Here is a 72,089-nt window from a genome sequence, read left to right as displayed (position 1 = left end):
ACACAAATATGCCCACACCTAGACCTACTATAATGAAAATGGCCAAAGATAAAGAGAGGATTCTAAAGGCAGCAAGAGAAATACAACACATTAACTATAAGAGAACCCGCAAATCACCTAATTCCTCTAGAGAAACACTACAGGCCTGAAGAAATTGGCAAGCTATATACAAATTCCAAAAGGAAAAACTCTGAAGCCTAGAATACTCTTCCCAGCAAGACTATCATTTATTTATTTATTCATTTATGTATGTTTTATTTATTTATTGAGTATCATTTGAACTGGAAAGGGAAACAGAGAATTTCTCCAACAAACAAAAGCTAAACGAGTACACCAATACTAAACCCATTCTAAAAAAATACAGATATGGCTAAAAGAAGAAGAGAAGGAGAAAAAATAAGACAGAACATATACAGATTGGAAAGCAGTCACTTAAATCAGCCAGCATACATCACCAAAACATACAAACAAACAAAAATCTACTCGAAAAGTGATGAGAAACACAAGGAACACCAAAAGGACAAACTCGAAGATCTCAAAGAAGAAATTCAAAAGCATAGAGTGTAGGTAAGGAAGTATGAAAATATAGACACCTATTTTTAAATATCGTGTTGCAGCCTATATGACTACCAGGCTAAAGCAAGCAGATGTAGGAAGTGGTTAACCTACTTGAAAAACAGGGAAACCACAAATCAAACCAAACATTACATTCAGGAAAACTAAAAAGAAATGTATCCAAGCATAAAATAAATGGAAATCATCAAAAAAAATGAAAGAGAAAAAAAAAAAAAAAACCAAGGTAATAGAACGAACCAACTGAAAAGCAAGGTTTAACATGGGAATAAATACATGTTTCTCAATAATTACCTTAAGGGTCAATGGACTGAATACTCTGATCAATAGACACAGAGCAGCAGATTGGATCAAAAAGTAAAAACATACAACCTGCTGTCTGCAAGAGACTCCCTTTAGAGCAAAGAACACGTATAGACTGAAAGTGAGAGAACGGGACATGATATTTCAAAGGTCAAGACAGGAAAACAGGAGTTGTGATATGCATAGTAGAAAAACTAGACATTGAAACAAACAAAGGCCATAGAGAAAGATAAAGAAGGACACAATTTTAGAGAGCCCAGATGGTGAGAGAGTAGGGGGATTTGTTCACCTCTCCCACAGATGCAACAAAAAATACACATCTACATGTAAAATGACTCACACAGAACAGCAACTGAACGCTGGCAGAAGAACTGAAACCTCCAAAAATGGGAAGAATCTCTTGACACAACTGCATAAAGCAACAGAAAAGAGGAGAGAGAGAGAAGGGGCATCAGGACTGGACTCCTGAGAGGGAATGGTGAAAGAGAAAGGGAACCCACACCCTGGAAACTCACCGAACCTGCGAAAAGATCAGCTGAGTCCAAGGGATCTCCAAGATGCCACGAAAAGTGCATCAGCAGGTCAGAGGACTGAGAGGCAGTGTGAGAGCCACACAGATCATCAGAACTGCTGGCACAGGTCACAAAGACTGAGACGCTTTGGTGGGGACTGGGTGCCAAGCCCTAGGCTTTGGAGGTGAGTCCCTGGGAGCAGGCTGGGATTGGTGGTGTGGAGACAGCATAAGAGATGAGGAAGTGGTGCCCCAGGGGTGAAGGGTTGCAAAGAGCTAAGGGCTGGGGACTGGAAAGCCACAAGAGAGGGAACCCAGGAGAAGGTCTGGGCCTGCAGGAGAGACATTGCACCGTTGTTGGGGAGGGGAGAGCAGGATGTGTGGGCCACCAGAGAATACTCCTTGCTCCACAGCATTTTCACTTGCACAACAGCTAGTAGAGCACAGAGGGCATTCCCAGCACATCCCCCGCTTCCACCACAGGCATGCCCGGGGAGAAGCCATATTCCTTCTGCAGTAGTCTGGGCCCACTACCCATGGGAAGGCAACCACCTCCTTAGTGTTCCACCCACAGGAAGTGCCCACTGCCCTGGTGCACCCCAGCAACCTCCTCCCCAAATCAGGAAGTTCACCACCACAGCAGCAGGAACAGGCCAGCCCTGCCCACCCTTGGGAAGGGCTCTGCTGACACAGCGTGAGAGAGACAGCACCGCCACCCTCGGGAAGCCCCTACTGCTGTTGACCACTAGGGCAAGACGCTCCCGGCCATGGGGAGTGAACGTCCTCCACGGCATGCACCGGCCAGGCCTCCACACCCTTGGGAAGCCCTCCACTGCTGGAGAGAACCACAGGCAGCTGCCCCTGGCTGCAGGAAGGGCACCAACAATGGGACGTACACCACACTAGGAGAGACATTGCACCATTGTTGGGAGTAGTGCACGTCCACCATGACAGGCACTGGCCAGCCCTGCATGCCCTCAGGAAGCCCTCCAATCTTGTGGCACAACCCATCAAGCCCTACCTGGCTTCAAGAAGTGCACTGCCAAGGCAGAACACTCTGGCCAGCCCCACCCAGCCTACGGAAGCTCCCCACCAGAGCAGCACAACCCAGCCACACTGACTGCCCACAGGAAGCACCTAGCCACGGCGGTGGGACCCGGCCAGCCATGCATGCCCTCAGGAAGAGCCCAACCACCACCATGTGCCCTGACTGTGCCAAACTACACTTTGGCTTCCCCAAATTCACACTAAAAGGAAAACACAAGCAAGATGAGGAAGCTCAGCAAACATTCCCAGTTTATGCAACAGGAGAATTCACCTAAAACCTTCAACACTCAAACAGTCTGACAGACTTTGAGTTCAAACGACACAGAGTGACCATACGAAAGAGATTCAGAGAAGATAAGCACTGTAACACAGACTCCCTCAGAAAAGAAATAGAAAACATAAGGAGGAGCCAAGAAAATCTAGAAAATTCATTTGCAGACCTACAATGTGAGCTAAGGGCAGTAAGGGCTGGAAGGAATAATGCAGGGGAACGTATCAGTGATGTGGAAGATAGAAGAAAGCAAATCATCCAAACAGGACAGCAGACAGAACACCAAATGAAAAAACCCTGAAAGCAATATAAGAGACCTATGGGATAACATAAAGTGGGCCAATCTGTGCATAGTAGGAATTCCAGAAGGAGAAGTAAAAGAAAAGATTATTGAAAATGTATTGGAAGAACTTATGTCTGGAATTATGCCCAGCCATGCGAAGTGCCCCACTGCCCTGACATGCCCTGGGAAACTCCTCACCACATTGGGAAATGCACCACGACCACAGTGGAAACTGGCCAGCTCTGCCTACCCTTGGGAAGTGCCCTGCTGCCATGGGGCAACTCGGCCAGCCCTGTCCACCCTTGGGAAGTGCTTCACAGCTACAGGTTGCCCCAGAAAGCCCCAGCTAGGCATGGGAAATGCACCTCCACCTCCGTGGGCACCTGCCAGCCCCACCCACACTGGGGAAGCTCTCTCCACTGCAGAGCGAGCTGGCCAGCACTGCCCACACTCAGGAAGCCCCCCACTGCCATGGAGCACCAGGGCAAGCCCCGTCCATGTGCAGGGAGGGCAACTCCAATGTGGCAAGCACTGGCCAGCTCCACCAGCCTTTGGGAAGAACCCACCTTCCATGGGGCAACCAGGCCAGGACTGCCCCCCTTTGGGAAGTGCTCTGCTGAATGGCATGCCCCAGCAATCCCCAGGCACATGTGGGAAGTTCACCTCCACCATGGTGCACACCTGCCAGGCCGATCCACCCTCGGGCAGGGCCCTCTGCCACGGAGTGAACTGCCTGGTCCTGCCCACCCTCAGGAAGCAACTTTCTGCCACAGAGCAAGGAGGCCAGCACCACCCACCCTTGGCAACTGATAAGCTGAGCAAACTGAAAAGCACTGCATGCCCACAGGAGGCACTCTGCTGCTGCTGAGCACCTGGGAAAGCCCTGCCCAACTGCAGGGCTGTGCCTCAACCACATCTCATATCATCCAGCCGCAACTGCCCTTAGGATGGTGCACAATGCCCAACCATGCCTGGCCATGGGAAGAACCTAAGCTCAGCAGTGTGACCCAGCAAGACATGCATGCCCTGCTGAAGTGCTCCACCAACGCGGTGCAGCCTCAACTGTGCCAAACTACATTTTGGCTTCCCCAAATTCACAGAAAATGGAAAACACAAGCAAGATGAGGAAGCTCAGAAAACATTCCCAGTTTACACAATTGGAGAATTCACTTAAAATCTTTAACACTGAAGCAGTCTGACAGACTTGGAGTTCAAAAGGGAGACAATGAAAAGACTGAAGGAATGAATACAAGATATGAACAGGAATGCAGACGCCCTCAGAATGCTATGAGAAAACATAAGGAGGAGCCAAGCAAATCCAAAAAATTCATTTGCAGAGATACAAACGGAGCTAAGGGCAGTGAGGACCAAAATGAATAACGCTGAGGAATGAATTAGGGATGTGGAAGATAGAACAATGGCAATCAGCCAAACAGGAGAGCAGAAGGAAAACCAAATGAAAAAAGATGAAAGCCATATGAGACTTACGGTATAATAGAAAATGGGCCAATCTTTGCGTAGTAGGAATTCCAGAAGGAGAAGAACAACAAGAGGGGGTTGAAAATATAGTTCAAAAAATTACCCCTGGAAGCTTTCTAAATCTAAAGGATTCTGACTTCAAGGTACAAGAAGCACAGAATGCCCCAACTACTTGAACCCAAATATAACCACACCAAGACATATAATAACAAAGGCAAAAATTAAAGATAGAGAGGATTCTAAAGGCAGAGAGAGAAAAGCAAAGTGTCAATTAAAAGGGAAGCCCCATAAGGCTATCAGCTGATTTCTTCACAGAAACTCTACAGGCCAGGAGGGAATGGCAAGAGATATTTAAAGGACTGAAAGGAAAAAAAAAAAATGCAACATGGAATACTCTATCCAGAAAGAATACCATTTAAAATAGAAGGGGAAATAAAGTATTTCTCCAACAAACAAAAGCTGAAAGACTACAGCAATACAAAAATCACTTCTGTAAATTAAAAAAAATTGGGGGGAAATGATGAGGAACGAAACTGCAATTAGAGAGCACTCAAACTATCAGGCTAAAGCACACAGTGATAGTAGGGGATAAACATACTTAAAAAACAGGGCAACCACAAATAAAAATGGAAAATTACATTGAACAAAAATGAAAAGAGAAGTACTCAGGCATAAAATAAATGGAGACCAGCCAACCAAAAAAAAAAAAAAAAAAAAGGAGAAAGAAAGAATGAAGTATAATAGAATCATCTGGACTAAGAGTTTTAAAGTGGCAATAAATAAACATCTATCAATCATCAGATAAAATGCCAATGGACAGAGCACTCCAATGAAAGGACACAGAGTGGCTGATGGGATAAAAGAGCAAAACCCCTCAATATGCCACATGCAGGAGACTCACATTAGGACAGAGGACACATATAGATTGAAAGTGAGGGGAGCGGAAAACATATTTGATGCCAGTGGACCAGAGAGGAAAGCAGGAGTTGCAATACTCACATCAGATAAAAGAGACGTTTAAACAAAGGCTGTAAAGAAAGACAAAGAAGGACACTATTTCATAGTTAAAGGCTCTGTTCGAGAAGAGGATGTTATAAACAGCAACATGTATGCCCCAAATACAGAAGCACCCAGATATCTGAAAGAAACATTAACAGATATGAAAGGAAAAACTGATGGGACTACAATCTCAGTAGGAGACTTTAACACCCCACTCACATCAATGGACCAAGCTTCTAGACAGAAAATCCATAAGGCAACAGAGATCCTAAAGGACACAATGGAAACATAGACTTAATCGACATTTTCAGGACATTACACCCAAAAAAATCAGAATACATGTTCTCCTAAGTGTGTAAGTAATAATCTCAAAAATTGATCACATATTGGGGCACGAAGCTAAGCCCAACAAATACAAGCGTATAGAAATTATTGCAAGTATCTTCACTGACCACAGTGCATGAAACTAGAAATCAACCAGAGCGAAGGAAATGAGAAAAAAACCTACTACATGGTGAAAAAACAACATGCTCTGAGAAAACCAATGGGCCAATGAGGAAATCAAGAAGAAAAGTAAAAGTTACCTGGAGACAAATGAAAATGAAGACACAAGCACTCAAATTCTGTTGGATGCCACCAAAGCAGTGCTCAGAATAAAGTTCATCGTTACGCAGGACTTCCTTTTACAAAAAGGAAAAGTCTCAAATCGACAACTTAACCCACCACCTAAGTGAATCAGAAAAAGAAGAATCAACAAAAAATCAAGTCAGCAGAAGGAAGGAAATCATAAAGATGAAAGAGTAATCAATAAATCAAAGAAACAATACACAAAATCAACCAAACCAAGAGATGGTTCTTTAAAAGGTAAACAACATTGACACACCTCTGGCTAGGCTCACCAGGAAGAGGAGAGAGGAACAACCCAAATAAACAAAATAAGAAATGAATAAAGAGAAATCACAATGGATAGTACAGAAAAACAAAAAACCATATGAGAAAGCTAGCAACAATTATATGCCAACAAATCTGACAATGTAGAAGAAATGGACAATGTTCTGGAGTCTTTCAGCCTGAAAAATCAGAATCAAGAAGAAATAGATCAACTGAATATATGGATCTCTAGTAATAATGTTAACTGTATCAAAAAAAAAAAAACTCCCTACAAAAAATAGTCCAGGACCAGACGGCTTCACAGGCAAAATCTAACAAACATACACACGGGAAATGATGCCCACCCTCCTTAAGTTTTTATCAAAATGTGGAGTAAGAAGGAACCATCCCAAAGATATTCGAGGATGCCAGCATTCCCCTAATTCCAAAACCAGACAAACATACCACCAAAGGAGAAAACTATAGGCCAATATCATTGATGAATACAGATGCAAAAACTCTCAACAAAATTTCAGCCAACCCAAACCAACTACATATCAAAAAGTTCATACACCACGACCAGGTAGGTGTCATCCCAGGTTCACAAAGATGGTTCAACATGCGTACATCAATCAACATCATACACCACAGTAAAAATAGAAACATCAAAAACCATATGATGGTCTCAAAAGATGCAGAAGAAGCGTGTGACAGAGTCCAAAATCCATAAACAAAACAAAACTCTCACCAAGCTGGATAGAGGGAACATTCCTGAACACATTCAAAGTCATATATAACACACCCTCAGCAAATATTGTACTCAATGGAGAAAAGCTGAAATCCTTCCCACTAAAATTTGGAACAAGACAGAGATGCCCATTCTTGCCACAGCTCTTCAATATATTATTGAAAGTCCTAGCCACAGCAATCAGACAAACAAAAGTAATTAAGGGCCTACAAATAAGAAGAGAAGAGGTGTAAAACGGTCATGCTATGCAGATGACATGATACTACATTTTGAAAATTCCAAATATTTCAACCTCAAAACTGTTTGAACGGATCCACAAAGTCAGAAAAGTAGGAGGATATAAGACTCACCTTCAGAAATCAGTTGCATTTCTGTATACTAATGAGGAAATTTAGGAAAGGCATAAAAAATACTACACCTTTAAAAATGGCATGGTAAAAATCAAATACCTTGGAATAAACCTGACCTAGGAGGTAAAGGACTTATAGACTGACAACTATAAAACATTAATGAAGGAAATTAAAGAAGACGTAGAGAAATGGAAAGATATTCCATGCTCCTGAATGGGAAAAATTAATGCTGTAAAAATGGCCATTCTACCCAAAGCAATCTACAGATCAATGCAATCCAAATCAAATTACCCACGACATTTTTCACAGAAAGAAAGCAAACAATCCAAAAATGTACATGGAACAAAATAGACCCAGCTTTCCCAAAGCAATCTTGAGAGTAAAAGAAAAAAACAAATAAGCAGGAGGCAAAACGGTGAAATGCTCCTAGACCTCAAGCCATATTACAAAGATGCAGTCTTCAAGAAAGTGTGGTAATGGTAACAAAACAGCGAGACAGAACAATGGAACACAATGGAGAACACAGAAAGAAACCCAGACACCTTTGGACAAATAAGCATTGACCAGAAAAGAATCATACACAATGACCAAGTGGATTTTGTCTCAGGTTTGCAAGGAGGGTTGAAAATACTCACAGCAGAAAACATCACACAGTACACGAACATATGAAAACTAAAAACCCACATGATCCTCTCAATAGATGCAGCAACAGCATTCCACAAAGTCCAACATCCACTCACGATCAAACCTCTTACCAAAGTGGGGATCTGAGAAATATATCTTAACACAACAAAAGCCATTTAGGACAAACCCACAGCAAACTTAATACTCAAAGGAAAAGAGCTGAAAGCCTTTCCACTAAACTCTGATACAAGACAAGAAGGCCCATTCTGGCCCCTTTTATGCAACATAGTATTGGAAACATTAGGCACAACAATTAGACAAACAAAAAAAGTCAAAGGCATCCAAATTGGAACAGAAGAGGTAAAATATTCCCTACGTGCAGATGACATGACACAATGTATAGAAAATCCTAAGGAGGCCACACCAAAACTACTCAAACTGACCCACAAATTTGGCAAAGTAGCAGGATACAAAATTGACACTCAGAAATTGGTTGCACTTGAGTGTACTCACAATAAATAAAAAAATTTAAAAAATAAAAAACAGAATATTTTGAAAATTACACCCCCAAAATTTAAAGACCTAGAAATAAGCTTGACCAAGGAGCTGAAAGATTATAAGCTGAACCATAAAACTTAAAGAAATTAAAGAGGATTCAAATAAAGGGACAGATATCCCATGATCCATGTTTGGAAGAATTAATATTATTAAAAAAGCAATAGTATGCCATAAAATCTACAGATTCAATGACGTCATTATCAGAAGACCTCCGTTATTTTAACAGGACGAGGACAAACAATCCAAAAATGTATATGGAACCATAAAAGACCCAGATACGCAATGGAACACTAAGGGGGAAAATAAAGTACGAGGAATAACTCTCCCAGACATCAGGCAATTTTTCTGAGCCACAGTAATCAAGACACTGTGGTAGTGGCACCAAAACAGACATACAGACCAACAGGACAACGTGGAGAACCCAGGAATAAACTCACTACCCTGCATTCAATCAATCTTTGACAAAGGAGGCAAGAATATAAAATGGGAATAAGACAGTCTTTTCAGAAAGGGATGCTGATAAAACAGGACAGCTGCTGGTAAGTCAATGAAACTGAAATACACCCTCACACCATGTACAAAAGTAAACTCAAAATCACTTAAAAATGTAAACATAAGATAGGACACCTCAAATGACTAGAAGAGAAGAGAGGCAAAACATACTCTGACATCAACAATAAAAATGATTTTTTCTCAACATCAGTCTCCAAAGGCAACAGAAATAAAAGCAAAAATAAAGAAGGGACTCAATCAAATTGACAGGTTTTTGCACAGCAAACGGAACAATGAAAAAAGACAACCATTGGAATGAGAGAAAATATATTTTCAAATGAAGCCACTGAAGGGGCTTAATCTCTGAAATAAATGGCTTATAAAACTCAACAGCAAAAACCTTCCAGCCAGTTGAACAATGGGAAAAAGACCCGAAAAGATATTTATCCAAAGGATACCTGCAAATGGCTGACAGGCACATGAAAAAATGCTCGACCTCACAATTTTTAGAGAAATGCAACTCAAAATTACTGTGAAGTACCACCTCACACCTGTCAGAATGGCCATCATTAGCAAGTCAATAAATAAAAAGTTCTAGAGATGGTGTGGAGAAAATGAGCTGAGCTGCACTGTTAGCTGGAACGTAAATTGGGACAACCACTACAACCACTATGCAGATCAGTATGGTTGTACATTAGAAAACTAAGTATAGAATTACCCTATGGCCCAACAATACCACTCTGGGGCATATACCCAGATAACTCTTTCCTTGAAAGATATACATGGACTGGAAAGTTCATTTCAGCACTGTTCACAACATCCAAGGTATGGAAACAACCTAAATTTCCATTGACTGAAGGGTACATTAAGATGTGGTACATATTCACAGTGGAGAACTAGAGTTCATGAGAACAAAATAATGCCATTTGCAACAACATGGATGGAGCTAGAGATGCATATACTAAGTGAAGTACATCAGAAAGGAAGAGACAAATGCCATAAGACAGCACAGATCTGGAAATGAATAAATGGCACCAATGAAACATTCTAGAGGAAAGAAATGCATGCACTCGGAGAATAAGACAGTCAAGGGAGAGGGGTGAGGAGTGGGACAGACTTGAAGTCTGGGGTTAAGCAGTGCAAACTTTTGCATTTGGAGTGGATAAGCAATGAGATCCTGCTGTTTAGCACAGGGAACTCTATCTAGTCAGGCCTGATAGAACATGATGGAGGTAATGTGAGAACAATAGTTTGGGGGTGTGTGATTTTGTGTTATTGTGTGTATGTGTGTGCATGTGCGTGTGTGTGTGTGTGTGTGTGTGTGTGTGAGAGAGAGAGAGAGAGAACAAGAAATGAAGAGGGACAGACTGGGTCCCTTTGCTCTACAGGAGAAAACCGGCAGAACACTGGAAACCAATGATAATGGGAATAATAACAATCATGAAAAATTAAAGTAAAGCAAAATCTCTGCAAACAAGTCTCAGGTCTCACAGCAGTGGTTTCAATCTAGAGGTGTTGTGTTAACCAAAGCGCATGGGCCCTGGCCATAGATGGAATACAGCAGTTAGTGCATTACTGTCTCCAACCAGAGAGAGGCAACACTGTGGCTTGCTTAGGGTGGCTGCTCCTCACATATATAATTTGGAACCCTGAGAGTTCCAAATTATGCCCTGAGAGCCAAGCCCTACATAGGGCTCCAAAGGGAAGGCAAAGTGACCCCCTTCAATGGAATAGGGACTTTCAGTGGGATGTTCAGACTTTAAAGGCCAAGGTGAAGAGAGTGACAGCATGGGGACTTCTCTGCAATCACAGAGGTCAGGGAAGGCATTAGGAGTCCTGAGCCAAAGCTGGGACCAGATTAGGGACCAGGGGCTAACCTTTAACCATAACTCAACTCAGGGACCCTGGCATGTCGTGCTGCCTGTGGGATGCTTGCAAGCTCCCCCTGGACAACACAGAGATGCTGTCACCCCTCATCAGCCACTGGCTCTGCTAGAGTCAAAGGACATCACTGGATCCTTTGGAGAAAGGTTAACAAGGTATGAGGGCCTATTGAAAGACACTCCCCACTTTACCCTACTGATCGGCGAAGCCCTGCACACAGCAACCCTGCTTCCAGCAGGCGAATGTGGGGACTTATCCCGTCAGTGTATAGAGACCATAAGACACACCTACTCCACAGGTCCAAACTTCAAGAACAAAGTTAAGAATAAGGGGTGTACAATGACCTGGGGGGGATGAGGCAGGCTAGGACTTGGGATCCTTTGTTGTGCTGCTTGCCTCTTGAACAATGTCTCCTTGAACAATGAAATAAAAAGAAACAATAAGGGACTACAGATAACTGCATGCATGGGCAGTTGGGAAAAAATGAATGAGAAGATTCATAAAGGCAAATAAAATAAAATGAAATAAAAATTAAAATAACATAAAACTTAATAAAATAAAAAATAAAAGAAAAGAAAAAAAATAAAAAAATCAACCCTCCATCAAAATCGGGGTGTCAGATGCAAAAACAGTTTATGTGGCATACATAGTGGACAATACCACTGAGGAAGTGCACAGAAAATCTAAACCACCCCACTGACCCAAACCTTACACCACACTTACCCCTATCCCGCCAGAGAAGAAACAAGCTTGCCCCTCCTCACGGAGCAAGAAAAGGAACTTATTACATTATTAGTCGCCTTTTTCTCCTCAAGGGCTCAATAAAGCCTTCCCTGAATGTCTGGTGCCTCACTTCTCATCAACGTCTATTTACCAGGGAGCCAAGAACCCTGGTCAGTGTGAAGTACATGTTTAGTGGGCTATACGAGTGGCTCTCCTAGTCTCCATCATGGTTAAACTGAATCACATACAAGCCAGAATGATTTCCCCAGATGTCCTTATGTGAAAATTTCTTCTGTCCAATATAATCTGCATTTGTGTGTAGCCAATCCAGAAACCAATCTATACTCTTTGGAAACAAGGAATGCAAACCAAAAACTACAGTAATTAGATCAGGCAGAAATACCACGAACCCTGAATTTATGGTATTTCCCTATTGTGGAAACCTGCCTTCAACACCTCTATGAAACAGTCTCGGGAGCCCAACTACAATGTCTAATTCAAAAAAAAAAAAAAAAAAGAATTCTGAACCACCACAATATCTGGATAATCCCCTCAGGAAGCCTGAACACAAACATCATAGCATCCAGTAAGTAAAGCAGTCTTGGAAGGAACCTGCCAGGAAGCGAGACATCACCACTGAGCACTTACCTCAGGATGCAGTTCAGTAATCCTCAGACCTTTGTGGTAGCTGGCTTGGAAACAACCACCTCCTCAGCAACTAGGCAGAGAGACAACCACACTCAACGCAGCAACCATGCATAAAGCCAAACTGCAAATTCTTCACAAGATTACAGTGTAACAATTACTTCTGCCATATTCTTTCAGGAAATCCCAACACAATCTCTTTATAGCCACTGGACCAGCAAGATTAATCACCACCTGTGCAGCCACCAGGGTAAGCACCAAAACCAAAACCTCTGTAGTCATCACATGATGAAGGCTGACCATATTTTGGTAGTAATTGGACCGGAAGGTTGGACCTCAGTCTCTATAGTAACCAGCCAGTGGGCCTGATCACAACTTCCACTAGCCTGATCAGGAAGTCAAACCAGAACTTCTACTATAACCATTCAGCCAGCCAAGCCATAGCCTCTGCAGAAACCAGAGAAGACATCTGAGCATAATTTCCACAGCCACCAGCCATGTAAACTAACCACAAACTCTGTCTCCTCCACGTAGATATTCACCAAGCGACCTCTGCAGAATTTGGAAGGAAAAGTTCACTGTACTCATTTCACCTAACAAGACAGGTTATCTCACCATATCTGCAAACACCAGCCCAGCAAACAAAAGCACAACTTCTGCAGTAACTCACCAGGCCACCACACCATATCTGAGCAACCACAGGCAAAAAGCCAAAGCACAAAACCTGCGTGTTTCTGGAAAAGAGGCCTGATCACAACCTCCTTTTTGGCAACAGGCATAGAAACCACAACTGCTGCATTAACTGGCCAGGGATGCTTAAGCCACACCTCTGCAGCAGCGAGTCAGATGATCTAAGCATCTGTAAAATGCAATGAGGCAACAACAAAAAAGTTACAGCCATCAGAACTGAAGAAGTGAAAAAATCTATTTACAGAAAACATTATAAGTTAGTAGAAATTCTTCAAGAAATCACAAAGAATCTGTAGAACTAATAAATGATTTAGGAATGTCACAACACGAAAATTACATTCGTGGAAATAAGTTATGGTCTGCACATTAGCATCAAACATTTGCGAAATGAAAGTTTCAAATATATTTAAAATAGTACTTAAGTGTAGAGTACTATTACATAATTAGCAAGATGCACGTCCTCAGCCAAAAAAAAAAAAAAAAAAAGAAAGAAACTATGAAACATAGCTGGGTCAAACTAGAGGACACCTCCATAAATGGAGAAATAACTCAATTCATGTTCAGAAATTGGAAGCAGGAAAACTAATGGGTTTAAAAAATAAATGAGTGGATTTTACTGAATGAAAATCAATCATTAGGTGCATATTTTTCTCTGCCTGGAATGTTTGCTCCATCACTGTCCTGGATAAATTTTCACTTGCAACAATCTAGGTCTTTTGAGGGCTTGGAAGCTGCATGCCATAGGTTTTGGGGTGTTGTATCTTCGTTGCCATTTGCTTCTAGGTATTTTTTAATTTCCTCTTAGAGTTCTTCAGTGATCCCTTGGTTGTTGAGTAGCATGTTGTTGAGTCTGCCCGTGTTTGTGTTTTTTGCGGAGTTTTTCTTGTTGTTGCCTTCCAGTCATATAGCGTTGTGGTTGGAAAAGATGCTTGATATGATTTCAATTTTCTTCAAGTTGCTGAGGTTGGATTTGTAGCCCAGGATATGATCAATCTTTGAGAATGTTCCATGTGCACTTGAGAAGAATGTGTATTCCGTTGCTTTTGGATGGAATGTCCTACAAATAACTATGAAGTCCCTCTGGTCTAATGCTTCATTCAGGGCCTGTGTTTCCTTATTGGCTTTCCATCTGGTTGATCTGTCCATTGCTGTGAGTGGGGTGTTAAAAATCCCCCACTATTATTGTGTTATCATTGATCTGTCCTTTTAAGGTTGTTAGCAGTTGCCTTATATAATGTGGGGAACCTATGTTGGGTGCGTAGGTATTTCAAATTGTTATAGCTTCTTCTTGGATTGATCCTTTGATCATTATGTAACGACCTTCTTTGGCCCTTAAAATATTCTTCATTTTAAAGTCTGTTTTGTCTGATATGCGTATTGCTACTCCAGCCTTCTTTTGATCCCCATTTGCATGAAATATTTTCTTCCATCCTCTCACTTTCTATTTGTGTGTGTCCCTAGAAGTGAAGTGGGTCTCTTGAAGACAGCATATATATGGGACTTGTTTTTGTATCCATCCAGCCAGTGTATGCCTTTTGGCTGGGGTGTTTAGTCCATTGACATTGAAGGTAATTATTGACATGTATGCTCGTGTTTCCATTTTATTAATTGCTTTGGATTTGTTTTTATTGCTGTTTTTTTTATTTCACTCACTCTCCTCTTGTTCTCTCCTCTTGTGGTTTGATGACTCTCTTTAGTGTTGTACTTATGTTGATGTTTCTTTGTGTGTCAATTGTAGATTTTTGGTTTGCAGTTATTCTGAGGTTTTGATATGAGTCTATATGTATATAAGGTTGTTTTAAGTTGTTGTTCTCTTCATTGCAAGTTCATCTCCAGTGTCCCTCGTTTGTACCCTGCTCGTCTCATGATTTCTGATTTTGGTGGTATCATTGTGCATGGACGATTTTGTATGTATCTTTCCTGTATACATACCTTCCCTAGTGAGCCTTGTCATTTGTGGGATTTCTGTTTCCTGTTGCCATCCATTCTTTTCTGCCTAGAGAAGTTCCTTTAGTATTGGTTGTAAGGCTGGTTTAGTGGTGCTGAATTGCCTTAGCTTTTGCTTATCTACAAAACTTTTGATTTCTCCTTCAAATCTGAATGAGAGCTCTGCTGGGTAGAGGAATCTTGGTTGGAGGTTTTATCCTTTCATCACGTGAAGTAAATCATGCCACTCCCTTCTGGCCTGAAGAGTTTCTGCTGAAAAATCTGCCAATAACCTTATTGGGATACCCTTGTATGTTATTGGTTTCTTTTCCCTAGCTGCTTTCAAGATTATCTCTTTGTCTTTAATTTTGGTCAGTTTGATTAATATGCACCTCGGGGTATTCCTCCCTGGGTTTATTTTATAAGGTGTACTCATTGTGCTTCCTGGATTTGAGTGAGTGGTTCGTTTCCCATGTTAGGGAAGTTTTCAGCTATTATCTCTTGGAATATTTTTTCTGTCCCCTTCTCTCTCTCTTCTCCTTCTGGCACCCCTCTAATACGGATGTTGGTGTGTTGAACATTGTCCCAGGGTTCTCTGAGACCCTCTTCATTTCTTTTCAACCTTTGGCTCTCTTTTCTGTTCTGCAATCTTACTTTCTACTAATCTGTCCTCCACCTCCCTTATTTGACCTTCTGCCTCCTGTATTCTGCTGTTAGCTGCTTCTAGTGAATTTCTTATTTCAGTTATGCATTTTGCATCTCCTCTGGTTTATGTTGATGTCTTGCATCTCTTTTCTCCGTGTGTCCTGTAAGTTATCCATCTTGGCCTCCAGTTTATTTCCAATGTCTTGCATCATCTTCCGCATCAACACTCTATAAAGTCTTTCTCCTGGAGGCTGAGAATCTCCTCATCACTGAGGTGATTTTCTGAGGTTGCCCTATCTCCCTCATCAGAGATATTGTTCTCTGTCTTTTCATTTTTATAGGTTTTTGGTGTGGTGACTTTTTACAGATAATAGAGTTGCAGCTGCTCTAGCTTCTGGTGTCTGCCCCCCTTGTGGCTGAAGTCGGTATGGGAGCTTGCTGTAGGCTTCCTGATGGGAGGGGCTGATGCCTACCCACTTGTAGGTGGAGCTGATTCTTATCCCTCTGGTGGTTGGGACTTAGTCTCTTGATGGGATTAGAGGCAGCTGTGTGCCTGAGGGGTCTTTAGGTAGGCTGTTTACTGAGGGACAGGGCTATGATCCCACCTGGATTGGTGTTTGCCCTGGGGCTTCTCAGCACTGACTGATGGATGGGGCCAGGTTTTCCCCAAATGGCCACCTCCAGAGAAAGGTATGGCTGCTGAATATTCCTGAGAGCTTTGCTTTCAATGTCCTTCCCTCACAACAAGCCACATTCACCCCTGTTTTCCCAGGATGTCCTCCAAGAACTGCAGGCAGGTTTGACCCAGGTTCCTATGGAGACTTTGCTTTGCCCTGGGACCCAGTGCACATTAACCTCTGTGTGTGCCTTTTATGAATGGGGTCTCCATTTCCCCCAGTCCTGTGGAGCTCCTGTGCACAAGCCCCACTGCCCTTCAATGCCAGATGCTCCAGGGGCTCTTTCTCCCAGTGCCAGATCCCCACATGGGAGAGTTTGATGTGGGGCTCAGAACTCTCACCCCTGGAGGTGAGTCTCTGTGGACCAGTTAGTTTCCAGTCTGTGGGGCTTCCCACCCAGGAGGTGTGGGGTTTTTTTATATCCCAAAATCACCACTCCTACCTCAAAGTGTCCTCCTCTTTTCATCCGGAGTAGGTTATCTTCTTTAAGGTTTCTGGTCCATTCGGGTGAAGAATGCTCAGCCTTTACTTATGAATTTTGGTGCTTTTAGGATAGAGGTTGAGCTCCAGTCCTTCCCTTCCACCATCATAATCCCATCTCCTCTACTGGTTCTTAGTCCTCACTCTCATCATTTTTATTCCACATAGTTTTGGAAGTTCGAGCCACAGAAATCCATCCAACAAAAAAATAACTGTAATAATTTGGAAGAAAAAAAGTAAAAATTTCACTTCATGCAGATATATGACAATATTTAGAAAAGAGGTAAAATTGTCTCCATGCAGGTATATGGTACACCATACAGCAAACCCTAAGGAGGCTGCACAAATACTCTTCAAATTAATCAGTGTATTCAGCAAAATAACAGGATATACGATTAACATTCCAAAATAGGTTGCCTTTCTGCACACTCTTTCTTCTTTATTCCATCTTGGTGTGTTCTAATTCTCCAGGAAGTTGTCCATTTCTTCTAGGTTGTCAGATTTATTGGCATGCAACTGGTCATGGTATACTCTTTTTTTTTCTATTATTATTTCTGCAATTTTCCATTGGTATTTCTTCTTTTTCATTTATTTTGTTTCTTTGGGTTTTACCTCTCCTGTCCTTTGTGGATCTGGACAGAGTTTGGTCAGCTTTCTTTTTAATGATTTTTTCTTGTTTTTGGAATCGCTATTTAATTGATTTCCTCTCTGTTTTTGATTTACCCCCTTGAGCTAACTTCAGATTTTCTTTTTTCTACTTCATTTAGGTGAGGGGCCAAGCTGATTAGTTGAGATTTTTCTTCCTTCTTGGGGAAGCCCTCTATCGCTAGGAATTTCGCTCTAAGCACTCCTTTTGAAGCATCCTGTAGATTTGAAACGTTGTGCCTTCACTAGCATTTGTGTTGAGGTATTTTTCATTTGCTTTGTGATTTCCTTACTGATCTTTGTTTTTGTTTGTTTGTTTATTTGTTGTTTGTACCGTGTTGATTACTTTTCATGCATTCAGGGGTTTTTTTTGCCATCTTTTTTTCCTGTGTTGATTTCCTTTTCCATGCCACAGTGGTCAGGGAAGATAGTTGAAATAATTTCCATACTTTTCATCTTGCTGAGTTAGTTTTGTGCCCCAGCATGGGGTCAAATCTTGCCAGTGTTGTGCTTGCACATGTAAAAAATATCTATTCTGATATTCGGTGGAATGTAATGTGCTGAAAGTGTCAGTGAAGTCTAAGATTTCTATTGTGTCCTTTAGGATCTCTATTGCCTTGTTGATTTTCTGTTAGGGAATCTGTCCTTTGATTTGGGTCAGGTGTGAAAGTCCCCTCGTATTATTGTAGTCCTGTCAACTCCTCCTTTTATGTCTGTTGTAGTTTTGTATGTATCTGTGAGTTCCTACATTAGGGGCACATAGGTTGACAACTGAAATATCCTCTTCTTGGAAGGATTCCTTTGTCATTGAATACTGTCCTTCTTTGTCCTTGTTTATAGCTTTCATTTAAAGTGCATATGGTCTTATGGGAGGACCTGTCATGGCTCAGTGGTTAATGAATCTGACCAGGAACAATGAGGTTGCATGTTTGATTCCTGGCCTGGCTTTGTTGTGAGCCGTGGTGTATGTCACAGACAGGGGTAGGATACTGCGTTGTTGACAGTCTGTGATAGCTTGGCACCTGCATCTCTGATTAGACCCCTAGGCTGGGAACCTCCATATGCTGTAGGAATGGCCCTAGAAATGCAAAAAGACAAAAAAAAAGTGGATTTGGTCTGCTTTGAGTATTGCAACTCCGGCTTTCCTGTCTTTTCCATTGGCATGAAATGTCATTTACCATTCCCACTCTTTCTTCGTTTACTGATCGTTATTTTCCCAATGTAATTTTGTTTTCTACTGTACATCATGGTGAGCCAGTTACATCTACATGTACACATTGTATTTTCTCACATTATCATGCCACATCATAAGTGACTAGACATAGTCCCAGTGCTACACAGCAGGATCTCATTTCTAGTCCATTCCAAAACCAAGAACTTGCATCGATTAACCCCAAGCTCCCAATCTATCCCACTCTCTCCACTCCCCCTTGGCAACCACAAGTCTATTCTCCAGTCCATGATTTTCTTTTGTGTGCTATATATTAGATTCCAGACATAAGTAATATCATATAGAATGTGTCTTTCTCTTTTTGACTTTACTTCACTCAGAAGGAGAGTCTCTTGTTCCATCTCTATTGCTGTAAATGGCATACTTCTGTTCTTTTTTGTGGCTGAGTAGTATTCCATTGTCTGTATATACCAAATAATCCTAATCCAGTCATCCATTAGTGGTCATTTGTGATGTTTCTATGTCTTGGCTTTTATGAATGGAGCTGCAGTGTACATGCGGGTGCATATGTATATTTTAAGGAACGTTTTGTCTGGATATATGCCCAAGAGTGGGATTGCTGGGTCATATGGTAGTTCTATGTATAGAGTTCTAAAGTCCCTCCATAATATTTTCCATGATGGTTGTACCATCCTACATTCCCACCAAGAGAACAGGAAGGTTGCCTTTTTCTCCACATCCTCGCCAGCATTTGCTATATTTCGGCTTACTCATGATGGCCATTCTTACTAGCATGAGGTGGTATCTTGTGGTAGTTTTGATTTGCATTTCTCTACTAATCATGGATGTTGAGCATTGTTGCAAGTGCTTGTAGGTCATCTGTACATCTTCCTTGGAGAAATGGATATCCATTTCTTCTGCCAAGTTTTCCCTTGAGTTCTTGGTTTTTGGCACTTGAGTTATATATGTTGCTTGTATATTCTAGAGATTAAGCCCTTGTCAGTTGCATCCTTTGAAACTACTTGCTTCCATTCTGTAAGTTGTCTTTTTGGTTTCTTTTTGGTTTCCTTTGCTGGGCAAAATTTTGTCAGTGTGATTTTGTCCCATGGGTTGGTTGTTGCTTTTATTTCTATTACGTTGGGAGACTGACCTGAGAAAACCTTTGTAAGGCTGGTGTCAGAGAATATTTTGCGTAGGTTCTCTTCCAGGAGTTTGGGGGTGCCTTGTCTTACATGTAGGCCTGTCAGCCATTTTGAGTTTATTTTGCTGCATGGTGTGAGGGTGTGTTCTAGTTCCGCTGAATTGCATGTAGCTCTCCAGGTTTGCCAGCAATACTTCCTGAATAGACTGTCTTTTCCCCATTTTATATACTTGCCTCCTTGGTCAATGATTATTTGACCATAGGTTTCTCTTTTTTTGGCGGGGGGGGGGGGATTCTCTCTTCTATTCCACTGGTCTGTCTGTCTGTTTTGGATTGTTTTTTCGGGTTCTGTGGAAAATGTCATGGGTAATTTGATAGGGATTGCATTGAATCTGTAGATTGCCTTGGGTAGTATGGCTATCTTTACAATATTAAATTTTCCAGCCCTGGGGGAAGGAATACCTTTCCATTTCTTTACATCTTCTTTAATTTCCTTCACTAATGTTTTTTAGTTCTCAGCATATATATCCTCTACCTCCTTTGTCAGGTGTATGCCCAGGTATTTGATTTGTTGGGGTGCAATTTTACAAGGTGTTCTATTTTTGTATTCCTTCTGAGTATTACACTGTGAATATACAGAATTGTGACCGATTTCTGAATGCAAATCTTATATGCTGCTTCTTTGCTGAATTTGTTGATCTGTTCAAGTAGTTTTTGGGTGGAGTCCTTAGGTTTTTCTATAGATTGTAAAAGGCCATCTGCATAGAGTGACAGTTTTGCCTCTTCTCTTCCTATTTGGATGCCTTTTATTTCTTCTGTGTGATTACTGTGGCTAGAATTACCATACTATGTTGAATAACAGTGGTGAGAGTGGGCATCCTTGTGTTGTTCCAGATTTTAGTGGGAAGGCTCTCAGCTTTTCTCCACTGAGTATTATATTGGCAATGAGTTAGTCATAAATGACTTTAATTATTTACGGGAATGTTCTCTCTATACCCACTTGGTAAGAGTTCTGATCACAAATGGATGTTGGACTTTGTCGGATGCTTTCTCTGCATTTGATGCCATATCATGAACTTTTAAAAATTTTTCTATTGTTTCTGTCGTGTATGATGTTCATTGATTTACTTTTGTTGCACCATCCTTGAGAACCTGGGATGAATCCCACCTAGTCGTGGTATATGATCTGTTTCATATGTTGTTGGATTCTGATGGCTAAAATATTGCTGAGATTTGTTTGTGCCTAAAGTCATCAAAGTTATTGGCTGATAGTTTTCTTTTTTTATTTTGGTGGTATCTTTGGTTTTGGAATTAGGGTGATGGTGGCAACATAGAATGTCTTCGGGAGTGTTCCTTCTCGTTAAAACTTCTGAAAAATTTTAAGGAGGATGAGCATCGGTTCCTCTTTGTATGTTTGGTAGGATTCTCCTGCAACGCCATCTGTTCCTGAACTTTTATTTGCAGGGAGTCTTTTTATGATATATTCAAAATTAATTTCTAGTGAACAGTCTGTTCAGTTGATCTATTTTTTTAATTAATTTTTGGCAAGCTATCTTGACAATATTCAGTCTCTAGAAAGATGTCCATTTCTCCTGGGTTGTTAAATTTCGTGGCATACAATTGTTGATAGTATTCTCTCATGGTTTTGTTGTACTTCAGTAGTATCCATTGTGACTTCTTTTTTTCATTTCTTAGTGTGTTTCTTTGGGTTTTCTCACTCCTCTTCTTGTTGAGTCTAGCCAGGGGGTTGTCTAATGAGTTTACCTTTTCAAAGAACCAGCTCTAGATTTAATTGTTTGTCTATTGATTTTGAATCTCTATTTTGTTGATTTCTGCTGTGATCATCATGATTTCCTTCCTTCTGTTGACTTTTAGGTTTTGCTTGTTCTTTTTCTAAGTCATTTCGCTGGTGGGTTAAGTTGTCAATTTTAAATTTTTCTTCTTTTTCGAGGAAGGCCTGTACTGCTATGAACTTCCCTCTGAGCACTGCTTTTGTGGCATCACACAGATTTTGAGGAAATCTGTCTCCCTTATCATTTGCCTTTAGTTATTTTTTCATTTCCTTCTTGACTTCCTCATTCACCCAGTGTTTTTTTCAACACATGTGGTTTAGTGTCCATGTAGTAGATTTTTCCTCATTTTCCCCCCTGGGGTTGATTTCTAGTTTCATGCCTATGTGGTCAGAGAACATACTTGAAGTAATTTCTATACTCTTATATTTGTTGAGATTAGCGTTCTGCCCCAGTATGTATTCACTTCTTGAGAATGTTCCATGTGCACTTGGGAACAAGTTACATTGGGATAGTTTTGGATGTGATGTCCTGAAAATGTCGATTAAGACTCTCTTTCCTATGGTTTCCTTTAGAATTTCAGTTGCTTTTATTTATTTTCTTTCCAGAGGATCTGTCCATTGATGTGATTGGGGTGTTAATGTCTTCTCCTCTGATTGTCTTCCCATCAATTTCTCCTTTTATGTCTGTTGGAATTTGTAGGCATCTGGGTGCTCCTTTAATGGGGCATATATGTTGATGACTGTAACACCCTCTTCTTGTACAGATCCTTTCACCATTAAATAGTGTCCTTTCTTCTGTCTTCATCAGCTTTGTCTTACAGCCTATTTTGTCTGATAGGAGTATTGCCACTCTTGCTTTAATATCTTGTCCTTTGTTTTGAAATATCTTTTCCCATGCCCTCACTTTCAATCTATATGTGTCCTTTGTCCTAAGGCGAGTCTCTTGTAGGCAGCATGTTGAAGGTTTTTGCTGCTTTATCCAATCAGCCATTCTGTGTCTTTTGATTGGAACCTTCATTCCATGGACATTTAAGGTGGTTATTGATATGTATTTCCATTTTAATCCTTTTTTTCTGGTTGATTCTATGTTTCTCTTTTCTTCCTTCCTTTCTTTTTTTTTGTGGGTAGATTTCCCCTTATTTTATGCCTGAATTCTTTTCTTTTTAGCTTTTGTGAATGTAAGGTTTGGTTTTGATTTATGGTTGCCCTGTTTTTTCGTATGTTAACCACTTCCTACATCTCTTTGCTTTAGCCTGGTAATCATTTAGCCTCTAACACATCCTTAAAAAGTGTATATAACGAATGTAATTTTTCTTACTATCCTTGTCCACATTGTATGAATTTGCTGGCTTATTTTATCCCTTTTTCTTTAATATCTCCGTGGTTAGAGTTCTGTGCTGGCTTATTTAAGTCACAGCTTTCCAATTGTGGTTTCCTACATCATAGATTTTCCTCTTCTTTTTTTTTTAATTTAGAGATGTCCTTTCAGTATGTCTTTTAGAATGGTTTTCGTATTGCTGTAATCTTTCAGCTTTTTCTTGTTGAAGAAACACTTTATTTCCCTTTTGAAGTTATTTTTTAACCACTTCATAATTGTCCTTTTGCTCTTCCTTGTCTGTGTGGTCTATTCTACATTTTTTTTTTTTTAGAATGGTATAGTCATTTATTTCCAACTGTGATTCCTCTATCCTATTTCTTCTCACTTTTTCTTCATAGAAACCACTTCAATATTACTTGTAGAATAAGGTTGGTATTTCTGTAGTATTTCAGCATCCATTTGTTGGGGAAATTCTCTATTTCCCTTTTACCTAAATGATATTTTTCCGGGTAGTGTATGCTAGGCTGCCAAAATTTTCCTTTTAGAACTTTGGATATATCTTTTCATTCTCTTCTGGTCTGTAGTGAAATCACTTGAGATCCTTATCGGGGTTCTGTTATAATGAATTCTGCGTTTTTCTCTTGTTTTAACTTTTGCTCTTTTATCAAAATATCTCTTTGTGTGGGCCTTTTTGAGTTCAACATGTTTCAGGCCCTCTGTGCTTCCTGTGTCTTGACATGTTGTTTCTCTAGATTTGGAAAATTTTAGCCAACATTTGTTGAAATGTGTCTTAATCCCCTTTGCCTTTTCTTCTCTTTCTGGAATCCCTATGATGAAGAGAGTGGACTGCTTTATACTGTCCCTTAGATCTACTGCTTCCCTATGTTTTTCATTCAGTTTTCTGCCTGCCTTCCTGATTGCGTGATTCCCATTAGTCTCTCTTCCATGTCATTGTTTTCTTTTTCCACATTATACATTCTTCTCCTTAGTGCCTTTAACTGAGCCTAAATCTCTCTAAATGCAATTTCTGGTTATTGATTTTACCTTATTTTTTCTATTCCCTATCAAAACTAATATGAATTGCTGTTTACCTCTACTCATAACCTCTTCATAATCACTCATATTTCCTTCCATATTTTCACTATCTCCCCTTTGCACACAGTGTCTATTAGATTGCTAATGTCTGTTCCATATTTGCTGCTTGAAGGGAATTATCCTGCTCTTTTAAGTGGGGATGGTTCCTGAGCTTCTTCATTTTGCTTATTGTTTTCATTTTTTTTTTTTCGGTGAGTTAAGTTAAACCAACTACTGTAGTGTGGGAGGGCTCTGTCTAGGCAAGAGCACCCCATCGTATTTTGATGGGAGGTGAGTATTTAATTTTGGTGTGTGAGTTTGGAGATTTGCTGTCACTATCTTTGGTGTATGCAGGTTGTTACGTCCAGCGTGCTGAGTGTGTTTGAAGGGAGAAGCTGGCAATGGGCAAGTCTAATGGTCAGTGTCTGTTTGCTGGGCTCTTGACATTAGTAAGGCCCTGCTGGAAGGTGGAGCAGGATGCTCCTTGATTGAAGGCCCTGGGAAGTGGTAATTAGCTTCAGGCAAATTGAGGAAGTGCCTGGAGCAATTGGCAGTGGCAGTGGCAGTGGCAGGGCGTTCTGTTCCCGGTGGAGTGAGCAAGAATGGGTATCATTTGGTTGCAGTGTGCTCCTCTGCAGTGCCCTCTGAAGTGATTGGGGCTGCATGAAGTGTCTTTTCATGGGCCCCTAGTAGTGGTGGGCCATGCCCACTTCTGGAGTCAAGGATAACTGAAGTGGTGTGACCCTGCCAACTTCTTGCAAGAAGCACCCTCTCCAGCTTAGACCATGCAGGTATGGCCTCACAATTGGCTATTGGTTGCAGGACCCTGGGAAGTGAGAGTGATCAGACACGTATGGGCGCTAACCAGTGCTATTGGCAGTGGCAGCAGCAGGGCCTGCATGGTCCCAGGAGAGTGAGAGCATCAAAGAGTGGTGTTTGGGTGCAGCGTCCTCATTTTGGCTGACCTGCGAGGTAACTGGGGTCACAGGCAGACACATTTCAGAGACCCATAGTGGTGGTGGGCAAAGTTCCACCCTGGTTGCTGGGATGACTGCTGTGCCTTCTTCCCATAACCTGTGGAACACACACGAGGAGCCATATCATGCAGAGACCCAGGTGACCTTAGCCCACACAATACTTTTGTGGCCACCAGGAGCTCACGCAAGAACCATCCCGCCTCCCATAGTGCAAGCAACTGTTCTCTCAACAGCCACAGCCTTTGGCAATGTATCCCACTCTCTGAGATGCCATGTGTGTGCAAGAAATGAGATTCTGATGGTGGCCTGCCCCTCCTCCTCCCCCTTCCCAACAACCGTGCCTTGCTTCTCCCACAGCCACAGACCTCTTCCTGGGTTCCCTCAGCTGTGGTGCTTAGCTCTCCATCATTTGGCACCCTGCCCCTAGCCCCACAGACTCTCTCCGCCCAGCCTGTACTAGTCCTCTCCCTGGAACTGACCTCCAAATCCTGAGTCTCAGCACCCAGTCTCTGCCCGAGTGTCTCAGGCTGTGGTGTCTGGGTTGTTCTGCAGAAGGATCTGTGTATCTCTCACTCTGCTTTGCCCTCCTCAGTCCAGTTGCTGTGGTTTTATCATCGACTTTGTGGTCCATCCATCTCGGCTAATCATCCCATCCTCTAGGTGACTTCCCAGATTGTGGGTTTCTTTTCTCTTACACAGATGCCTCTCAGAAGTGCTTGTCCCATCCTGCTCCCCACCCCCCCCACCTTTAACCCTCTACCCAGGTATGTGGAGGGTTTCTTACCCCTTAGGAAGTTTCAGTTCTTCTGCCAGCATTCGTTAGGTGGTCTGTGTCAATCATTCTCCATTTAGATGTGTTTTTCCATCCTTCTTATAATGCATTTTGTGGGAGAAGGTGAGCATGATGTCTTACTCCTCCACAATCTCAATCCTTCTCTTTAATGTTTAAGATATATCTTTGTTAGGTCGCTGTGATCTAAAGTATGGTGTGAATGCAATATGTCCTAACTGTTTCCTTCTGGATGATCTTTCTATTGCTGAGTGTGGGCTTCTTTAGCTCCCCTACACTTCTTCTCTTGTCTTTGTCTTACATCTGACCTGTCACTCTTTAACACATTCAGCTCCTCTGATTGTGGGTGCATGTTTGCTTATAATAGTTGCATCTCCGTGATGAATTGATCCCTTCTTCATGTGATGACCTTGACCTTCTTCCTGTAAATTTTGCCCTTCTGAGTTTGGCATGAACAAGGGACAGCTATTCCCAATTTCTGTTGTACTCCCGAAGTATTTATAACTATTTTTGTATTCCGCTGCACCTGCCCATGTTCTTAAACCTGAAGTGTTAATCTATCTTTCAGAATATAGATGAGGATGTTTTTAAACATTTATTTGTCTACCCTGTGAATTTTAATAAGCCAATTTCATCCTCTTACATTTGGAGTTACTGCTCCTAGTTCAAAGTTACCAGTGTTATTTTTAAATTGAATTCTTTCCCTTTTTTTCTTCCCTTTCTACTGCTTGCCTTTGCCTTTGCCTTTGTGGCAACACTGGATGCATAATCCACTGAGCAAGGCCAGGGATTCAACCTGCAACCTCGTGGTTCCCAGTCAGGTTTGTTAACCACTGAGCCATGATGGGGCTTCCCTTCACTCTGTCTTTTTGTGCTGGGTTCACCTGAGACATATTAAGTATCTTTTAGTTATAAACATTTATTTTACAGTGATAACAATGTTATTTGTTTGCATACAGAATCTATTTCCCTCCTACTGTCCACAGTTTTCTACATGCACATTGAGAATTTGCTCATATATTAGAGTAGGTATCGTTATTTTTCACACGAATTTCCTTTAACTTTCATACCGTAGTTAAATGGTTAACTCATAAACATATTATAGGATAACATTCCCGATTGCGTCTACATATTTACCTGTAGTAGTGCATTATGTATTTTCATGCTTTCAATATCTGTGTGTTTTGTCTTTTCATTTCAGTTTGAAGAACTAATTCCAACATTTCATATAATGGAGGCCTACTGGGGATGACCCTCAGTTTTGGTTTTCTGCTAAAAACCTTTGTTTCTTCGTCTTCTCTGATCATTTTTCTGGGTAAAGTAATCTTAGTCGAAGTACATCCTCTCATAAGGTCCTGGCACGTGAGGTTTCTGCTTAGAAATCAGCTGATGGCCGAAGTAGGGCTTCTTCACAGGTTAGACTTTTATCCTTTGGTTGCTTTTAGGGTTCTGTTTACCCTTTTTTATTGCTATTTCCCCACTGCAAATTTCCCCTACTGTACAGCATGGTGACCCTGTTACATATACAGGTATAATTCTTCTTTCTCCCATTATCATGCCCCATCATATGTGACTAGACATTGTTGTCAGTGCTACACTGCAGGATCTCATTGCTAAGCCATTCCATCTGCCTAGAGCTTATTACTGCTTCCCAGGGCCCTGCAACTAGGAGCAGCCTGTGCCACCTTCCTGCAGGTCCTTGCTGCTGTTGAGAGCTCCATGTACAGGCACTGGCTGCTGGCCCGACCCATTGCCTCCTTCTCCCCGACAGCAAACAGAGCATCCTGGGAATAACACCCTATTCATGCCAAAGAAAGCGAGAGCAAATAAGCTTTGGTTTTAAACCACTTCGTTGTTGTCGTGTATGGGAAAGTTGATTTTGAGTTAAAACAAGTATCATCATGAATTTGGAAGTGCCAGGTTTTCACCAGGTTTGGGAAGTTCTCAGTTATTTGCCCACTTTCCTCTCGCTTCTCCTTGTGGGACTCCATTGATGTAGATATCATTACTTTAGGTGAAAAACTACTGATAATATAAGTTTTTTCTGACTCTTCATTCTTTTTTGTTTTGTTCTTGATCAAATGTTTCATATGTCTTCCTTTTAATGAACTGAATCTGTTTCTTTCTTTTCCAAATTTCACCTGCTTTGTTCCTGTGGTGCTCTGTGTTGCATTCTTAACTTCATTCATCCTGTGATTCTCTTCATGCTTTGTCTTGGTTAGTTTCTCCTATTTTTCCATGCGGGGTTATCCAAATTTCATTACCTTTCTACGTTTTTGCTCATAGAGGTGCTTCAAAACATCTATGTTGAATTCATTAATAGGTAAATGGCAGATTCCGATGTGTTTGTGTTTGGACACTGGACAGATTACTGTCATCATGGGTGAAGTTTTTTCATTGATTCATCATATCCTTTGAGTTTTGTGTTGCTGTTTTGTATGTGAAGTAGCATTATCTTCTAGACTCTTTATGAGCTCTCTTTTGATGCATATGCTTTCCTTGGACTGGACTTACCAGGTCTCCAGCTTTCTCCATTCCTGAAGTACTGTATTGCATTCTGCACAATGCCTGTGTAGAACGTAGTGCAGAATTTTTGTATACATGTTCACTTGATCTATATTCCACCAGGCCTGTGGCTTGGATCATCCCCTTTTTTATTCTTGGGGGCAGGAAAACTCAAATAATTTGTTTGGTGTATTTTTCCCCTCTGCTTCATACCTACTATTCTGTGTGAACAGCATGTGTGCCTGACTTCCCTCTGCTGAGCTCAGGATCGCATACATGGAACCCATTGCGGAATTGTGAGGAGGCGTGATTTTGGCACTTAGGATGTTGGGAGAGCTTTTGATTTGCTTGTGGGCATCTTGAGGTGAGGTTTACTTACCAAGTTGTGTTAGACTTCCTGCTGGCGTCTGGAGCAGCATCCTTTTGAAATGTGCTGATATAGTTTTTACAATGTGTATGTTATTGTTGATTTACATTATTCTGACTATTTCTGCTGCACAACAAAATAAGTCAATCATGGCTATGGATATATATTTACATATATATACACACATATATATATATATACATATATATATATATACACACATATATATATATATACATATATATATATATACATATATATATACACACACACACAAATATATATACATATACAGAAATATATATACATATATATTTACATATATATACATGTATCTCCATTCCTTTTCTCATATTACCTTCTATCAAACTCTACCAAAAGCGATTGGATATAGTTCCCTGTGCTGTACAGCAGGATCTCATGGCTTATCTGTCCTAAATGTAATACTTTACATCCACAAACCCCAAATTCCCTGTCCATTCCACTGCCTCTCCCTTCCATTTTCTTTATGTCCAGGAGACATTTCTGTTCTGTAGATAACTTCATGTGTGCCATATTTTAGGGTCTCCATATAAATGATTTCATATGGCATTTACCATTCTCTTTCTGAATTATTTCAATTATTTTTGAAAATTTCTAATTTTCAAAAAAGGCTAATTTTTACCTTGTCATGAGGAGAAACTTTTGCTTGCCTTCCATTGATTTGGGAGGCAGAGTTGACACCCTTTTCCTCAGTGGGAATGGACATCATCCCTTTTGTGGACCAGTGAAAATACCACCCTTGCTTGCCACTTTGGGGACATGGGCTGCTGTAATCATTTTCAGCAAAACCTTGTGGATCTATCTTAAGGAGGGTGTGGGTAGGAGGTAGAGATAAGCTGGCTCTTCCACCATCCTGAGCTGCCACCTTAGTTTGTGGCATGATCTCCAAATGCCTGGCCAGTTCAAAGGAAGCTTGGTTTCCACACAAGCTAGTCCATGTCAGCTAGGAACTCTTCCTTAATTGTTTTGCCAAGAAACTAAGCACACCTTTGTGTTGGCCCTCCCTTTCCTGTGATCTTTTTTAGGTTTCAGTGGTGCTTGGATTCTTCCCTTCTCTACCTGGAGTGAAAGAAGATGCCTGGGCTCATTTCAAACTCCTAAAATAAATGAAAATTGGGAAATTGTTTCCAGAAGCAAACCAATGACAGAGTGATACCAAAGGCCTTTGAGTTAGAGGAACGGATTGTGTGAGGCCATTGGCTGGTAAGGTTGGCCAAGTTTGGGGCTGTTAAGAAGTGATTGGGGTTTATCCTACCACAGAGGAAGCCCTCCGCTACTTGCTCCCAGTATTTCTGTGTTTATTTAGCCTGACCCGTAGCAGGTAGAATTTCCTGGCCCAAGGATCCAATTCCTGCCAGAGCAGTGACCCAACCCACAACAGTGACAACCCTGGACCCTTAACTTGCTAGGCCACCAGGGACTTCCTCTATTCTGTATTATAGCTCTTTTTCCGCATTCTTGAAAGTTGAGGTGAAATAGAAATGTGACTTGAGTCCCTTGTTCTTTGGACAAGCAGATCTTACCCTTCCTGGAGAAATAGGATCAATTCAGAACGTTCTAGAAGAAGGCAAGTGATGGTGCTGGAGACAGATTTTCAGGTGCAGTGCAGTTTGGCTCTAAAGGAGCAAATGGATACTAGGGAAATGGTCCTTCATTTGCTGCTCTTTTGAGTTGCCTTGGTTGGTTTGTTTTCAGACACTTTCTCCTTTGCCAGAGGAAACCGTCTTGCCTAGATCTTGCCTCTGTCCAGGACTCTTGCTTCGTCAGGGACAGAGTCACTCTTGGGAAACCAGCCTATAGATGAAAAGTCATCTTGGCTGGTAGAAAGCCAGAGCAGAGCATGTGAGTGTTTTCAGGGAGGTGTCATAGACCCTGTGGCCTACGGAGCTGCCTTTCTCCCTTCAAAGCAGGTTCCTGTGTGAAAAGAGCTATCCTGGGGAGGAAAGATCCCAGGGCACCATGGCCTTGAGCCCTAGTTTTCATACAGTTTGGGCCTTGCAAGCACCACCACATCTATGTGCCCTTTCCTCTCTCCAGTCTGCCCCCTTCCAATTGTTCCTTGACTGCCACTTGGCTACCTTGTGTGTTTCTTGTTTTTCATTCTTTCTTTTGGCTCTGCGGATGCTATGATTCAGAAGCCATCTCAGCCAAATTACATCCCACTGTAGTTGATTGAATTGAAGTGTTTGTGCCATGGATCAAATCTTTGCCACAGATTAAACCTGTGACCTGAGCCAGAGCAGTGACAATGCTACATCCTTAACCCACTACTATACCAGGGAAATCGTCTTTGACTTTTTCAAATTCTGGTTTTTATACGGTAACCCTTTCTGAGATGGACCTGGTTGGTTTCCAAAAAGGTTAAAGAAATCCTGCTCTATGTGAGGGTTCTGTCTTAAAAAGGCAATTAGAGGGAAGAGCATGCTTTTTTGTCGGGGAACTCAGAGGCCAATAGGGCAGACAGCTGTGCTAAATAGAGGCAGGAAAGTAAGTGCTGTCACTAAGAGAACCATGGAGAGTGTTCCTTTTCACTCCTTCCCCCTGAAGACCCAGGATGAGGTAGGATGAGGCATCCAGTCCTCTGCCTACAGCATCTGTGCTCAGTTCACATGCTGTGAAATCACTCAGGACGATCACATACCAAACCACAATTATGTTAGTAAGTCTGTTCACAGATTCTGATAATTTCTCCCTTTTTCCACAGTGCTGGCTGGCTGAATGTTCTAACAACAGCCTCCAAGTAGTGGCTTAACAGGATATGTGTTTCTTGTTCATGTCAGTTGGGCATGGGCTGTGGGAGTGGGGAAGGGGGCTTTGGAGACTCTGTAATCTAAAGAGTCACTTGGGGTCCCAGGCTAACTCCATGGTTGGACTCTCCCAAGTTTTCAGGCTTTCAGCAAATATCCTAGATTGAGTAGGTCACAAAGCATGGGGCATATTTTCTCCTGGTCCTGGAGGCTGGAAGTCAAAGACCAAGTCTCCAGCATGGTCATGTTCAGTGAGAGCCCTCTCTATGTTAAGAGCCAGTTACTCCTTGCTGTGCACACATGGAGACAGGAGGAAGGGGTCAATGTCTTTTAAAAGGGCCTGATCCCATTGTGAGGGCCCCATCCCCTAACACTATCATGTTAGGCTTTGGGATTTCAACATATGAACTTGGGGGGAGGGGCACAGATATTCAGAACAGAGAAGCCATCCTCTGCTGGGTTGTTTGTTTTGAGACAACAGGCAGGGTGCAAGAGAAGGCATGGAGGGTTCCTCAGGAGATGAAGGGACAAGGGGTGTGTGTTACCTCTGCCTAAGCCCTAATTGTCTGCAGCCTGGTCACATGGCTCTGCCAAGCAGCACATGTCACTGGGAAATGTGATCCTACTGTGTGGCCAAGAGGAAAACCGAGCTGGAAGTTGGTAGAAATGCGAACAGTGTTGCTCATCCATTGCTTTGGTTTAGACCAAGTTCTACGTGTGACTCCGCTTTACCCTAACTTCCAGAATTGAGACTAGAGGGCAGCTGCCCAGAAAAGTGCCTATGTATTCTAAACAAATAATAACTGATTATTTGAGTGCCTTGTCAGGACTAATGTGGCAGTATGTAGAACAGGCAGTTCTTTTTTACACAGACAGAGAAATAAGGAATCTCCTCTCTGGACTTCTGGTGTGTGGGTCAACACCCTCTCAGGGGATCTGCTGGCAGGCCAGGACAGTGCTCATCAAAGTTTGTGTGTAATTTCAGGGAGGTCATGCCCCACCTCCCTGCTGAGAACCTGGCTGTTGGGAGTCAGTGTTACCCCATTGAAGTTGGGGGGGGGAAGGGCACAGCCAACAGGGTTTAATTCTCCATGTAACTAGCTGCAAATGACTGGGCTCCATGTTCTGGTGGGTTGTGGAACTCCCTGCGAGCCAGGTGTCGCAGAAAACATGAAGGGGGTCGCCATAATTTCTCGAGGATTGGTTTGGAATCATATTGAGACAAGGAGTTTCCTCTCTGAATTCCACATTTCACATAAGACTGCACTGGGAATATGAAGGATATCTTGCACCCAGGAGACAGGAAGGTATAGACCAAGGCATCATGGGATAACTCTGGCCTCCTGCTGATAAAGAGAATGTGTTTGGGATCAGTGCCTATAGGTTATTTTTTCTCTCTTGCCACGTCTTGCTGGGAACCTTTACTTTTCTGCAATTTGGTGTAGGTGCTGTCATGTATCCCAGCCACATGAATAATATCTACCACTGCACACCCACCCGGTCTAATCCCTGGACACTGTGACTATGGTATGTTACACAGGAACATAGACTTTGCAGGTAGGATTCAGGTAAAGCTCTTGAAATGCGGAATACTGTCTTAGATAACCCAGAGGGCTCAGGGGAGTCACAAAGTGTCCTTATACAGGGACGTGGTAAGAGAGTTAGAGTTGATGAGGAAATGTGATGACAGAAGCAGAGCTCTAAATGATAGCATCATTTAGGCCTTTGCAGGCACCTGGATGCCTTTAAAGCTGGAGGAAATGGCCATGACCCAAGGGACATGAATGGCTTCTAACCACAGAAAAGAGAGAATTTATTCTCTCCTGAAGTCTTGAAAAGTGTTCACTTGTACCCACAGGTTGATGTTAGCACAGTGAGACCATTTCAGGCCCCGGATACTCATTATTATATGATAATATTTTATGATAATAAACTGGTATTTTGTTTTGTTAATTTTTATAAATCTAAAAATGTGTATTTCTTTTTTTTGTTTTGCATAATGACCGAATTTTTGAATCAGAGTTTTAGGTTCACCGTAAAAGTAAGAAGTACATAGATGTTTCCCTTTTGTGTCTCCCTTGACCTGTTGCTTAGCCCCTCGGATTGTAACATCTCCCACCAGAGAGCTACCTTTCCTACAGTTGACTCACCTACACTGACACATCCTTATCACCTATAGTCCAGTTTGCTCTGGGAATTGTACATTCTTTTGGGGTTGGCCATATGTTTCGTGACAGGTGTAATCACTATGGTAAAGTATGGTATAGTGGAGTTTCCCTACCATGAAAACCTTCTGGGCTTCATTCATTTCCATGCCCTCTCTCCTTAGCCCTCCTCCCTCTACCCTCCCACCCTTAGCTCATCCTGTCACCGTCTCCTTAGGTTTCCTCTTACCAGAATGTGCTTAGTAGGAATCACAGAGTTTATGCAGTCTTCTCTGAGGGGCTTTGTTCACTTAGTAACATGATTTATGTTTCCTCCATATCCTTTCTTGCATTGGTAACCCATCTCTTTTTAGCACCAACCAATACGCCATTGTCTGGATGTGACAAAATTGAGTTACCCATTAACCTGCTGAAAGACTCTTGCTTGCTTTCAGGGTTTGTCCATTAGGAGCAAAGCTGCTCTAAATATCATGTGCCATGTTTGGGTGTGTGTCTGTGTATGTATCTTCTACTCTTAGGTAAACTCCAAGAGCATGGATGTTGGACCATATGGTCAGAATGGGTTTATCTTTGCAGCACAGTAGCAAACTGCAAACTTACAATGTGGCTGGGCTGTTTTGCATCCCCACCTGCTATGCAGGAGTGTTTCTTTTGCTTCACATCATCACCACCCCTTGGTGTTAGTGCCCAATATTTTGGTCATTCTTATAGTCCCTAGTTGCTTAAGATTGCATTTCTCTGACAACATATCATGTGTAGCCTCTCTACCTATGCCTTCTACCATCTGTGTATCTTCTTTTCTGAGGTGTCTGTTGTCTTTGGCAATTTCAATCAATTTCTTTTTTCCTTCTTGTTGGGATTTAAGGGCCTTTTTTGGGTATATTTTTGATAAGGTTCTTTTTAGATATGTCTTTTGCAAGTATTTTCTCCAAGTATAAGAAGCTTGCCTTCTTAGTCTGTGGACATTGCATGTCATGGAGAGAATTTTTTTTTCCATTGATTTTTTTCTTAAATGAAATCAAATCTGCCTATGAATTTCTTTCATGGATCATGCCTGTGGTGCTCAATGTACAAAAAAAAATGCTTCAAACAGAGTCATTTAGCATTTCTTATTGTTACCTTATAGAAATTTTGTGGTTTTACCTCTTAAAATTGAGGTCTGTGGTCCACCTTTTTTTTCTTTTTTTTTTGTGGATTATGTTAAAATTTTGCCTAGAAATTTTTGTTGTTCCATCACCACATCCTGGAGAGACGGCCTTTTCACCTTGGGTAACTTCTGTTCCTGTGTCAAAGAGCAGTTGACTGGGTTTGAGCAATTATTTTTCTGGGCTCCGTGGTGTTTTATCAACAAATGTGTCTCTTCTTTCATAAGTGCCACACTGTCGTGTGAAGTCTAATACATCAGTCCTCCAGCTTTGACCTTTTTCAGCACTGCGGTAGCTACTCTGGGTCTTTTACCACACTGTCTAACATTTTGAATAATAAGGATGTTAATGTTCATAAACTAACTTGCTGCCACCTTGATTTGAATTGTACGGAATCTGGAGGTCGCTTTGGGAAGAAGTGACTTCTTGGTCAGCTTTGGTCTCCCTAATAAAGCCTACTCATGCACTTATTTTAATTTCCTTTAATTTCTTTTACTTTCCACTCATTTCTTGCATCAGATGTTCATCGTTTCCTCATATAGATTTGTGGCTATTTTGTTACACTTATACTTACTTTCAGTATTTAGAGGGTTGAGCATATGAATAAACTTTGGCTGCACGTTCAACTTCCTCTTCCATGGCTGGAAACTAATTAACCTATAAGAACCTTGAATCCTGCCAGTTTATTATAATTACAGATTACTTCCAGAAGTATTTACTGATCAATCTTTGGCTTTTCCTACCAAGACAGTTAGGACATCTGCAGAAAAAGAGTATTTCATTTGCTCTGTTTCATACATTTAATTTCATTTTCTCTTGCCTTAGCTGGGATTTCTGGTGCAGTATTAAGTGGAAATGGCGAGAGATGGTGATTTGCTTCATGGGCAACTTTTAAGCTTCTCATTCTTGAATATGGTAGCTATGGGTGTTTTGTGCTAGACATTTATGACATTATGAATTTAAGTTTATTCCTAGTTCAGATAGTCTTTTATAATCAATAGGTGTTGGGTTGGTGACATGTCTTTTCTACACTGATCTGATCATATGAAATTTCCTCTCAATCTGTTGAAGTGGTTTTATTTCACCTCAGAAATTTGAATAGGCATACCTAGGATGATAGCTAATTTGTCACAGAGGACTTTTCATCTGGGTTTATGAGAGGCATTTTTGTGTTGTTTTCATTTCCAAGGATCTTTTCAGCTTTCTGTAGCAGGACAGTGCTGGACTAATAGGAAAACACAGCAGTTACACTCTGTGCTTTATATTCTGATAGATATAGTGGAAAGTTTATCATTTCTACTTCAAATGTTTGGTGGAATTTTCTGGTAATCTCTTGAAGCCTTGGGGACTTCTTCATTTGGATCATGATTAATTATTAATTTAATTTGTTTAATAGATACAGGCTTAGGCAGCCTATCTATTTCTTCCTGTGTGACAGATTTTTTTCTATCAAGGAACTGATCTGTCTCTTATAGGCTGTTAAATATGTGAGCATAAAGTTGTTCACGTATTACTTTATTGTTCTTTTCATGTCCATGCAATCTGTAGCTGAGTCACTTATTACAATTGTGATGTTAATATTTAGGGTCTCATCATGTTTTTTCATATCCAGCTTACAGTCTTAAATATTTTATTAATCTTTCAAAGAAATATCATTTGTTTGGCTGATTATTCTCTAGAAACCTCCTGATTTCCCTTTATTGATAACTGCTCGAATGTTCTTTCCTATTCTCTCTGTATTTTTTTCCTCTCTTTTTAGTTTCTTAATAGGGACACTATGAGTGATTTTAGATCATTCTCTGCTTTCCTTTTTACATCTGCACCTCTGGCATATGGAAGTTCAAGTCTTAGGGGTTGTATCAGTGCTTTGGTTATAAGCTCACACCACAGCCGTTGCAGCTCTGGGTCTGAACTTGATTATGCCACCTCTCTCATAACTTATGTCAATGCTGGGTCATTAACCAACTAAGCAAGGCTGTAAATCAAGCCTGCATCCTCAAAGACACCACGGGGGCCTTAATGTGAACCTAGCCACAATAGGAACTCCCAGATTTTTCTTTTCTTATACCTGCATTCAATGCTATAAATGTCTCTTGATGTATTGATTACACCACATATAGCAAGTAAAAATATAAATGTAGGTTTTTTACAATATTTCTTCAGTTTCTACTGTAGTGCAAAGAGGCAAGCCACACAACACACCCATTTTATTTTTGCCTTTATTGTCATGATTTTAGGTGGTGGGTAAAACAAGACGTTGCCATGATTGATGCCAAAGACCATTTGGCCTATGCTTTCCTCTAGCAGTTTTATGGTATCTGGCCTTATATTTAGGTCTCTAATCCATCCTGTGTTTACTTTTATGTGTGGTTTTCGAAGATGTTGTAATCTCATTCTCTTAAATTGTTGCCCAGATTTCCTAGCACCATTTATTGAAGACACTGCCTTTCCTCCAATCTATGTTTTGACTCCTTTGTGGATCGCAGCTTCTTGGGTTTCTTTCTGGGTTTTCGAACCTAGTCCATTGATCTATATTTCTGTTTGTGCGCTTGTGCCGTACTGGTTTGATTATTGTGTCTCAGCAGTATACTCAGAAATCAGGCAGCCTGATTCTGCTAGCTCCATTTTTTTTTTCTATGCTACATTGGCTATTTGAGATCTTGTGTGTTTCTACGCAAATTTTGTAATTTTTTCCTAGTTCTGTGAAGAATGTAACTTGCAGTTAGATAGGGATTACACTGAAGCTTACTATAGGTAGTAGTCTCATTTTGACTGTATTGATTCTTCCCCTCTAAGAGCAGGGTATAAGTTGGAGACCACTGGACTGCAGAAATCTGTAGAAAGCAAACTTGAGGAAGTTCCCCTTGTGGCTCAGCAGAAATGAATCTGACTGGGAAACGAGGGTGGGGTTTGATCCCTGGCCTCGCTCAGTGGCATTGCTGTAAACTGTGGTGTACTGCAGAAGTTGTGCTTTTGTTTATTAGGCTGGTGTTTGCAGATATGGTGAGATAACCTGTCTTGTTAGGTGAAATGAGTACAGTGAACTTTTCCTTCCAAATTCTGCAGAGGTCGCTTGGTGAATATCTACGTGGAGGAGACAGAGTTTGTGGTTAGTTTACATGGCTGGTGGCTGTGGAAATTATGCTCAGATGTCTTCTCTGGTTTCTGCAGAGACTATGGCTTGGCTGGCTGAATGGTTATAGTAGAAGTTCTGGTTTGACTTCCTGATCAGGCTAGTGGAATTTGTGATCAGGCCGGCTGGCTGGTTACTATAGAGACTGAGGTCCAACCTCCCGGTCCAATTACTATCAAAATATGGTCAGCCTTCATCATGTGATGACTACAGAGGTTTTGGTTTTGGTGCTTACCCTGGTGGCTGCACAGGTGGTGATTAATCTTGCTGGTCCAGTGGCTATAAAGAGATTGTGTTGGGATTTCCTGAAAGAATATGGCAGGAGTAATTGTTACACTGTAATCTTGTGAAGAATTTGCAGTTTGGCTTTATGCATGGTTGCTGCGTTGAGTGTGGTTGTCTCTCTGCCTAGTTGCTGAGGAGGTGGTTGTTTCCAAGCCAGCTACCACAAAGGTCTGAGGATTACTGAACTGCTTTCATGAAGGTTTCACTTAGGGACACTCGACTGGGTGTTGAAAATGTGAAAAATAGGCTTCATAGCTCTCTGCTGCAGAAGTAGAGTTGGCCTTTCTGGGCTGAGTGTTGAACTTATTACTTAATGATTCATAGCTCTCGGCCTGGCATCAAGGGCTGATTTCTTCAAAGGCAGGAATTAGGCTTCCTAGGATGATGGGTGGGGGTGTTTGGATGTGCCTCCCAGGATAGTTGCAGAAATTCACAATTAGGTTTTTGGGTGGCTGCCTAGATTTTGATGTGTTGTTCTTGCATGGCTATCACTCATTTGGAGAGTGCATCCTGAGGCAAGTGCTCAGTGGTGTTGTCTCGCTTCCTGACAGGTTCCTTCCAAGACTGCAGTATGCTTTACTTACTGGATGCTATGATGTTTGTGTTCAGACTTCCTGAGGGGATTATCCAGATATGGTGGTTCAGAATTCTTGGTTTTTTTTTTTTTTTTGAAAGAGATGTTGTCGTTCGGTTCTCAAGACTGTTTCATAGAGGTGTTGAAGGCAGGTTTCCACAACGGGGAAATACCATAAATTCAGGGTTCGTGGTATTTCTGCCTGATCTAATTACTGTAAAGTTTTTGGTTTGCATTCCTTGTTTCCAAAGAGTATAGATTGGTTTCTGGAGTGGCTACACAGAAAAGCAGATTATAGAAGGAATTTTCACATACAGATGTATAGGGAAGTCATTCTGGCTTATACATGATTCAGTTTAAACATTATGGTGACTAAGCCAGCCAGTCTTAGAGCCTGCTAAACATGCATTTATATGCTGACCAGGATTCTTGGCCCCCTAGTAAATGGAAATTAATGAGATGTGAGCCAAGATGTTCAGGCAAGGCTTTATTGGGCCCTGCAGCAGCACAAAGGAACACATACAAGCAACAAGTACCTTTTCTTGCTCCGTGAGGAGGGGCAAGCTAGTTTCTTCTCTGGAGGGATAAGGGTAAGCATGTGGGTCAGATTTGGGTCTGATGTGTGGCTGAGATTTTTCTGGGCACTTCCTCAGTGGTACTGTCCACTCTGTGTGTGATATACCCTGTTTCTGCCCCTGACACTCTGAATTTTTTGCTGGGGGTTGTTTTAGTTTAGTTTAGTTATCTTAGTTTATTATTTTATTCTATTTATTTCATTTTATTTTTCATTTGACTAGTTCATTTCATTTCATTGGTCTTTTTGAATCTTCTTGTTTATAATTGTTCCCAACTGCCCATGCATGTCGTTACTTGTCGTCCCTTGTATTTCCTTTTTATTTCTTTGCTCAAGGAGACATTTTTCATGAGGCAAGCAGTGCAACGAAGGATCCCAGGTCCTAGCCTGTCTCATGCCCTGCCCCAATCATTCTACACCCCTTATTCTTAAGTGTGTTCTAGAAGATTGGAACTCCTGGAGTAGGTTGGTTTTATGGTCTCTATACACTGATGGGATAAGTCTCCACTTTTGCCTGCTGGAAGCAGGGTTGCTGTGAGTAGGGTTTGGCCCACTGGTAGAGTAAAGTTGGAGGTGTCTTTTAATAGGCCCTCCTATCTTGTTAACCTTTCTCCAAAGGGTCCAGTGATGTCCTTTGACTCTAGCTGATCCTGTGCCTGATGAGGGGTGACTGCATGTCTCTGTTGTCCAGGGGGAGCTTGTAAGCCTCCCACAGGCAGCAGGGCATCCCAGGGTCCCTGAGTCCTGTTATGGTGAAAAGTTAGCCCCTCATCTCTGATCTGGTCCCAGCTTTGGCTCAGGATTCCTGGTGCCTTCCCTGACCTCTGTGAGTGCATGGAATAAAGGGCTTGTCCCCATTGGGAGGTCCCCGTGATGGCAGTCTCTTCAGCTCAGCCTTTAGCATCCAAAAGCCCCACTGGGCATCCCTATTCCATTGAAGGGGGTCACTTTGCATTCCCTTTGGGTCCCTATGTAGGGCTTGGCTCTCAGGGCATAATTTGGAACCATAAATGGCAGGGCCAGCCACTCCAAGGAAGCCACAATGCTTCCTCTCTCTGGTTGGAGACAGTAATGCACTAACTGCTGTTTTCCATCTATGGCCAGGGCTCATGCCCTTTGGTTAACACAACCCCTACATATTGAACCCACTGCTGTGAGATCTGAGTCTTGTTTGTGGAGGTTTTGTTTTGTTTTGATTTGATTTTTAATGATTGTTACTATTCCCATTATCAATGGTTTCCACTGTTCTGTCAATTATTTACTGCACACCAAAGGGACCCAGTCTCTCTCTCTCTCTCTTCCTTGCTCACACACACAAATTCACAACCCCCAAATACTATTTGTCTCACATTACCTCCATCATGTTCCACCACCCCTGACTAGATAGAGTTCCCTGGGCTAAACAGCAGGATCCCATTACTTATCCACTCCAAATGCAAGAGTTTGCATCTCTCAACCCCAGACTTCAAGTCTGTCCCACTCCTTCCCCCTCCCCCTTGACAACCCCAAGTCTGTTCTCCAAGTGCATTCATTTCTTTCCTCTAGAATGTTTCATTGGTGCCATTTATTCATTTCCAGATTGGTGATATCAAATGGTATTTGTTGCTTCCTTTCTGACCTACTTCACCTAGTATGAGCATCTCTAGTTCCACCCTTGGTGCTGCAAATGGCATTATTTGTTCTTCTGGACTCAGTAGTTTCCCATTGTGAATATGTACCACATCTTTTTAATGTACTCTTCAGTCAATGGAAATTTAGGTTGTTTCTATGTCTTGCATATTGTGAATAGTGCTAAAATGACCTTTCCAGTCCATGTATATCTTTCAAGGAAAGAGTTATCTGGGTATATGCCCCAGAGTGGTATTGTTGGGCCATAGGGTAGTTCTATATTTAGTTTTCTAATGTACAACCATACTGATCAGCATAGTGGTTGTAGTGGTTGTCCCAATTTACTTTCCAGCTAACAGTGCAGCTGGGCTCACTTTTCTCCACACCCTCTCTAGAACTTTTTATTTATTGACTTGCTAATGCTGGCCATTCTGACAGGTGTGAGGTGGTACTTCATAGTAATTTTGAGTTGCATTTCTCTAAAAATTAGTGAGGTCGAGCATTTTTTCATGTGCCTGTCGGCCATCTGCAGGTATCCTTTGGATAAATATCTCTTCGAGTCTTTTTCCCATTGTTCAACTGGCTGGTAGGTTTTTGCTGTTGAGTTTTCTAAGTCATTTATTTCAGAGATTAAGCCCTCTCAGTGGCATCATTGGAAAGTGTTTTCTCTCATTCCAATGGTTGTCTTGTTTCATTGTTTCCTTTGCTGTGCAAAAGCTTGTCAATTTGATTGAGTCCTTTGTTTACTTTTGCTTTTATTTCTGTTTCCTTGGGAGACTGCCCTTGAGGAAACATTTTTTATTGTTGATGTCAGAGTATGTTTTGCCTGTGGTTCTTCTTGGAGTCTGATGGTGTCCTACCTTATATTTAAATCTTTAAGCCACTTGAAGTTTATTTTTGTACATGGTGTGAGGGTGTATTCCAGTTTCATTGATTTGCATGCATCTGTCCAGTTTCCCCAGCCCCAGCTGGTGAAAACAAGCTGTCTTTTTCCTACTTTACATTCTTGCCACCTTTGTCAAAGATTAATTGAATGCGGGGTTGTGACTTTATTCCTGCGGTCCCTATGTTGTCCCATTGGTCTGTAGGTCTGTTTTGGTACCAGTACCACAGTGTCTTGATTACTGTGGCTCTGAAAAATTGCCTGATGTCTAGGAGAGTTATGCCTCCTACTTTGTTTTTATTTATTTGTTTATTTTTTGCCCCCCTCAGGATTGCTCTGGCAATTCTGGGTTTTACATGGTTCCATATCAATTTTTGAATTTTCCCTTTGTCCTAGTTCTGTTACAATGTCAGGTGTCTTCTGCTAGCGATCTCATTGAATCCATAGATTTCATTGCACACTATTGCTTTTTAATAATATTAATTCTTCCAAACCTGGATCATGGACTCTCTGTCCCTTTATTTGAATCTTCTTTAATTTCTTACAGTTCAGCTTATAATCTTTCACCTCCTTGGTCCAGTTTATTCCTCGGTCTTTAAATTTTCGGGGTGCATTTTTCAAAATATGCTATTTTTTATTCTTTTGCCAAGAGTTTATTGTGAGTAGCCCAAAGGGCCACCAATTACCGAGTGCTAATTTTGTATCCTGCTATTTTGCCAAATTGGTGGGTCAGTTTGGGTAGTTTTGGTGTGGCCGCCTTAGGATTTCCTATAGATTGCATCTTGTCATCAGCACGTAGTGAATACTTTGCCTCTTCTCTGCCAGTTTGGACACGTTTGATGTATTTTGTTTGTCTCATTGCTGTGCCTAGCACTTCCAATAGTAGGTTGAATAAAAGTGGTGAGAATGGGCCTTCTTGCCTCGTTTCAGAGTTTAGTGCAGAGGCTTTCAGCTTTTTTCGTTTGAGGAGTATGTTGGCTGTGGGTTTGTCATAAATGGCTTTTATCATGTTAAGATATATTTCTCAAATACCCACTTTGGTAAGAGGTTTGGTCATGAATGGATGTTGGACGTTGTCGAATGCTTTTGCTACATCTATTGAGAGGATCATGTGGGTTTTTACCTTTCGTATGTTCATGTACTGTGTGACATTGTTTGATTTGAGTAGTTTGAACCCTCCTTGCAAACCCGGGACAAAATCCACTTGGTCGTTGTGTATGATCCTATTTTGCATGTTGTTGGACTTGGCTGAAAAAATTTTGTTGGGAATTTTTACTTCTATTTCATCACAGATATTGGCATAAAATTTACTTTTTGGGTAGTGTCTTTGGCATTGGTGTTAGGGTGATGCTGGGTTCATGGACAATCTTTGGGAATGTTTCTTCTTTGTCATGCTTGTGGAAAGGTGTAAGGAGGATAGGACTGTTTCCCCTTGTATGTTTGGAATATTTCACCATTGTTCCTATGTGATGCTAGGCTTTTGTTTGCAGGGAGTGTTTTTATTACATATTCAATTTCATTTCTAGTGACCTGTCTGTTCAGTTGATCATCTATTTCTTCTGGATTCATTTGTTGCATGTTTTAACTCTCTAGAAAGTTGTCCATTTCTAGGAGGTTTTAAAATTTGTTGGCAATTAAGTATTTATGATATTTGCTTAGTTTTTTTGGGGGGGTGTTTTTGCAGTATCCATTGGGATTTCTTCTTTTTCATTTCTTACATTTTATTTTCTTCAAACCTAGGATTTTTATGTTTGTTTTTGCTTTTGTTTGGTTTTGTTTTTTGTCTTTTTGACTTTCCTAGGGCTGCACCCCTGTCATATGGAGGTTCCCAGGCTAGGGGACTAAATGTAGCTGTAACTGGCGGCCTACACCAGAGCCACAGCAATACGGGATCCCAGCCACATCTGCAACCTACACCACAGCTCATGGCAATGCCGGATCCTTAACCCACTGAGCAAGGCCAGGGATCAAACCCGCAACCTCATGGTTCCTAGTCAGATTCGTTAACCACTGAGCCATGACAGGAACTCTGATTGCTTATGTTTTTTAAATCACTTTTTTTCTTTCCTCGTCCGGTGAGTCTGGCCAGCATTTTGTCTTTTTACTTATTCTTTGCTTTTGCTTTTTTTTTCTTTTTTATTTTACCTTTTATGTTGTTTTTTATTTTTTAACTTTTCAACAAAACAGTTCTTAGTTTTACTGATTTTTTTCTTTTTATCTCTATTTATTATTATTATTATTTTTAATATTTATTTCAGAAACAGTTTTTTTAACAGAATTTGTTAAATTATCTTAGATTATCTTGTCCGTAAAAGGTCTCTTTTTCACTATTTTATTTTACTTTATATTTATATAATGATATAAACATTTTTTTCCATTAGAACTGGTTTATAGCATTCTTTCGATTTTGTACTCTATAGCATGGTAACCCAGATACACATACATGTATACATTCTCTTTCTTACACAATCATGCTTCATCCTAAGTGCCTAGACATAGTTCTCAGTGCTACCCAGCATGGTCTCATTGTTCATCCATCCCAAGGCAGTTGTCTGACTCTATGAACCACAAGCTCCCAAACCATCCCACTCCCGCTCCCTCTGCTTGGTAAGCACGAATTTATCCTCTAGGTGTATGATCCTCTTTTCTGTGGAAATGATCATCTGTGCTGTGTAGTAGATACCAATTATAAGTGACATCATGTAGTATTTGTCTTCCTCTTTCTGCCTTACTTCACTCAGGATGAGAGTCTCTAATTCCACCCCATCTTGCTGCAAATGGCATTATTTCATTCTTTTTAAGGGGAGTAGTGTTGCCCTGTGTACACATATCCATATTATCCCAGTCCAGTAATCTGTCGATGGCCTTTTTTGATATTTCCCTGTATTGGCTATTGTGAGTCGCGATGCAGTGAACATGCAGGTGCAGGTGACTTTTCTAAGGAAATTTTGTCTGGATATATCCACAAGAGTTGGATTGCCAGATCATGTGGCAGTTCTCTGTATAGATTTCAAAGGTACCACCACACGGTTCTGCACAGCGGTTGTACCAGCTTCCATTCCCACCAACAGTACAGGAGGGTTCCCTTTTTCCCACAACCCCACTAGCGCTTGTTACTTGTGGATGTATCAGTGATGGCCATTCCGATTGGTGTGTGGTGGTATCTTGCGGGAGTTTGGATTTGCATTTCTCTATTAATCAGGGATGTTGAGCATTTTTTTAATGTGCTTGTTGGCCATCTGCATATCTTCCTTGCCAAGAAGTCTATGCAGGGCTTCTGCCCATTTTTCCATGGAGTTGTTTGTTTGTTTGCTGTTGAGCTGTATACGTTGTTTGTATATTTAAGAGATGAGGCCCCTGTAAGTTTCATCATTTCAAACTGCACTATCCCATTCTGTAAGTTGACTTTTTGTTTTTGTTAGTTTCCTTTGCTGTGCAAAATGTTGTCCGTGTGATTAGGTCCCATTGGTTTATTTTTGCTTTTATTTCTGTTGCTTTGGGAGACTGACCTGAGGAAATATTCATGCGCTTGATGTCAGATAATGTTTTGCGTATATACTCCTCCAGGGGATTGAAGGTGTCTTGTCTTATACTTAGGACATTCATCCATTTCGAGTTTATTTTTGTGCACGGTGTGAGGGTTCATTGATTTGTGTAGCTGTCCAGGATTCCCAGCAATTCTGGCTGAAAAGATTCTCTCCTTCCCATTTTATGTTCTGGCCTACAATGTCAAAGATTAAATGATCATAGGCATCAGTGTTCATTTCTGGGCTCTCTGGTCTGTTCCATTAGTCTCTCTGTCTGTTGTGGCACCAGCAACACACTGTCTTGATGACTGTGGCTTTGTAATGTTGCTTGAGGTCTGGGAGCGTCAATGCCTCCTACTTGGCTTTTTCTCCTCCAGATTGCTTTTGAAATTTTGGATCTTTTGTGGTTCCATATAAATTTTTGGATTGTTTGTTCTAGTTTTTGTAAAAATCATCATTGCTATTTTGATAGGGATTGAAGTGAATACTTAGATAGCTCTGCTTAGAAAGGACATTTTTACAATGTTAATTTTTCCAACCCAGGATCATGGAATATCTTTCCATTTCTCTACATCTTCTTTAACTTCCTTAATTATCATTTTATAATTCTTGTTATATAGGTCGTTAGCCTCCTCAAAAAGGCCTATCACTAGGTATTTCATTTTTGGGGGGTGCAATTTTAAAAGTTATTGTATACTTGTATTCCTTCTCTAAGATTTCATTCTTAGTATACAGAAACGTGACTGATTTATGAATGTGACTCTTATATCCTGCTCCTTTGCTGACTGTGTTGATCCATTCAAATAGCTTTTGTGCTGAGTCTTTGGGGTTTTCTCTATATAGTGTCCTGTCATCTGCATACAGTGACACGTTTAGCTCTTCTCTTCCTACTTGGAGTCCATTTATTTCTTTTGTTTGTCTGACTGCTGTGGCTAGGCCTTCCAATAATATGTCGCATAGGAGTGTTGAGAGTGGGCATCCCTTTCTTGTTCCAGACTTTGGTGGGAGGATTGTCCAATTGTCTCCATTGAGGATTGTATTTGCTGTGTGTTTGTCATAAATGGCTTTGCTTATGTTCAGGAATATTCCCTCAATACCCACTTTGGTGAGTGTTTCTATCATGAGTGGATGCTGGACTTTGTCAAATGGTTTTTCTGCATCTATTGAGATGTTCATATGGTTTTTGACTTTTCTTTTGTTAATACGGTGTACGATGTTGCTTCCTGTTTGTATATTGAACCATCCTTGTGAACCTGGGAGGCATCCCACCTTGTTGTGGTGGATGATCTTTTTGATGAGTTTTTGGATTCAGTTGACTAATCATTTTTTAGAATTTTTGCATCTATACTCTTCAAAGATATTGGCCAATAGTCATCTTTTTGGGTGGTATCTTTGTCTGGTTTTGGAATTAAGGTGATGGTAGCATCATAGAATATCTTTTGGAATGTTCCGACTTCTTTGAACTTTTGAAAAAGCATAAGGAGGATGGGCATCGATTCCTCTTTTTATGTTTGACAGATTTCACCTGTGAAGCCATCTGGCCATGGACTTTTATGATTCCAATTTTGTTTTGTTTTGTTTTGGTTTGGTTTGTTTTGGTTTGGTTTGGTTTGTTTGGGCGGTCCATTTATTTTAAGTTTGAGTAGTTCTCTTTTCAGTATTTGTGAAAGTAAAGTTCTGTTTCGATTTGTGGCTGCCCTGTTTTTTAAGTGTGATAACCACTTGTTATAACTGTGTACTCTAGGTGAATGGTGATGTAGGCTCACCCACTTCATTACAATAATAAAATTCAAAAAGCAGAATAAAAAGAGTCTCTATATTTCCTTACTCCCCTTGCCCACATTGTAGGATTTTTATGCCTTTTTTTTTTTTTTTAACCTCTTCACCATTAGATCTGTATCCTGCCTTATTTATGTGACTGGTCTCTAATCCTGCTTTCCTCCATCCTTGTTCTTCCTCTTTTTTTATTTTTTAAATTTAGAGAAAACTTTCTTTCTTTTAGCGTGCATTTTGTACTTCTGTACTCTTTTAGATTTTGTTATTGTTGCTGTTGTTGGAGAAACTCTTTGTTTCCCCTTCTATTTAAACTCATATTCTTGATGGATAAATTATTCCACATTGCAGATTTCTTTTTCGTTTCAGCATTTTAAATATCTCTTGCCACTTCCACCTAGCTTGTAGTGTTTCCGAATAGATAACAGCTATTCGCCTTTGGGGGATTCCCTTATAATGGAGGGTTTGCTTTCTCTTGCCACCCTTAGAATCCTCTCTTTAACTTTGGCCATTTTTATTATACTATGTCTTGGTGTGTGTCCATTTGGGTTCAACGTGTTTGGGGACATCTGTTTCCTGTATCTTGAAATCAGTATCCTTTAGAATTTGAAACTTTCTGGAGATAATTACCTCAAATACATGTTCAATCCCCTTTTCTTTTTCTTCTCCTCTGGAATTCCTCTTATGTGTAGATTGTCCTGCGTTATAGTATCTCATAGGTCTCATATTGCTTTCATGTTTATTCATTGGGTTTTCTGTCTGCTGTCCTCTTTGGGCGATTTCCTTTATTCAATGATCCATGTCACTAATTTGCTCCTCTGCATTATTCATTCTGACCTTTACTGCCCTTGGCTCGGTTTGTTTCACTGCAAGTGAATTTTCTACATTTGCATGGCTGCTCCTTATATTTTTAGCCCCTTTCTGAGGGAGTCCGCATTACTGTTCATATGTTCTCTTAATTCCTTCAGTAGTTTCACTATCTCCCATTTGAACTCAAAATGTGTCAGATTTCAGAGGTCTGTTTCATTGTTGACTGCTTTAGGTGAATTCTCCTGTTGCTTTAACTGGGAATGTTTTCTGAGCTTCTTCCTCTTGCTCGTGTTTTCCATTCCAATTTCTGTAAGTTTGGAGAAGCCCACATGTATTTTGACAGAGTCTGGGGGGCACCGTTGTAGTGGTGCACTTCTGGAGGGCATGCAGGGTTGGCCAGGGCACACCACTGTGGGTATGTCCTTCCTGTGGCCAGGAGGATCTGGCTGGGGAATGCCTTAGCCGGGTGGGGCTCACTGTGGTATTCTGCAGCAGTGGGGCACGTGTGAGTCTGGGCAGCCATGGCTTTTTTCTGCCATGGTGGATGAGCATGCGCCAGAGCCAAGCAGGGCATTACCTGGTGATCCCTAGCAGCCATGTGTTTCCTGATAGTTGGGGTTGCTGGCTGGCTCACTCTGCCTCAGCAGGGCACTTCCCGAGCCTGGGCAGGCAGTTCTTGCCTGTGTGCAACAGCAGCAGGGCACTTCCCAAGTGAGGGCAGGTCTTTCTGGGTCACTCCACAGTGTAGGCCCCTTCCTGAGTTTGGGTGGGGCTGCCTGGTGTGCACCTCGGTGGAGGTGCATTTCCTGCCTCTGGGTGGGGCTTCCTGGGGCATGCTGTGGCCGCAGAGCACTTCCCAAGCCTGGGCAGTGATGGCCTGGTAGCTCCATGGTAGAGAGGTGTTTCCGTCGACCTGGTGTGGCTCGCTGGTGCTTGCCATGGTGGAGGTGCACTCTGCACATGTTCAGGGCTTTCCTGAGTGCTCTGTGGCAGCAGGGAGCTTCCTGAGTGAGTGCAGGTGTGGCTGGTGCTTGCTGTGATGGAGTTGACCTTCCTGTGGCTTGACAGGGCTTGCTGGACATGCCACATCAGCAGAGCAGTTCGCAAAGATGGTGGGGCCAGTGTGTCCCCTCTGCAGCAGTGGGGTGCTTCCCAAGGGTGGTTGGGATAGCCCCTTCCTGCTGCAGTGGTGGTGCACATCCTGATGTGGGGAAGGGCTTACAGGGTGCCCAGGGGCAGTGGGGTGCTTTGCATGGGTGGGCAGGCCTGCCTGGGAATGCCATGGCAGTGGTTGGCTCTCCACAGGGGGTGGCACCAATCTGCAATGGATGACAGTTTGCTTCTGGCTGGGCGGGTGTGGGGTGGATTAGTGGAGATGTGCTGGTAACGCTCTGCTCTCTATTAGCCAGTGGGCAACTGCACACACTGTGGTTCGAGGAGTCTTCTATGTTGACCCACCCCTCCTGCTCTCCCCTCCCCAACAATGGCACCTTCTCTCTCCTGTAGGTCCAGATCCTCTGCCAGGTTCCCTCTATTTGGGCTTTCCAATCCCCAGCCATTCACTTATTGCTCCCTCCACCCAAGGTAAACTGCTTATCTAAGCCCTTAGCCTCTCTCCATGCCTCCCACACCAGCATGCTCCCAGGGACTGACCTCTGGAGCCTAGGACTTGGTGCCCAGCCCCCACCGGAGCATCTCTATCTTTGGTGTCTCTGTGTGTGGTTCAGATGGTCTGTGCAGCTCTCACTCTGCTTCCCAGGTCTCAGACATGCTGCTGTGTTTTTCTTGGAGTCTTGGAGATCCCTCCGACTTGGCTGACCTTTCCATTGGTTAGGCGATTTTCCAGGGTATGTGTTCCCTTTCTCCTTCAGAGCTCCCTCTCAGGAGTGCTAGTCCAGTCCTGATTCCCCTTCCCTCTCTCTCTTTGTTTCCTGTTGTCCTACCCAGTTATGTCAAGAGGTTCTTACCGTTTTGGGAGGTCTCAGTTCTTCTGCCAGCGTTCCGTGGCTGCTCTGTTTGAGTTGTTTTAAGTGTAGTTGTGTTTATTTGTATTGTGATGATGGAAAGGGCAAGTGTGTCCCTGTGCTCTCCCACCATCCTGCCTCCCTGAAATTGCATCCTTCTGTATCTTTCTTTGTGGCCTTCCCTTCAAAGTCTACTTTGTTTGCCATGGTTAGCACAACTCCTGTTTTCCTCTCTTGTCCGTTGACATGAAATATCTTTTCCCATTCCCTCATGTCAATCTGCTTGAGGTCATTGCTCTGAAGTGAGTCATTGTAGACAGCAGCTTGTATGTTTTTGCTTTTTTATCCAATCTGACACTCTGTGTCTATTGATCAGAGTATTCAGTCCATTGGCATTTAAGGTAATTCTTGAGAAAGATGTATTTATTGCCACTTTCCCCGTGTTTTTCAGTTGATGCTCTGTATCTCCTTTGTTCCTTTTCTGTTGTTTGGTTTGGGTTGGATGATTTCCATTTATTGTATGCTTGTGTACTTTTCTTTTTGGTTTTTTTGTGAATGTAATGTTTGGTTTTGAGTTGTGGTTTCCCTGTTTTTTAAGCATGCTAAACTCTCCCTATATCTGCTAGCTTTAGCCTGGTATTCATATAGGCTTGAACACATTTTATTTAAAAATAGGAGTCTATATTTTCTTCCTTTCCTTACCTACCTTCTATGATTTTGAAGTTCTTTATTAATATCTTCATGTGTGTCCTTTAGTTGTCCCTTGAGTTTATGGTCACTATTACAGTAGGTATGTATGTAGTTATGTATTTATTAATTTATTAGTTCTGTATTCTGACTTATTTAAGTGATTACTTTCCCCTTGGGATTTCTTCCACCCTATTTCTTACTACTTATGTTATGCTATTTTATTTTATTTTTTATTTTATTTTATATTTTATTTTACTTTATATTTTATTTTTCTATGTTAATTTACTTTTCTTAGGGAAGCCCTTGCATTGTTTCCTTAAGAATGGCTTTAATGTTGATGTACTCTGTTAGGTTTTGTTTGTTGAAGAAATTCTCTGTTTCCCCTTCTATTTTAAATGATATTCAAAAATAAATACATACACAAAGTAGTGATACATTTGCTGTGTAGAGTATTCTAGGCTGCAGATTTTTCCTTTTGGAAAGTTGAGTATATCTTGCTACTTTCTTCAGGCCTGTAGTGGTTCTGTAGAGAAATCCGGTGTTTAGGGAGGTCCCTTATAATTAAGGATTTGTATTTCCCTTGCTACCTTTAGAATCCTCTCTCCATCTTCGCCTTTTGCCATTTTTATTGCAACATGTCTTGGTGTGGGCATATTTGGGTTCAAAGTGTTGGGGGCCTTCTGCGATTACTGCATCTCGATATCTGTTTCCTAGAGTTTGGAAAGTTTGAGGCATAATTACTTCCAATATATCTTCAATCATCTCTTCTTTTTCTTCTCCTTCTTGAATGCCTTTTATGCATAGATTGGCATGCTTTATATTATCGCATAGATCTCTTATATTTCTTTTGTGTTTTTTCATTTGTCTTTCTGTCTGCTGTGCTGATTGGGTAATTTCCATTATTCTATCTTCCAAGTCACTAATTCATTCCTCTGCACTAGTCATCCTGCTCTTTAACTCAGTTTGGGTCTCTGCAAATGAATTTTCTATTTTTTTTCTATTTTTCCTTATATGTTGTAGTTCTCTCTAAAGTAATCTGCACTAATGTTTTATCTTCTCTTAACTCCTTGATAATCAGCCTTCATTTTTTCAGTATTTCCACTACTTCCCTTTTGAACTCAATGCCTCTCAGCCTCCAAAGTTCTGTTTCCTTGTTTGCTGCTTCCCATGAATTCTCCCGTCCCTTGCCTGGGAGTTATTCCTGAGCTTCTTCACCTTGCCCATGTTTTTCTTTTCCTGTCAGTTTGGGGAAGCCAAAATACACTTGGAGGCTTACAGCTATGCAAGGGTAACTCCTTGTATTCTTTGGGTGGTTACCCTGTATTTTTGGGCATGGGTGTTTGTATATTTGCTGCTTCTTTCTTTGGTGTGAGCAGGCTATCATGCCAAGGGTGCTGAGTGTATTTGCAGGGAGAAGGCAGCAAGGGATAGTGCTGGTTATTGACGGGATCTTAGCAGCAGCAAGGACTTGCAGGAAGGTGATGCAGGTAACTCCTAGTTTCAAGGTTGAGGAGGTGATAATGAGCTTCATGCAAAATTATAAGCTGCCTGGACCATTTGGTAGTGGCAGCAGTAGGGTGTGTGTGTATTCCCAGAGTAGTGAGAGCAAAAACAGGCAGTTTTTGGTCACAATGACCTCAGTGGTGCCCTCGGAGATGATTAGGGCCACAAGTGGTAGCAGGCCATGCCCACCTCTGGAGTCAGAGGTAACCATGGTGGTTTGCCTCACAACTGTAGATGCTGGGAAGAAGCACCCTGTCCCTCTTAGCCCACACAGGAGGTGCTGCACCTGCTGCTCCTAGTTGCAGGGCCTTGGCAAAGGACAGTTTCCAAGCATCTGGGTGCTATCTGGAGCATCTGGCAGTGACAGCTGCAGGGCCAGTATGATCCTAGGGGTGTGAGAGCAACAGTTGTTGGTGCTCAATTGCGGCACCATCTCTGTTTTCTGACCTCTTAGGTGACTGTGGTCACAGGCTGTGACCTGCGGCTTCTGAGAGGAATACTTTGGTTTGACCCTGGTGCCTGTAGAGTACACAAGAGGCACCACATTTCACTTAGCCCCTGCTGTACTAAGCCTGCACCAGAGGTGCCTGGCTGCCTCTAGCCTGCCCAAGATGAATCCAGGGTGCTGTAGCCCAAGCAAGTGGCTTCTTGCCACCCATAGCCTGCATCAGGAGCAACCTGCCCTCGGAGAGCCTGTGCACATGTGAGCAGGGAGATTTCTTTGGGGCTCACCCCTCCTCCCCTTGCCCTCCCCAACAATAGTGCCTTGCTTTTGTAGACAAAGAGAAGTACTTTCTTTTATTTATTTATTTTATTTTCCCACTGTACAGCAAGGGGGTCAGGTTATCTTTACATGTATATATTACAATTACAGTTTTTCCCCCACCCTTTGTTCTGTTGCAACATGAGTATCTAGACATAGTTCTCAATGCTATTCAGCAGGATCTCCTTGTAAATCTATTCTAAGTTCTGTCTGATAAGCCCAAGCTCCGGATCCCTCCCACTCCTTCCCTCTCCCAACAGGCAACCGCAAGAAATACTTTCAACTCCAAGAAACATTGTAACATGACTGCTGGTAGGACTGAAAACAATTTTTCCGAATGTGGCTCCAGAAAGGTGGCCAAACAGAAACATGAAGCTGCCAAGTCAGACAGATTCTACATCTTCAACGGATTTGTTAACCATGCTAAGGTTTGGCATTAAAGACCAGCATAATTATTTAAGCCTCTCTTTGTGGAAAGCAAGAACGCAACCTATAAGTGTGCACCAGGAAATATAAAGGGGAGGAAATAAAGGCACACCTAACCCGGAGAGTTTGAGCATTTTAAAGCAATAATGATACCCCCTCGTTTTTGTTTTGTTTGTTTGGTAAATGTTTCATTCGAAACTACCACCATGTGCTGATGGTGATGCAATCGCTGATTATGTCATTGGTCTTCATTATTGCAGTTATGGTGCACTTATGGACATGGGTCCTGGGGAAGCTAAACTATGCTGTAGTTTGGAGGATGAAATGTATTTTCTAACTTATGCTTATCTTTTTCTTTTTGTCTTTATAGGGCCATACATTTGGCATATGGAGGATCCCAGGCTAGGGGTCAAACCAGAGCTGTGTCTTCTGGCCTAAAACAGCCATAGCAATGCTGGAACTGAGCAACATCTGCACTTTGATCACAGCTCATGGCAACTCTGCCTCTTTAAAACCCCCTGAGTGAGGGCAGGGGTTGAAGCCACTTCCTCATCAGCACTAGTTCGGTTTGTTAACTTCTTAGCCATGGTGGGAACCCCATGAAATTTATTTTATTTTTTTTTGTAATGAAGACAATCTTGTCAAGTAAGATCCAAGTTCCCTTTGAAATAACAGAGTATAATGCAGCTGAAAAAATGCTACATAAAGAATATGTATTTTCCCTTTCAAAACTGAACTTCATCTGCCCCTCTTTCCCTACCATCTTAATTTAGGCATCCATTCAATACAACCTGGACTATTTCAGAAATCACTTAACTCCCACTGTCTTTTTCCTTAGTTGCATTTTCTTTTTTGAAAACGTTATCATCAAGGAGGCATGTCAAATATTCCTGTCTAACTACCAAAATTTTCAAATATGTAAAAACCACAAAACAATCTGGCATTGAAAACCACTAAAAAGACAAAAGGACAACTTACAATGGGAGAAAATTGTTTCTGACCATGCAACTAAGAAGGGATTAGTCTCTAAAATATACAAACACCTTATACAATTCAACCACAAAAAAGCCAACAACCCAATGGAATAGGGGCAAAAGACCTGCATAGACATTCCACAAAAGAATATATATACAGGTGGTCAGAAAGCACATAAAAAATTCTAAACATCATTGTTTCTTAGGGAAGTGAAAATACAAACTACTATGAGGTACCTTTCTCACCTGTCAGAATGGCCATCCTTAACAAGTCCACACATAAAAAAATGCTGGAGAGGGTGTGGAGAAAAGGAAACTCTCCTACACTGATGAAAGGAATGTCAATTGTTACAACCATTAAGGAAACCACCATGGAAATACTTCAGAAAAGTAAGTATAGAACTAGTACCTGACCGACCCAGAAATCCCACTCTTGGGCATACAGCTGAAAAAAAACTTCCCTTGAAAAAGACACAAGCACATGTATGTTCATTGCATCACTGTCCACAAGAGCCAAGACAGGGAAATAACCTAAATGTCCATTGAGAAGATTGGACTAAGATGTGGTGTGTATGTGTTCCATATACACACACATACACACAATGGAACCCCGACTCAGCCATAAAATGAACAAAGTAATGCCATTTGCAGCAACATGGCTGGAATTAGAGAAGATCATCCTAAGTGAAGTTACTCAGAAAGAGGAAGGCGAATACAATACGATATCACATATGTGTGGACTGTAACAGATGGCACAAGTGGAACTTTCCACCTTAACGAAACTCATGAATGTGGACAACAGTGTTTGGGTTGCCAAAGGGGAGGGGGCAGGATTGTGATGGACTGGAAATCGGGGGTTAGAAAAGGTGCAACGTATTGCATGTGGAGTGGGTATGCAATGAGCTCATGCTGTAAATCAATGGGAACTACATCTAGTCACTTTTGATGGAGCACAACGGAGGGTTATGTGAAAAAAAAAAGGATGCGTACGTGTATGGGTGTGGGTCTTGGGTGGTTGGGGTGGTGTGTGCCTGGGTCACTTTGCTCGACAGTAGAAACTTGACAGAACATGGGAAACAAGCTACGATAGAAAAAATAAACATCATTTTAGAAAAAGAAACACAGCCCTTAATTGTTTCATAAATGAAGTAATTGCAACTATGAAGATGAACATATATGTTTATTTTTGAAATAAAGGAATTGCAGGAAATTGTTGACATTTGCAAGCATAAATGTTCATCTTCACTATCCTGCAGAATCTATAGACCGTTGATAGGTCAAAATTAGGATGGTGTTCAAATAATGAAGAGGATGGAGGTGTTGGCCTTGAGAGAGAGGCAGCAGAGGTATCAGTGGCCATTGGCATTGGGAACCAAGGATGGTTGGTTGGTTGAGGGTTAGACAAAGGGCCCTCTCTTGATGGTATATTCTGATATCTGGTTGGAAAAGGGGACGACTTCACCGTCATTCCAAAATAACCACTCGGGAAGGGAGAAATAAGGTGGTACTGAGACATGGAAGTGGTAGTTGTAATGAAATTCACAATGTGGCCACTTGCTGGAGAGTAGCTGCTTTGTGAGAGCGTATGAAACGTGGTCAACTGATTTAAAGTAGCATGTTGAGCCACGACAGTTTGTCCTGTGGTCTGGCTGATGCTGATGATGTAGAAGAAACGTCACTTCTCATGGGGGTAGTTGTATTAGAAATTCTCTGGCTGGTAGAAGGCCTTCTTACTAAAGGCACATGTAAATTTGTGGAGGTTGAAAATGCATTTTCTCCACGAGTTTCTGCTTCAAAATCAGAATTATGATTATCCACCTTACGCCCTGTTCTAGAGTGTTTCTTGCTGCAACCTTGAAGTAGAGAAGCCGATACTGGAGAAGCATTTTTATACGTGACTCTTCTTTTCCTCCTTACCAACAGTTGAGGACAGCCTCATTTAAAGTTTGGATTATGGTAGAACTGCAGCTAAAACCAAGGAGAAATTTATTTAATGGTATTTGAAACAAGGACACGAGGAGACAGAAACCATAATATCTGACTCTTTGCATCATATGGAGTTAATATCATGAGACAATACACATCCATTGCTAATATTTTCAAAAATGTTCTTAGTGGTCACAGCCAACTATTGCCCTCAAGGAAAAGTGTCTGGTATATTTACATTAATAGTATTAGGCTCTGTGGCCTGCATTTTTTGAGGTTCATTGACAAGCCTCAAGGAGGCTAGGACAATGATTTATCATCCCAAATATTTTATGACCAAGCCATCCTCAATTTAAAAATGTTGAACATGGATGGTCCTGTCGTGGCACAGTGGTTAACGCATCTGCCTTGGAACCATGGGTTTGCGGGTTTGATTCCTGGCCTTGCTCAGTGGGTTAAGGATCTGGTGTTGCCGTGAGCTATGGTGTACTTTGTAGATGTGGCTTGGATCCCACGTTGCTGTGACTCTGGCGTAGGACGGGGGCTATAGCTCCAATTCAACCCCTAGCCTGGGAACCACCATATGCCATGGGAGTGGCTCAGGAAATGGCAAAAAGACAAAAAATAATCATCATAATAAAAATGGAACAGTACTTCATCCCACTTTCAAGGTCTACTTTGACCCTATATGGATGGACATATTTGCACATGTCCAAAGAGAATTTTATACACTCCCTCTATAAGTAGTAACTGGAAATTTCTTAATGCCTTGTTCCGAGCAGAGACTTCATTTTCTTCTGCCAGAAAGTCAGCTAGTGAGGCACATCTTTGAAAATTCCTTTGCAGCTTATTAAATGCATAGGGGTTAAGCTGTCGAACTCAGCTTTTCATACTCTCAGTTTCAAATATTCTGAAGGGAGACTTTCTCTCCAGAACTTCTTTCTTGACGCGTTCTTCATTAATCACTATCAAGGTTCCATTTGCTTCCCACCAAGTGGACTTAAAGTGATCACTTTCAGCAGTTTTCCAAAGTTTTCTGGGAAAGGGCAGAGGAAGAAAATCATCGTCTTCATCTGGTTCAGAGGCACACAATGTGCGACATGGCTTTTTTATCAGGGAGCCTTCAGACAAAGCCCAAAAAGCCGTTTCTTCAATCTGAGACCTCAAGTCCAAGTCCCCAGTGATTGAGTTATCACACCATGGAGGTGTAATGGAGGATTCTGAACCAGTTGGTGCATCTTTAGGAGACACAGGTTGCATTTCTGAAGGAATATGTGCCATCTCAGATTAGTTTCTCTGCAGCTACTTTTCTCAACAGCATGCTTTTTGAACTCTGCACTTTTAAATGCTGCTTTGGTAAGCTTACAGAGATAAAATCGCCCATGCATCACAATGGTTGCTAAGCTAAGTAGCTGTCAGATGACAGGTCTCCTAGCATTCTGAGCATAACCTTCAGTCAGTGCTTATTTTCCTATGAAATTGGTCCAGTTAACATAAAATATGAGCTCCTTACTTAAACAGTAACCCCCCCTAACAAAAGTGCGATCAGCAAATTCCCATTCCAATGGAATCTTTTTAATAAGTAAGAAAACCCATCACATAAATAAATCCATTTCATCCCAGAAGTAAACATAAATTCCCTATTATAAACATACACATTTGGTGCCTGTTATTAAGGCCTGGAAAATGGGACCAAAAAAACCAGTAAAGTGAAACTTATGGTATGTATCACTTCCCAGTTTATAACTAGAATCTATGCCGCATCTGTATTCAGAAAAATCTTAGCCAGGATTTCCCTGGCAGCTAGCTTGTTAAGAATCTGTTGTTGTCACGACTGTGATCTGGGTTCAATCCCTGGCCTGGGAAATTCTGCATGCCCCGGGTGCAGTCCATAAAATAAAAATTAAAAAAAAAAGAAATAACGGAAACAAACACACACACACAAAAACACAACCTTTATCACTAAGCAAGACACGGAAGGTCCCTGGGCACCAAGCAAAATATCTATAGCCATCGAGATATAGAAAGAGGGATAAATGCTGTGGTTAGGAGAGGAAATTTTGGGAAGCACCATCCAAAGGGATATGAGATTTCCTTGTGGATTGAGGCCAATATTTCACAACTGGAGAAGTGATGGGTGTACAACATTCTGAAGATAATATAAGCCATTGCATTGAATACGTTAAAATTCATACACAATGTTTTCACATTGTTAAAAACTGACAGTGATTTGCTATCACTAATTTTAGCGCATAGAGTTTTCTGTGTATCCTACGTAAGTAGTCTGTGTGTTAAACAATATTCCTAATATTTTCTCCTTATGATTGCTGAGAGAGGAATTCACAAGGCCAATTGGTATTCACTAGGGCATCAGAAAGTGAGGGGCTGAGCTCTAGATGGCATCAGCCTTGACTGCAAGGAGGTGTTAGGCTTACAAAGCACCTGTGGTGGGAATCCGTGGATGAAGTCCATGCTGGGAACCGGTTGCAGGGACAATGAAGAAGGAGGGGAAGGTCAAAGGAAGTGTAACGGCTCGAGTCCCATGATGTAGAGCAGTTACTCCCTGTAAGAGGTTAAGCTCTGCAGGCAGTTGTTTCCCACAGGTCATTGTTTCTTGCTGCCCAACTTGAGCATCCACATACTGGGAGGGGGTGTCCACAGCAAGTCTCTCAGGTGAACTGCAGCGGTTGGGGTGTATGGGGGTCTGTCTCCATCCTCCTGGAAACCTGTCATTCAAGCCTTCCATTATAGGGGATAGGGGTGACCATCTACTCTTCTCTATCTGCTTCCTGCTGGCCTGGGGTGACAAGTACTGGGTGGATGGACATGGTACAAGCTACCGTAGAGGTTGGGAAGTAAAGAAAAATGAGTTTAAATAGGAGTTTAGGATGTAGGTTGATACCAGTATTGTTGAAGGAGGGCTTCCGTTTTATCTGAGGAGGTTTTAACACTTGGTGTGGTATTAACCCATAAATCACAGGAGCTATTGGTCATAACGCATGTTGTCTCCTTTCTGTTGCTGTATGAGGAGACCTTGAAAGTGTAAGGTTGCCGCTGCCAGCTGATGCAGCTTTGAGAAGCATCAGTGGCATCATGTCTGACAGGGCACATAAACCCTAAGATCTTAGCCAGGCAAGGCTTGCCTAAAATTACTTCTGAAATATTTCCTCGTCTTCCTTGGATGTCTGGCCCACAGCTACTCCATTCTGCCTCTTCTCCCTACTGGCCCATGCAGATGCCATGGTTAATGATCTCTGTATTTCTAGATGAGAGAAGAGGCAAGAATTTGGGGCCATAGAAATGCTCACCTGAAATCGAACTGTCTGAAGGCATGTACCTCTCTTCTGGTCGCCTCCCTGAGCTCTGCTCAGCAGGTGCTGCAGGGAAACAGCTGCTGTGGCTCAAGTTTTACTCCAAGGAGAGCCTGAAGGCAAGTGCTATACTTGAGGTCACAGTTGGCTATAAGCCCCCATGGTCATTGACAGTTTTGACAGGCATTTTAGGACCATTTCATCCCACAGTGCTAGGAATGAATATCCCTCATTCTGGCCAAGAATTCACAGATAGGCCACTCAATGTGCTAATACTGGACAAGGCCATGTTAGGAGTAGCCAAAAGTCTCTGGACCACCTGACTTGCCAGTCTATTATGGTCCAGGAAAATATTCCCTCTTGTTGCATTTTCCCATACTTAGAGGTCACCGATCTCATATGGAACTGTCTATCATTTTCAGTGATTCAGGCACACATTGGAAATGCAGGAAGTAGCAATTTTCTGAAAACAGTGAATAAAAATCACACAGAGACACTCATGCTGAGAGAAGGAATTCAGAAAGAGAAAGACAAATACCATATGATATCACTGATATCTGCAAGCTACTATACAGCAGAAATGAAGCTTTCCACAGAAAAGAAAAACATGGACTTTGAGAATAGATGTATGATTCAAGGGGGTGCAGGAGGCAGAAGGGAGGGAGTGGGAGTGAGTGGGAGCTTGGGGTTAATTGATGTAGACTATTGCCTTTGGAATGGATGAGCAGTGAGATCCTGCAGTGTAGCACTGGGAACTATGTCTATTTGCTTACGATGGAGCATGACAATGTGAGAAAATAGGGTACACCTGTGTGTATAACTGGCTCACAATGCTGTATAGTAGAAAATATAATGATGTATTGGGGAAATAAAATAAAAGTGAAACCTCTTCTGATAAGGAGTGAAAAAATAAAATTAAAAAAATATATAGAAAGAAGAATTGGTAATGTCATAAATAAAAATTATTTCCTAAGTGTTTTGTACCTTTAGTGTCCTCCTTTCCTTTTTACTACCTTTCTTTGCATTTCAATGTTTTTCCCTCTTTATTTTTTCATCTTTATTATACTACAATTTATATATATTGTGTTGTGACAATTTCTGCTATATAGCATATTGACATATATATACGCATGTGTGTGAGAATATAGACATGTATATATGTAAGTATGCATATATTTATGCATATTCTTTTTGCATTTATCTTCCATCATATGCCATCCTATGAGGTTGAGTATAGTTTCCTGTTCTATTCAGTAGGGACTCCTCGCTTATGATTTCTAAATGTAAATGTTTGCAACTACTAACCCCACTCTCCTTGTCAGTTCCACCCACCCCTTCGCACGTTGGCTACCACAAATTATTTCTCCATGGCTGCGATCAGTTTCTCCTTTTAGACAGGCTCATTGTGCCACATTTTAGATCCCATGTATAAGTGGTATCATGTGGCATTGTTCTTTCTTTTTATGACTTACTTCAATTAGTATGAGAATATCTATTTACATCTAGGTGGAGGCAAATAACATTATCTTGGTTTTTATAGTAATGTGTAATTGATTTATAATATTTCTTTAATTTCTGTTTTACACCAAATTGGCCGAGTCATACAGAGTCCCCTGTGCTGTAGAGGATGACCGAATGGCTTATCCATTAGAAATGTAAGCGTTTGCATCCACCAACCCCAAACTCCCTCTCCACATTTCTCCCTCCCTTAGACATCCAGACTGTGCTCTCCATGGCCATACGCTTTTACTGTTCTGCAGATAGTTTCATCTGTGCCATATTTTAGATTCAACATAGAAGTGATTTTGTGTGGCTTTATTGTCTTTCTCCTACTTAATTTACCTAATATGAGAATCTCTATGTTGCTGCAAATGGTATGATAAATGAAGATTCTTTTTTATGGCTGATTAGTATTCTGTCGTGTATATATACATCTTCTTAACCCATTCATGTCTTCGCTATTGTGGATAGTGCTGCTGTGAGCATAGGGGTGCATGAATTTTTCTCAAAGTGAGTTTTGTCTAGATGGATGCCCACGATTAGGATTGTTGGATTGAATGTTAGTTCTATATTTAGTTGAAAGTCCAGGGTGGTAGAACTGATCATTTGTGGAGGGCTCTTTCCATTTGAAATGCTTCACACTGATTGCTATTTTCCCGTCAAAGCTCCAAAGTTCTTCTTCTGTCCTGTCTGCTCACCTCGCTGTTGTTGGGGAACTGCCCAGTGTCCAGGAGTTCTTCCCCATTCCTCTTCACTCTTTTTTTCTTCTTTGTTTTGTCCTCCCCAGTTTTGTGAAGTTATTCTTGATCATTGGAATCCTGGGACCTTCCATCACCATTTAGCAAATATTTTGTGCAATTCTTCCACATACAAAAGAATTTTTCAATGTATTTGTGGGAGTATGTGAGCCTCATGTCTATTGCTCTGCTGCTATCCTTTTTCTTCTTTTCTTTTTGAAAGGAGAGTTTTGCTATATGTAATATTCTTGGTTAACATATTTTTCTATTAGTGCTTGAATCAATCACCCTACTCCCTGTAGCACTGATAATCTTATATTCCCCCTGATGAGTGATGGATTCATTTTTTCTTGCCTCTTTTAAGATAATCTCTTTAATTTCCCCATTCTGACAACACTGTGTTTGGATGAGATCTCTTTGGATGTATCCTACTTGTAGCACACTTAGACCAGGAAGTGTGCATGTCATTTTCTTTCTTCAGATTTGGGGTGTTTTCAGCTTAGACTTCCCCAAATAAGCTTTATGACATTATTCTCTTTCCTTCTGGGATTCCAGTGATAAATATATGATAGAGAGATGATAAATAGATAGATAGATAGATGATAGACAGACAGACAGATAGAGAGATGATATATAGATAGATAGATAGATAGATAGATAGATAGATAGATAGATAGATAGATAATAGATAACAGATAGATAAATAGATGATAGATCCACTTGACAAAGTTCCATCAGCCTTTTGGATCCCTTTCAATTTCTTCACTTGTTTTTTGCTTTGCACCTCTGATTTTATTACTTCAAATGAGCTGTCTCAAGTTCACTCATTCTTCTACCTGATCAAAACTGCAGTTGACCCCTCTGGTCAATTTATCAATTCAGTTATATTTTTTAGCTCTTGGATTTTTTATGACTTTGTTAATATTCTCATTTTGTATTTGCACCACTGTCCTGGTTTGATTTCACTGTCAACCTGTGTCCTCCATTAGCTCAGTGAGTATTTTAGGGCAGTTGTGTTAAAAAATTGTGTGAGGTAATTTGGGGATTGAATTCTGTTAGGTTTCCAGAATCTCATTTTGGAAACCTTGGTGCACAGTGGAGTCTTGTGCTGTTTTCATGGCATTTCAAAACCAGACACCTTCTCCTGACTTTGTGCAAATGAAGCCTGTACCAACCTCCCCAGCTAAAGGTACTACGATCTCTCTTCTGCTGTCTTGATCTTCTTGATGTCTGCTTGTGAGTGCACCTGGGGTGGTGCTTGTCTCCATTTTCAGTTGTCTTCACAACTAAGACTGCCACCTGCCCAGTGGCCTTGTCAATCCTTCCAGTCAGGTGAGATAGAAATCAATCTCTGGCTAGCCCCCAAACAAATCAGAAGGTTGGATCCACCTTGTTGTTTCCATTCTGCTGGAAGGCCCGGGCATGAAGAGTTTTCTCCCGATGGTACCATGCTCTGTATGACCTAGGGATTGGACACAGACAAGCACATGAAATAGGTTGAATTTTCTACCCCTGTGGCCTGGGTACTCAACTGATCTCTTTAGTTCTCTTGAAATTGTCCTTGTTCCTACATTTTTGGTAACTCGCTTCCTTGGTGGGGGAACAAAAGTCCATACAATGACTAAACGATCAGGAAAGGAAAGTCGTGGTGGTAGGAAAGTAATTCAGAGATATTTTTGAATATATTTAATGTTACATGTAAAATGTCACTTGCAGGCACAGATTATAAAACAAACTTAACACTAGAAATAGATTAGTTGTTCAACTGGTGTTTCATACGTAACCCCACACAAATAAAATGGAAAAAATTATACAACTATCCTAAATTTAAAAAACACTAAATTATAGGAAAGGAGTGGATTTGATAAAACTACACTCACATAATATTTTAGAGTTCAAGACCCATGTAAATGGAAGCAATCAAAATGATGTAATAGTAACTGATTAGAGAGCATGTATATATCTCAGCAGATAATATGCTTTCTCTTGCATCCTTTGCTAAGTCTGGGGTTGTTGGAAGAAGCCTGCCAAACAACCCTACTTCTTTCCCTTCCTGAAACATATGTGTAAATGCAAATAAGTTTAAGAAAATTGTCAATAAAACATTTTAGGCGATTTCAAATTTGTCAGAACATTACTATAGTAAAGTATTTACAATCACATATGCCTGTTATAATTACCATTACTATTGACTAATTTAGTAAGTAGCATAAAACAGTAGCTAATAAGCTATTTGCTTAAAGTGTATATTAACAATAAACGAGGTCAATAACTGTTTCAAGTCTTGACTATGAATACTAAGAAAGATTTGGTAGATTGGCAATGAAAACAACAGGCTAACTTACACTATTTTTCTCTGTCTACAGGTGCTAAGGCAAGAGATAGCAGTATTACATATTTCACTAGCACAGTCTCCCTCAGAATTTAGTTTCAAAAGTTCTTATAATAACAACCATCATTGAGATAATTAAATTCTTACTCAGTAGTTGGTAGGTATCTATGAAATCTATGAGCTGCAATTTTCTACAAAAAGATGTTGAAATGATAATTTTTGGCCTCAAGGTGTCTATTCTGTGTAAGCTTTAATCAAATAAAATGTGGTCTACCTGTCATGTGCATGTATATATTGTAATAAGCATGAGATTTCAATTTTATAACACACTTGCTCAGAATTTTTTTTCATTTTAAAACTACTGATTAATTATGACCGTAAAGAAAACTCTAAAATACTAAAAAGTATAATGAATATTTGTTGTTTTTATTTTATGTACAAATTAGTTCATGAAATGGCTGTACAACAGCTACAAACTGATATGGCAAATCTGCATGCACACACACACACGGACAGTTGAAAATGGTAAACTACAGGGATAAATTTGTGAGATTATTTTTTTCTTTTGCATCAATCTCATAGACTTGACTGTGAAGAAAAAGAACAGCAATGTACTGTGTGCCTAAAATATATGAAGATGTAACATTCCTGACAAGAGTATGAAGGCCGAGGAGACAATAAATGTACAGATATGGGTTATTTCACAATACGTGAAGAGACACATTATCTCCTTAACATAGTTTGTCATAAACTAAGTTGTACATACCAAGACTTAAAGAAATAACTAGTACAATGAAAAAAAAAGAATTACCACTAATAAACCTGAGAAAGTAAGTAGAAAATAACTTACCAGATTAATTTAAAATTAAGTAGGTATTAAAGAAAATGGGAATAAAGAATGGATTGAGAAAGTGAAAATTATTTAATAAAACATTAACTGTTGTAAATGGTTTGCTTCTCTGTAGTACAGGGTATTCTACTCAATATTGTGTAGAAACCTATATGGGCAAAAAAAAAAAAAAATCCAAGGGGAAAAAAACGGATGTAAGCATAGGTATAACTGATTCATTTTACTGTGCACCTGAAACAGTACATTGTAAATTAACTATGCTTCTAAATAAAATTAAAATTAAGAAAATGTAAATAGCCCAAATGTCCCAATGAAAGGGAAAAATCTTTCTGGATTTGATATTTTAAAAATAAGATCTTTGTGTATGTTTTAGAGCATGTTCTACTTTCCTTCCTTCACATGAATCTTGCCAGTTTCCCCAGCACCCTTTATGGAAGAGACTATATTTCTTCCACTGTATGTTCCTTCCTCCTGTGTCATAGATTAGTTGACTATAGTTGTTTGGGTTTATGTCTTGGCATTATATTCTGTTCCATTAATCTGTTTCTGTTTTTGTGCCAGTACCATATATTTTCAGATAACTGTGGCTTTGCATATTGTCCAAAGTCAAGGAGCCTGATTCTTCAATTTCAAATGTTCTTCTTCAATGCTGCTTTGCCAATCTGCAGTCTCTTGTATTTCCCTGGAAATTTTAAGATGTTCTTTTCTAGTTCTGTAAAGAATGTCCTTGGTAGTTTGAAAAGTATTGCATTCAATCTGTAGGTTGCCTGGGGTAAAAGAGTCATTTTGCCCATGTTGATTCTTTCAGTCCAAGAGCATGGTATATCTTTGCATCTCTTTGTGGCATCTTTGATTTCTTTCATCAGCATCTTATGCTAGTTGAAGTATAGAATTTGTCCCTTTAGGCCGGTTTATTCCTAGGTATTTTAATTTTTTGATGTGATGGTTAATAGGACAGTCCCTCTGATTTTTCCATCTGATCTTCCATTGTCAGTATACAAACATGCAAGTCATTTCTGTGTATTAACTATACATCCTACTACTTTGCTAAATTCACTGATGGGCTCTATTAGTTTTCTGGTGCTGTCTTTAGGGTTTTCTTGGTATAGTGTCTTGCCATTTGCAAATAGTGATAGTGGTACTTCTTCTTTTCCAATTTGGATTCCCTTTTAATTATTTTTCTTCTCTGATTGCCATGGCTAGGACTTACCGAACTATGTGGAATAGCATTGGGGAAAGTGGACATCCTTGTCTTGTTCCTGATCTTAGTGGAAACATTTTCAGTGTTTCGCCATTTGAGAATGAGGTTAGCTATTAGTTGCAATATATGGCTTTTATTATGTGGAGGTAGGTTCCCTCTATGCCCACTTTCTGGTGAGGTTTCTTTTTTTTAATAAGAAAAATGTGTTGAATTTCATCAGAAGGATTTTCTGCATCTACTGAGATGATTGTGGTTTTTATTTTTCAGTTGTTGATGTGGTGTATCACACTGATTGATTTGCAGATATTGGAGTACCTTTGCATCCCTAGGATAAATCCCACTTGGTCATGGCATATGATCCTTTTACTGTGTATTTGAATTCTATTCGGTAAAAATTTGGTGAGGATTTTGATATCTAGGTTTATCAGTGATGTGGCTGTGTGATTTTCTCTTTTAGGTGATACCTTTGTCTGGCTTTGGTATCATGGTGATGTTGGCTTCCAAGCGTGAGCTTCAGGTTCTTTTTTTCCTCTGCTAATTTTTGAAGGGTTTAAGGAAGCATAAGCATTAACTCTCCTCTAAATATTGGATTGAATTAGCCTGTGGAGCTATTAGGTCCCAGACATTTGGTTTTTGGTGGGGGGGGAATTTTAGTCACATTTTCAATTTTGGTACTTGGGATTGGTCTCTTCATATTTTCTATATCTTCCTGGTTCAGTCTTGTAAGAAGATTGTAAGAATCCACCTATTTTATTGGCATATAGTTGGTTCTAGTAGTCTCGGGATCTTTTGAATTTCTGTGGAGTCTGTTGTAATATCTCCTTTTTCATTTCAAATTTTACTGATTTGACCCCTCTCTCATTCTTTCTGGATGGGCCTAGCTAGAAGTTGATCAATTTTATTGATCTTTTCAAAGAGCCAGCTCTTGGTTTCATTGATCATATCTATTACTTTGTCTTTATTTCACTTACTTCAGCTCTGATATTTGTGATTTCTTTCCTTCAGCTTATTTTGGGCTTTGTCTGTTCTTCCTTCTCTAGCTGTTTTAGGTGTAAGTTTATGTTGTTTATTTGAGCTTTTTCTTCTTTCCTAAGTTGTATGGCTATAAAATCCACCCCCCCCAGAACTGCTTTTGATGTGTCCAGGAATTTGTTAGTGAGGATAGGGTGAAAACTGGAACCAATTAGCATTGCTTGTGTATACAGGACAATGGACAGTATATAGATACAATAGAATATTAATTATATTTAAATACAAACAAATGCAACAAAATGGGTGAACCTTGAAAATATAATGGTATGCATAATAATGCACACCCTAAAGGACAAATTTTTATTACTACATAAATCTCAGATAATTACAATGTATTTATATGTTACCAGATACAGAGGGTAAATGATAAAGGGAGATATTATCTGGTTACTAAGTTGCTGTTTAGAGTAGCCTTTTAAAAGCAAGAAAATGAATTGTGTGTGATTATTGCACAGCAATATAAATGTACCCAAGCCTCTGCATTATACAGTTGAATGTCATCTAAATAGTAATATGTCATATATATTTTACAGCTAAAATGCAATCCCCAAAATTATTGTTATATTAAAGTACAGTCAATTCACAATGTTTCTTCAATTTCTGTCAAACAATAATGTGACCCAATCACACACATTTCCCTGTGCTGTACTGTAGGGCCCCATTCCCTATAGATTCTACATGTAAATTTCCAAACCCAAACTTCAAACTGCAAAAAATGCCTACAAATCAAAAACAACAACATATGATCAAAGTATATGTTTTCTTCATGAAACATACACTAGGTATAAAAGCGTGGATGCAGTAGAAAAACATAAGTTAGTAGTGAAATGCAACACATGTCCTCCTAGTGCTAGTCATTAAATAGCTGGATGTTATAATAATATCAGAGTACATTTCAGAGAAAAACATAAATATGCATATAAGTGATGTCAATTCCTAATGTAAGAGAAAAACTGATGCCCCAAAAGCAATTCTGCTAAGAGCAAGCTCCAGACTTTATGGTGTTAGACTTTCTGTGATAGAAATGCTCTCCCACTTCTGTTGTTTACAATCCCTCAAAAAGTTATACTGTCCACATCTGTAACAGAATTACGGTATGAGAATTTCTCTAAAAAAAAAAAAACCTGAAGAAATTGTGTAAATAGATAACTAATCAAGAGCGTATTGAACTTTTGGCACATAGAGACATGATCATCATATCACCATAGTATCTCTTACATAGACTGGATAGAACTCAATGAATAAATGTACCTGGCATCAAGATGAGTCTGAAGGAAATAACTTCATTGACAAAAGGCAATACTTTGCTGGTGCCTGAAAGAATGATCTTGAAAGCAGGATTTGGGAAGATAGAATTTAAAATTGTTTGAACATCTAAGTGTTGATGTGCCTGCTGCCAAAGAAAAAGCGGAGAAGAGGACCTCATTATTTTAAAATTTTTGATTGATTTTTTTCATTACAATGGAGTGATATTTACTGTCAATCATTTAGAAAATACAGTTTGCAAAAAGAAAGTTAAGCATTGACTAGTTCTCTCCATCAACTGAAAAGAATAGCAGCAAGAATTATTTTATCAACTTCTAAAATAAACAGGTCATCAAATAGTAAATGAAGGAAAGTTCCTTTTCTAAAATATAAAAGCTTCAACTAATAGACGAGTATCAGAACTAATATATCAGCAATTTTTCTTTCTGTTTGTTTTCCTTAGCACCACTCTTTGTGGCATAATGGAAGTTCCCAGGCTAGGAGTCTAATCAGAGCTGGAGCTGCTGATCTAAACCACAGCCACAGAGACACCACATCTGAGCCATGTCTGTGACACACACAGAAGCTCAGAGGCAATGCTGTATACTTTACAAACTGAGCAGGTTCAGGGATTAATCCCACATCCTCATGGATACGAGGCATGTCCCTTACCAATGAGCCATGATGGGAACTCCCAATACATTTGCAATTTTGATGATTTAATAAATCCAGACAAGGATTATTAAAGGCTGCTAAAACCAGTAGCTAAAACTCTGAAAAGAAACTTCATAATTATGAGAGACGCTATTTGGGTCTTGCTGCAGCAAGTGTGGAAATGAGAATAGGGAGGTGGACAAGGAGATGCCATCTTGTCATCACCATCCATCTTGGTGAACCTAAGGTGAGCCAGATGAGGGCCTTGAGAAAAACAAAGGCATTCGAACTTGAGAAAGTCTGGGGCCGGATTTTTCTAAAGATATTCAAAAACAGGTAGATTGTGCTAGAGGTTAATCATCAAAGTAACAATGTAAGACATTCTGCTCAGCTATAATCCCTCTGTGTCCTGCATGTAATTAAGTTACAATAGCATGTTATACATGTAAACAAGCACTATAAAAGTGTCTCCCCTTTCTGTTAGGGGTCTATGATTGGGAAGCTATTCTCCAAGAATATGTCCATGTTAATAAAGCTGTTCTCCATCTTCCTCGAGTGGAGGCCACAGTGAGATTCCCTCAGAGAGACTGATGTTTTGAGCCACCATCATCCTTGGTTGGCACCCCAGCTTGCAGTATCAGGGCTGCCCAGTGCTGAATATAGGTGCACCTCCCTGATTTCAGGGAACTCAGGATCAGTGGGCCCTGCAGCCTCTGGACAGGTTGACTGACAAGATGGACCCAGTGTGGACTGTGGATTATCCAGGTAAGGATCCGGGGACAGGTCCTGCTCACAGGGCAGAAAATAAGACTGATCAACCCCCTGAGGGATGAGTGCACTGAGGGAAAGGATCATGAGTCAGGAACAGATTCTCCCAGTCAGAAGCTGTTGCTGACCACAGTAGTATACCTAGGGGGCTCCGGATCAGAGGGTGGGCCTGATCAGAACAACTACTCTCTCCCAGTTGGAAGTTGTACCTGACCAGAGCAGTAGCCAGGAACTGCTGGGGGAGCAGGAGGGACAGTGATAACCTCTGAGTGTGCCTTTGAGAGTGAATAGGACCAGATTTGCTTAACATCAGATTTGTTTGTGGATCCATGGCTCGAGTGGCTACAGAATCTGAGTGGGTCCTAACCTGCATTTCCGTGGTGACCTCATGAGGCTTCAAGGCTGTGCCAGGCTCTGAGGGACTCCTTCCCTTCCTGTGAGTCTGGTCCAGTTCCAGGGTTTATACAGACCAGCCATATGCCAAGAGGCACATAAACTCTCAAGAGGGGCATAGTTAGGTGGACATCTGAAAGGCCACCTTGTGAGAAGGGGGCACTCTCCCTTGTTTCCTCTGTGTCACCCACACAGTGTGGCCACACAGGGCAGGACTTATCTTGGAGATACCTAATCTGATCCTGTTCCTGGACCACCGAGTGTGCTGCTTAGGAAAGGGATGTATGAGTCAGGGAAGGTTGTGCCCATAGAAACTGGGAGGGGCACTCTTTAAAGGGTTAAGCCAGGAAACGTTGACTTTACCAGTTTACAAACTATGCACTAAGGATTTTTGGGACTCTCTCACTTGTCCCCTCTGCTGTGATACCCCTCCTTTTGATCTAAGTTGGGACACACCCCCTGCACAGTATTTATGGGATGGCTGGCACATTTGACTGCTGGTACATGTTTGCACTCATTCTCCAGTGATCCCACGAAGGTGGCATCAAAGGACAGAAGAAAGAAGAATATGTATGAGGAATCTTACAGTGGTTGGATGTTTTGGGTCACATCAGTCAAAACCAGTTTCTAGTTTGAGACACTTAGCAGGTAAGGCATTATATATTCCAGTGGTAGCAGAGGCCACCTGTGAGCTCCACTGCTTCCAGGAGTGGAGGAGACAAAGGTACTTGGGATATAAGTAAGTGAAGAGGAAACCTAGATGGGAAGTGGAGTGCTGAAGTTGACAGCGTTAGAAGGCATCATTAGAAATTTCAAAATGTGACTCTATGGTTTTCCATTCTTCCATTCTTCCTTTCTTTTTTTTCTTTTTTTTGGGGGGGTTGGATGGTCTCCTGTTATTATCTGCTTGAGTGTATTTTTTTTTTCATTTTTTGCAAATGCAATATTTTGTTTTGGCTTGTGGTTGCCCTGTTTTTTAAGTATGCTAACCCCTTCCCATAATTGTGTGTTTTTACCTGATGGTCCTGTAAGTTCAAACACTTCATTACTATATTAAAATTAAGAAGAGAAACATACAAACAAACAATAAGGGTTATTTACTTCCTAACATCCCTTGCCCACATTTTATGGTTTTGATGACTCTTTTTTATTTTTTTCTTTTTAATTTTATTTTGTTTGAAGCATGTTCATGATTAAATCTGTATGCTGGCTTATTTGAGTGACTGCTCTCTGATTGCAGTTTCCTCAGTCCTAGTTCTTCCTCTTCTTCTTCTTTTTTTTCTTTTTGTTTTTTCTTCCCTTTCCTTCCTTTCTTTTTGGTTTAGCGAAGCCCTTTCAATATTTCCTTTAACCTGGGTTTTGTGTTGCTGTATTCTTTACGTTTTTGTTTGCGGGGAAAAATTTTTACTTCCCCTTCTATTTTAAATGATATTCTTGCTGGATAGAGTATTCTAGGTTGCATATTTTTTCCTTTGAGCACTTTAAATATCTCTTGCCATTCCCTCCTGGCCTGTAGTGTTTCTGTAGAGAAATCAGCTGATATGCTGATGGGGGTTCCCTTGTAGGTAACATTCTGGTTTTCTCTTGCTGCCTTCAGGATCCTCTCTTTATCACTAACTTTTGCCACTTTTATTATGATGTGTCTTGGTGTGGGTCTGTTTGGGTTCAGTTTGTTTGGGGCCCTCTGTGCTTTTTGTATCTTGAATCCAGTATCCTTTAGATTTGGGAAGTTTCCAGCGATAATTTCTTCAAATATATTTTCCATCCCCTTATCTTTTTCTACTCCTTCTGGAATTCTTATTACGCATAGATTGGCCCGCTTTATATTATCCCATAGGTCTCTATATTATCCCATAGGTCTCTTTCCAGTTTTTTGATTCGGTTTTCTGTCTGTTGAATGGATGGAGTGATTTCCATTATTCTAACTTCCATATCACTGATTCGTTCTTCCACATTATTCATTCTGGTTTTTACTGCCCCTAGTTCAGTTTGCATC

At 40.9% G+C, this 72,089-nt stretch overlaps 1 pseudogene; it reads right to left on the bottom strand.

The window, feature by feature from the left end:
- Positions 1-55,324: 55,324 nt before the first annotated feature.
- LOC146394383 (heat shock transcription factor, Y-linked-like) lies at positions 55,325-57,351 on the bottom strand (annotated as a pseudogene).
- Between the last annotated feature and the right edge of the window lie 14,738 nt (positions 57,352-72,089).

The sequence above is a fragment of the Sus scrofa genome, chromosome Y, assembly GCF_054392235.1.
Source record: "Sus scrofa isolate SSC_HxYL_T2T_F1_AM1 chromosome Y, Sscrofa_HxYL_maternal_Yorkshire_Landrace_v2.0, whole genome shotgun sequence".
NCBI lineage: Eukaryota > Metazoa > Chordata > Mammalia > Artiodactyla > Suidae > Sus > Sus scrofa.
This window is presented reverse-complemented; position numbering and strand designations above follow the sequence as displayed.